Source organism: Ylistrum balloti, unplaced genomic scaffold (assembly GCF_031769215.1).
Source record: "Ylistrum balloti isolate Yb309-2 unplaced genomic scaffold, AGI_CSIRO_Ybal_v1 Utg370056, whole genome shotgun sequence".
Lineage (NCBI taxonomy): Eukaryota > Metazoa > Mollusca > Bivalvia > Pectinida > Pectinidae > Ylistrum > Ylistrum balloti.
Window position 1 is genome coordinate 86,834 of NW_026782106.1, and position 61,219 is coordinate 148,052.

At 34.4% G+C, this 61,219-nt stretch overlaps 4 protein-coding genes across 5 annotated transcripts; 3 read left to right on the forward strand and 1 right to left on the reverse strand.

Annotated features, from left to right (window-relative positions):
* The first annotated feature begins 8,558 nt into the window (after positions 1-8,558).
* LOC132549414 (2-phosphoxylose phosphatase 1-like) lies at positions 8,559-29,553 on the forward strand. 2 transcript variants are annotated; one of them, XM_060213347.1, is made up of 3 exons: positions 8,559-8,682; positions 26,321-26,605; positions 28,322-29,553. In XM_060213347.1, exons 1-3 carry the CDS (start codon positions 8,559-8,561, stop codon positions 29,533-29,535), a joined length of 1,623 nt encoding a protein of 540 aa, XP_060069330.1. In that variant the 3' UTR covers positions 29,536-29,553. The 2 variants fall into 2 exon arrangements, with proteins under 2 accessions (XP_060069330.1, XP_060069331.1); XM_060213348.1 differs by lacking the exon at positions 8,559-8,682 and adding an exon at positions 21,942-22,108.
* Positions 29,554-33,656: 4,103 nt separating this feature from the next.
* LOC132549349 (acetylcholinesterase-like) lies at positions 33,657-36,803 on the reverse strand. The gene is made up of 3 exons (XM_060213278.1): positions 36,790-36,803; positions 34,857-36,392; positions 33,657-33,840 (listed from the first exon to the last, which is right to left on the reverse strand). The coding sequence occupies exons 1-3, from the start codon at positions 36,801-36,803 to the stop codon at positions 33,657-33,659; spliced, it is 1,734 nt and encodes a 577-aa protein (XP_060069261.1).
* Positions 36,804-41,616: 4,813 nt separating this feature from the next.
* On the forward strand, positions 41,617-45,970 carry LOC132549417 (beta-crystallin B2-like). Its single transcript, XM_060213351.1, has 5 exons — positions 41,617-41,679; positions 42,210-42,328; positions 43,633-43,747; positions 44,189-44,331; positions 45,652-45,970. The coding sequence occupies exons 1-5, from the start codon at positions 41,650-41,652 to the stop codon at positions 45,791-45,793; spliced, it is 549 nt and encodes a 182-aa protein (XP_060069334.1). The 5' UTR covers positions 41,617-41,649; the 3' UTR covers positions 45,794-45,970.
* A 7,325-nt stretch (positions 45,971-53,295) lies between these two features.
* Positions 53,296-57,930, forward strand: LOC132549421 (beta-crystallin B2-like). Its single transcript, XM_060213356.1, has 5 exons — positions 53,296-53,358; positions 53,889-54,007; positions 55,592-55,706; positions 56,148-56,290; positions 57,612-57,930. Exons 1-5 carry the CDS (start codon positions 53,329-53,331, stop codon positions 57,751-57,753), a joined length of 549 nt encoding a protein of 182 aa, XP_060069339.1. The 5' UTR covers positions 53,296-53,328; the 3' UTR covers positions 57,754-57,930.
* The last annotated feature ends 3,289 nt before the right edge of the window (positions 57,931-61,219 follow it).

Below are 61,219 nucleotides of genomic sequence, written 5' to 3' on the forward strand. Positions count from 1 at the left end.
TGTAGACATCAGTGTCTTCTACTTTTTCATTGTCATTCGTCATATAAATTTTAATCACTCCCAGTGCATAATTCATATCAGGTTAAGTATCTTAACCATCTTGCATACCAACGAACATCAATCACATCTAACTTTATATCGCAAGCGGAAATAAATTATTTCACATTGAAATCAGAATCGAAATGACGATAACTTGAAAAGGAGATAACAGAGACGTAGGAGAATTAATTTAAAAAAAACAAATAAAAAAAAAGAAGTAAGTGAGTCAATTACGTGAATCGAGGAGATAACAGAACAGAGGTGAGTCAATAACAGGAAGCGAGGAGACAGCGAAACAGAGGAGAGTTAATAACAGGAATCGAAGAGACAAGAAAACTTACAGGTCAGTAAATAACAGGAAAACAGTAGGACGACTAGACTGACAGGTTTCAAAATATTAATAGAGACAACAAAACCAAAAAGAATGTAAAGAAAACAAAACGAGGGCAAGCAGACATAGTGGAAGATGAAATATAAAAACGATATATTGGTCAACATCAAAACAGGGTCAAGCAAGGTAAGCGAGAAGACAAAGAAACAAAAAGGACGACAATTACCTAGGGTAAACACAAACAAAAAGAACGACAACGATATTTACCTAGGGTAAACACAAACAAAAAGAACGACAACAATATTTACCTACGGTAAACACAAACAAAAAGAACGACAACGATATTTACCTAGGGTAAACACAAACAAAAAGAACGACAACGATATTTACCTTGGGTAAACACAAACAAAAAGAACGACAACGACATTTACCGAGGGTAAACACAAACAAAAAGAACGACAACGATATTTACCAAGGGTAACACACAAACAAATAGAACGACAACGACATTTAACGAAGGGTAAACACAAACAAAAAGAACGACAACGACATTTAACGAAGGGTAAACACAAACAAAAAGAACGACAATGATATTTACCAAGGGTAACACACAAACAAAAAGAACGACAACGACATTTACCTAGGGTAAACACAAACAAAAAGAACGACAACGACATTTTCCTAGGGTAAACACAAAGAAAAAGAACGACAACGACATTTACCGAGGGTAAACACAAACAAAAAGAACGACAACGATATTTACCAAGGGTAACACACAAACAAAAAGAACGACAACGACATTTACCAAGGGTAAACACAAACAAAAAGAACGACAACGACATTTACCTAGGGTAAACACAAACAAAAAGAACGACAATGATATTTACCAAGGGTAAACACAAACAAAAAGAACGACAACGACATTTACCGAGGGTAAGCGCAAACAAAACGAACGACAATGATATTTACCTATGGTAAACACAAACAAAAAAAACAAAAACGTCTTCAGGACTCCAGGAGACGAGGATGAATCATGGAAACATTACTTCTGACATTAGGTATCATGAGATACTAAGTTAATACTAATTCCAAACAATTAAATACAAACATCATTAAAATGCCGACAAGTTATTAAAATTGTAATCTAAAACTAAAGTCGATAAAACAAGAACAGAAGACAGTTACAGGGTGTCCATTGTAAACGTACAGAGAGTGTAAAACCAGGTATTCCGGAAAGGTAAGCGTCCTCTGATTAGTCCATGACATCGGGAATGTAAATCTTCGTCAATTAAGTCTCATATGAGAACAATGTTGAATTTTGACATTATTTTTTATCAATATTGATTTTCCTCCGTCGCGTTCTAGGTTTCACTGATGAGACCAAGGAGGAAGAAATATCTGTATGATATGTATTAAATTAATTATTTGGTTCTGCTATATCTAGTTCTAAATATACATTGAAGGTGCCATTCACTTCCGTGTCTTTTATATAATCCACTTAAACATCCTAGCATGCCGGAAGGCATGGAACTTACTCCATATCGCATAAGGGAACGAAATATTTCCAAACGAGATCATTGTGACAAGTAAAACATTCTCTACCGTATTGGTGTAACATTGTAATGTCTATCTGCGCACTGCGATAGAAAGACTCCCATCATCTGTAGGTACACTAATTAGCAAAATTAGAGAGCTCTCAATGTCGACCTTCTACAAATTATGTATGTATAGGTCTGGTGTGTAGATCAGGCTGATACACGCATCGTTAACGAAGACTGGAAACCGATATTCCCAGCTGCAGTTGTTTGAGCTGCCTGATCTTAATTACAAAGAATGTCAATTTGTTCTATGCATAGCAGCACTATAAAGATCAATACCCTTTCACAACGTGTATAAATAATATAGACAGATACTTGTGGAGAGGAACGTCGTCTTGCCTTCGCCAAAACCTCGTACTTGATTAAAACGAATACGAAATAATTCAAACTGTAACAGAAATATCCCGGTGTCGATTCCGAATGGTTTATGTAGATATTGTGTTTCATTAAACATCAAGCAAAAAGGAGTCGGTTATTATTTTCATGTCGTCTCGAAGAGCTTTAGTCACATGGCTTCATGTATATTACGTATTTCATGTTTGTTTTTTTAAAATATCCATTTCAGTCATACTGTTAGCTCTCTTGGCTGATCAAATTTAGACATACCTACAGTTATAAGTAGATACCGTCTGATAGAAACCAGGCTAAATTCTCTCTTAAAGACATCGCTTTATGGTGTCTGAAGACTTCAACTTATCTTCGATATACCATAGAATTTCCTCAGATTTTAACAGCATATGACACAGAATATCTACAACACGTTTTCGGCTTCTTAATATTTTCCCATAAAAATGGAAAAATAAGTTGCGGTCAAAGGTTTGTGAATTTGTGGAAATATTTGCAAGTAGAGATCAGCAATGATTCCTTTTCAAATCAAGAAAAGAAATTTTTAAAACTCATCTTGAGTAATGGTATGAAAAAAGTCGCTTAAAAGATAAGTATATAAACAAAAGAAATACATCATAAGGCATTGTATTGTGTGGAAGATATTTCCTATCCAGGTTTCCAGTAAAACGCGACGGGTTGTCCGATGTTGTAATTTATCGAGCTTAGTGGTTTCAACCATTTAAATGACCTGAGCAAGAGGAACGTATTTTCATATTAAAGAAAGCAAAGTAAGGAACAATGAAGGAGGCAGCAACACTTCCATATGTGGTCTTGGTTTTAAGGGTGCGTCCGCAATATCTAGTTTTATCATCGTTCTTCCAATACTTGTCGAAAATGTGAAAAGGTGCTATGAAGCCATCATTGATACAACATTATCATCTGTTTGCAATATGTCTGGGAAGATCGAACGGAAGTAACGTTTTGGATACGTTGATGTACCAAGAGGAGACATACAAATGCTTACCTGCTTTCACAGGGACATATGTTAACATGGACCAGAATCTGGCAATGGATAGGATGCATGCATTTAGTCAACAAATCGTTTTAGTATACTATTCTATCGATTTCAACAAACCAATCTAAATTTCCTAATTGCTGATTAGAAGCTAAAGCTATAAACGACCCGAGTCGCAGTTATTAATTATATATGCTTGTCATTTTGTTCTATGCCATAAAGAAATAATTGCTTTTAGCGTTACCATAGCGATAATAGTGAAGAACTTCATGACAAGTACATGAAGTAACGAACGTCGCAGTCATTTCATAAATACTTTATCGATATCAACGAGTTATGAAACAAACTCAGGATCAATTAATCATATAACAAAAGAGGTAACAGTACATCCGTGTATTACCATGAAGTAAACATACAAGACTCTGGTCCTTGTACTTTTTTCAGGAGTCTCTTTGTAAATCCTTCAGATGTTCATATTTTGCCATAGTTCCATCGCATTGATGTTCAAATATTGTACCAAAGACATACAAGTAAATAACACCTTTTAATACAAATTAAGAGTTCCATACAGTAAAATTAAACAAATAATATAACTGCATCCTGCAGCTGTTTCGTCCTACTAGGGTTCGTCAGTGATGCAAAGGGTGTAAAGTTTGAAGCCTAGGGGGGCGATTGAGGAAAACCAACGTGATCCAAATTTTAATTACAATAAGGATTCTTGAACATGTCGGTATTTCATTGTTGTCTAAGATATTGTTTCATCAAGTGTTGATAAAAAAGAAATAGCATTTGGAACAATGACAATATATATTATTCTAATTGAAGTGAAGACATCAGGCCACTGAAAACAAATTTCAATATCCGATTTCCGCGCTGCTCGAAGAAAATTTACAGACATCGACTGAGTTTGTCCTGAAGACCACTGGCCAATAAATCACGCCATGTTTGTGTAATGTTAAACGACGTGTTCGGTGCGGGAGGTTTGCCGTCAGCCCAATCGTTAACTGTAAAACGATACTAAATCGTTAATAACTGACAGAAGGACCTTGAGATTATTCTACCCATATTAGTGTCGATGGTGCGAAAGAGAATCTGGTTGGGGAACAAACAAGCTCGGACTTGAATGGCTTTGGCGTCAACGCAGCTGGAAACTTCTGTCAGTCATAATGGATACAAAACTGTAACGATAATGATATTGCCAACTTTGGCGAAGTTTTGGGGCCTCAAAATTGAATTATGCCATTCGGAGACGCCGGAAAGGTATATGAATGTAGACCAATATTTCGCATCTCCGATAAGCAGTGGTATACACTTACTGCCAACATCTCCGATTTCCTATATGATATATATGACAGTTATATGAAAATACATTCAGCATTATTTCTCCTCAAATCTTCTACTATGACAAATGTATCACATTACAAATTCTTATTTACATATAAAAATCATCGTTTCAAAAGAAATCACACTTTCAGCGTTTCAGCGTACCGTACAGTCAAACGTATAAAAGATATTACACTTGAATTTAGCTAACCAGGCTTTTAAGAAAGTCGGGCTATTTCTGACTAGTCAGATACTTTTGACAGCAAAATGGGATATGGAGATTTGAGTATAGAACGAGTCCGAAACACAAGAGCTAATGGCCTTTGGCACATTGGGATATGATGTTTATTTTGACGAACAGTACTAATATTGAGCTAGAAATGGGGCCTCTCATAATGGATGGTGTTCCTGAATTTTTAATAAAGTGACAAAATATAGGAAATTCAGCTGAAAAATTGCCATTACCTATCCGAAGACGTATGCGCTGATGTTTACGCAGGGAATAAATGTATATACTAAAAAAAGCGATCTTATTGTTCCTCTACAGCCAACTGATGACAAGAAGACGTTTGGTATCGTATGGGTTACTGAAAGCGTACATGTCTCGGTTTGCTCCAGATTTGAACCATTAATAAATACTTGCGGTTAAATGAAGTCAGTTATATGCCTCTAAATTATATGTAAATAAAAGTAACATCCAGTTAGAGCAATCATAATGAAGCTCAACGTCTGAACCACCACTTAGATACATGATAATAGTATGCAGGGTATACAATGGGCTTTATAGAGTTACGTCATCATTTCTATAGGGAAGTATTAAATATACTACATGTTGTAATGCTCTTAGTTTTCATCGTGAATGCAAAAACGTCCAACAAGCTGTAGAATTGGTTTTATATTGTAATACTCTAATCTTTAGAACACTGTAGAATAATAAATTGTCGCGGGAGGTGGAGGGGAGGGGCAATTTCTTTGAATTCATGAGTTTTCAAAATCTACGAATATATCTGTCCACGAAATATTGAAATTGCATTTAGACTTTTGTTGTACTGATGTTAGCATTAGTATCGGCATGTAATAGGAAGCTATGGAGACCAACATATCATACACATAGGAATTATACTACATAGATGGCTAATGCATTCTCAACATATCTCAACGCTTTTTCCATTTAAGAGCATCATTACACACTACGGGTTTAGAAGTTCACTCGAAGCAACAAACTGATAAAACAAATGTCATGTATTGTTTTGTTTATATGTAGTCCCCAACTTAATCAATAAATTATGAGATAGTACGGGATGTTTCTGTGAAACATTTTTATAAATATCTCAAATAAATGCTTTAACATTTGCTACAGATATCGTTTATTCTAATTAACAACCTAGGATAAAACATGTTTACAGATTTCTATTGCAGTTATTTCACTATGAACTGCACTTTTATCAAGAGACTAACGACCATTTTGGATACACCGAATGAGGCATTTAAGTGACGTTAAGACTTAATATCAATATTCTATAGTTTTATGCCAACATTAAATAACGCATGCATCAAAAACGGGATTGAACATATCGTTAGCAATCAAGAAATGCATTATTCAAGTAATACCGTGTAAACGATTATTTGTCATAACATCTTATCCCTTACCAAGTTATTACCGACAGAAAAATCCATCGGAAATGGCATTCCAGGAACACATCTTATCCCAGACACGGGCCTTGTGCACAAGTATGGGTATAAGATTAGTTAAAGACAAGCTTTGCCGGACTAGATTCAATCTATACCATTCTCAAAGCAACAGACTTGTATCTACACTCTTGGGGATCAGTACTCTGTTCAGCTCCTATTTCCCATCGTCTAATTGCACTAAGCAAGAATTCGTGGCATAGATACATGGTATTATGACGACAACGGTTGGAGATAGCATGGAGTTAATTGGAACAGAAATAGCAAAATAGAACGTTTACGAGATAAATGAACACACAATCTCTTTGTAAACACGCGTAATTGGTTTTCAATGATTATTTAACTATCATGTGCGTTTGGGTTACGGCAGGACCTACACAAAGGCAGCATCGTTTACCGATATTGCACGGTTAGGCTGATGGAGAGTTAGTCTCGAAGCGGTGGTGGATGGTTGTACATAGATGGTTAGGTCGCTATATATATGAGGGTTACTTACAACTTACCTATGGAAGATAGTATGTAACTAAGTATATTGTGACATTGCGCAGTACATTCATCTATGGATTGTATTTAAATGGAACGTTATTTTTTACAGGTAAGTTGTGGCTTTTTTGGTAGTTTTATATATCTATTCCACTATGAGGAGGGGGCCTACTAATAACGGGTAAGTTACAAATCTTAGGCAGCTGTGAATAACTATTTCACTATGGGACCTTACTTATAACGGGTCAGCTATGAATCTTAGGCAGCTGTAAATGACTGTTTCACTACGAGTCCTTACCCTTACTGGGTAAGCGATGAATCTTAGACAACTGTAACTAACTATTACACTATAGATGCCTTACTTAAAACGGGTACGTTATGAATCTTAAGCAGCTGTAAATAACTATTTCACTATGAGGACCTTACTTATAACGGGTAAGTTATGAATCTTAGGCAGCTGTAAATAACTATATCACTATGTGGACCTTACTAATAACGAGTAAACTATGAACCTAAAGCAGTTGTAAATAACTATTAAACTGTTGGGCCTTACTTATAACAGGTAAGTTATGAATCTAAGGCAGTTGTAAATAACTATATCACTATGGGAGCCTTACTTATAACGGGTAAGGTATGATTCTAAGGCAGTTGTAAATAACTATATCACTATGGGAGCCTTACTTATAACGGGTAAGTTATGAATCTAAGGCAGTTGTAAATAACTATATCACTATGGGGCCTTACTTATAACAGGTAAGTTATGATTCTAAGGCAGTTGTAAATAACTATATCACTATGGGGCCTTACTTATAACAGGTAAGTTATGATTCTAAGGCAGTTGTAAATAACTATTACACTGTGGGGCCTTACTTATAACGGGTAAGTTATGATTCTAAGGCAGTTGTAAATAACTATTACACTGTGGGGCCTTACTTATAACGGGTAAGTTATGAATCTAAGGCAGTTGTAAATAACTATTACACTGTGGGGCCTTACTTATAACGGGTAAGTTATGAATCTAAGGCAGCTGTAAATAACTATTACAGTCTGGGTCCTTACCTTAAACAGGTAAGCTATGAATATTAGGCTTCTGTAAATAACTATTACACTGTGGGGCCTTACCTTAAACAGGTAAGCTATGAATATTAGGCGGCTTTAAATACCGATCCTCCTATGGGATAGTAAGCTTTACTTGGTAAGGTTTAGGTCTATAAAGTTTGTAATAGGTATTATATGGATCTGTGTATACATAATTACGATGTATGGGAGCATTATTTGTAAGAGATAACCTATTAACACTGTAATGATATAAGCTTACAAGCGATAATGACCTTTGGAACGTGTAAATGTAGCATGTTAATAGTATAAAGCATTGAAGCCTTGCTCGTTACAGATTACCTAAAGACCAAACTATCATAACGTTTACATGTAACAATAGATTGCATGCTTGTCATGTTCCGACACTGCTATCATGCTGGGTATCTGAGATAGCACTGTTCTGACACATTATTCCAGGGACATACATTGCACAATGTACCTCAACTTCTCTTTAGTTTCTGCATGCAGTGTGCAAGTAATGCTCTGTTGTTGATAAAAACAAACTGATGCATTTAATGATTTTAATTACACTCACAGTGAAAATTATTTTAATGAAATTCCAGGGAGAGAGCATGGGACAAAGTGAAGTCATCTTTTTGTCTGTTTTTTGACGGAGAGGATATTAACAACTGCTGGTGATTTCCTCAACTCATCTATGGCTATGTGGAGAATGTGTAAAGTTCGCTCAAGAATAAAGACAATCATTCTGGCCTTGGGATGTTTAGGAAGACATATTCTGCCCTGTCTTGGTATCTGGTTCCTGCTTCTGGTTGGGATATGTAAGTGTATTTATGTTACCAACTTGATTATATATAAATGTGAAGGGGAGGCAGTAAAGAAGGAGGGTGAGTTTCTTAAAGTCGACGAAAAATTGTCAGTACTGTAGACGTTTTATTCTTGCAATGATTCCATTTTTTCCAGTGTACCAAAGGCATGAAGTCAATAGAACCTATTTGTATGGAAGTCATGAAACGGGTTAAACCTACGAGTGTTACTTTCATTTTCAAGGTAGCTTATTTACACGGTTTTACCCCATCCTTGAACACAGCGAAAAAAGAAATTTCCAATCATTGCAATTTTCATATAAAAATATATATTCTACAACAATTGTGAAACAGGCTTCAGGCTTATATAAATTACTCTTGTTGGTTCGGATTCAAGCATACAAGTGTGTTACTGAGGGATTAAACTAGAAGATCCCGGGAAAACCCACATTTGTTGATCAGGTGGGTTGACTGGCCTCCACACCTTTTCACGTCAGCTCGGGGAAACGAACCCCTGACGTCGAGGTCAAAGGCAAGCGCGCTACCGATCCCTTACAGAATTGAAAAGGTATTCTAGTATGACAATAGCATGAAAAGATATACCGATAAACATAGACAAAACAATGAGGTGTTTTATCTACAAATATTTGTTTATAAAAAATAATTTCATAAATAAATATGATATGTTTGAAATATGTATAACATTAAAAACAAACATAGTTTTAGACGAACATCCACATGTTAACAGATTTTCTCTCTAGTCTACAGTGTGTGCAGTTTTATTTTGTATTTGTTCCGAATCAGATTCATGACCTTTTGGTATCACTCTAAGCTTGTCCTAAACCATCATTATGTGTGTGTTTATACATAGGTACAATGGTAACGATCAGATATCTGACAGATTTGAAACCTTACCTAAAGTAGCAAGTATTGAACAAATGAAGCACAACCAAACAGACGCATGTCTTATACACGGTGGACCAGACGTTCCATCATTACACCTACCGAAAATTCAAACCTTATTTAGTCACTGTATTACTGACAAATCCTTTTATTTCTTCGTCCCAGAAGATAGCTTTAAAATGTTAATTCCCTGTCGACATTTTAGTTAGATACCATTTATTAAATTAAAGTACATTGCACAGTTCTTTCGGCCTATTGTGCTGTCCTTTTGTGCATCCTTTGTACAGTTTTCTAGAACTTGTCAGTGTTCCCACGGTTTTTAATTTTGGAACTTAGGAGGCGACGAAAAGAAACCGAATTTGATCGAAATAGATGTCAAACTCTGGATGGGGAAATTCACATGCCCTATAATTCAATAAACATTCATAATTTTTATATATATGCATCTGATTATTTCAAAGGAACGCCAATTAGCTTTCAAAATAGCAAGAAAATATCAACGTAATCATAATCCAAATTCAATAAAATTTCCACGGAGTCTACTAAAAATGTACAAGGAGAATAAGACCAGGTATCCGGGAGAGTCAGTGTGTTAAATCGATTGCAACCAAATCGGGCTTGAATCTTGACTCAAGGGGATACTTTTTCGCCCATCAGTATAGTATTTGTATCTGTATCCCCGCTTCATTTATGATAGCTATCAGAATATATAGTATCTAGGGGACACAATTATCTGAAATATTGGGGGGAGGGGAATACATTCATAATAGCTGCTATCAGAATATATAGTATTTAGGGGACAATTATCTGAAATATTAGAGGGGGGAGGGGAATACATTTATGATGGCTATCAGAATATACAGTATCTAGGGGACACAATCATCTGAAATATTGGGGGGGGGAATACATTTATAATGCTATCAAAATATATAGTATTTAGGGGAAAATTATCTGAAATATTAGAGGTGGGAGGGGAATGCATTTATGATGGCTATCAGAATAAATAGTATCTAGGGGACAATTATCTGAAATATTGGGGGGAGGGGAATACATTCATAATAGCTGCTATCAGAATATATAGTATTTAGGGGACAATTATCTAAAATATTGGGGGAATACATTTATGATAGCTGCTATCAAAATTTATGATGGCTATCAGAATATATAGTATCTAGGGGCCAATTATCTGAAATATTGGCGGGGGGGAGGGGAATACATTCATAATAGCTGCTATCAAAATATATAGTATTTAGGGGACAATTATCTAAAATATTGGGGGGATACATTTATGATAGCTGTTATTAGAATATATAGTATGTAGGGGACACAATTATCTGAAATATTAGAGGGGAGGGGAATACATTCATGATGGCTATCAGAATATATAGTATTTAGGGGACACAATTATCTGAAATATTAGAGGGGGGAGGGGAATACATTTATGATGCTATCAGAATATACAGTATCTAGGGGACACAATCATCTGAAATATTGGGGGGGGAATACATCTATAATGCTATCAAAATATATAGTATTTAGGGGAAAATTATCTGAAATATTAGAGGGGGGAGGGGAATACATTTATGATGCTATCAGAATATACAGTATCTAGGGGACACAATCATCTGAAATATTGGGGGGGGAATACATTTATAATGCTATCAGAATATATAGTATTTAGGGGACAATTATCTGAAATATTGGGGGGGGGGAGGGGAATACATTTATGATAGCTGTTATCAGAATATATAGTATTTAGGGGACAATTATCTTAAATATTGGTTGGGGGGGAGGGGAATACATTTATGATGGCTATCAGAATATACAGTATCTAGGGGACAATTGTCTGAAATATTGGGGGGAGATATATTTATGATAGCCATATACATCAGAATGGTATTTAAAGCGTAATTTTTTTAATATTAAGGGGGCATATAACAATCCTATGCTGTGTTTTTTACTTGAAAATGTCCTGCATCTTTATTGGAAGTTAAACTCAGTAATACCTATACTTAGTGCCACACATGTACCTCCCTTTACACTTACTGTATAAGGCCAAAGACCAGATAGTTCCCCTCTGATAGACAACTACTCAGAAATGAAATTGGTCAGGATCCATCATCCTTATGGAAGCCTTGTATCCTTTCACTCTTATAAAGTGAAACTACAGACAGTGTACTGATAACAATCATAAAAGGCTCAACATTAATTTATAGGAATCAGTCTTTGGCTCTTTATGATGCAAAACAGATAGAAAAAAATAGTCACTCTGTATCATAATTTTCATTTTTTGTTTCAAATGTAGCAGAAAGCATCAGGCTTTAGAGAATGTGTACAAAAAACAAGAGGCCTATAAGGCCTGTATCTCTCACTTGGATCTTAAAGCCCAGCAATGTTATACATGCCTATAGATTGGGTATTTAAAATATTTAAAATTAAAGTGCAATCATTTAGGTTCAAAACCAATAGGTAAATTCTAATATCATCACTGTCTTTCTCTTTTGATTTCTAGAAAGATCTGATATGGTATCTCAACTATATCTAAAATATTACCCAGAAATAATATCCCTTGAAGTGTGCCACGCCCAAGGGTCAATTCTAATGTAACAAATGTGTTTATCTCATGATGCCAAACAATTCTATATATAGATGGTTTAGGGGTGGGGATTTCAACTGTTTCAAAGGTATCATCCAGAAATTATGTCCAGAGGGGTGGGGCCACGACCGAGGGCCAGTTCTTACATTGTGAATGTGTTCATCTCTTGATCCTCAACGTTGCTATATATTGTTATGGGGTGGGAATCTCAACAGCTTCAAAGATATAACAAGGAAACTAAGTCCCTGGGGATGGTGCCAGACCCAAGTGTCATTCTAACATTATGATTGTGATTATCTCTTGATGCCCGTCATTGCTATATATCGTTAAATATAAACCTCCCCCTGGATAATTTTCTGATGACCACCATATATGTATCTCCCTATATATAAAATAAGACTCCCCCTAGATACTTTTCTGATGACCACCATATATGTATCCCCCTATATATATATGATAAATCTCCCCCTTAGATACTTTTCTGATGACCACCATATATGTATCCCCCTATATATATATGATAAATCTCCCCCTTAGATACTTTTCTGATGACCACCATATATGTATCTCCCTATATATATATGATAAATCTCCCCCTTAGATACTTTTCTGATGACCACCATATATGTATCCCCCTATATATATATGATAAATCTCCCCCTTAGATACTTTTCTGATGACCACCATATATGTATCCCCCTATATATATGATAAGACTCCCCCTAGATACTTTTCTGATGACCACCATATATGTATCCCCCTATATATATATGATAAATCTCCCCCTTAGATACTTTTCTGATGACCATCATATATGTATCCCCCTATATATATATGATAAATCTCCCCCTAGATACTTTTCTGATGGCCAACATATATGTATCTCCCTATATATATATGATAAATCTCCACCTAGATACTTTTCTGATGGCCTCCATATATGTATCCCCCTATATATATATGATAGATCCCCCTAGATACTTTTCTGATGGCCATCATATACATGTATGTATCCCTCATTTATTCAATAGGCATATGATGTTTTTAACATTAATAACAAGTATTTATATATCAATATATACTTAACTTATTTCTATATGGATCCAACTTGAACAGATACCTTTCCAGTAATGCATGAAATGAAGGATTACTTTAAGTATAATGTTATCATGATTATATTACATGCCTTTATCAAAAATAAGATTTCATTTTAAATATCTGTGTGGAATAGATCTTAAAACTGCCAGTCATCAGTAATATGTCTCATATATTTGATATATAAATTTTGTACACATCCATACATCATACAATTTTAGATAATGAAGCTGATGTAATTACAAAATGGGAGGAGAAAACATCTTTATAGAGAAGTTTGGGAAGTTTGGACAGAAGGTCTCCTCACTGGCAGGTGTGATCCCTGTTCTCCTGTTATATATAATACAGGTAAATTTACCTGTACACAGCAGGTCTCCTCACTGGCAGGTGTGATCCCTGTTCTCCTGTTATATATAATACAGGTAAATTTACCTGTACACAGCAGGTCTCCTCACTGGCAGGTGTGATCCCTGTTCTCCTGTTATATATAATACAGGTAAATTTACCTGTACACAGCAGGTCTCCTCACTGGCAGGTGTGATCCCTGTTCTCCTGTTATATATAATACAGGTAAATTTACCTGTACACAGCAGGTCTCCTCACTGGCAGGTGTGTTCCCTGTTCTCCTGTTATATATAATACAGGTAAATTTATCGGTACACAGCAGGTCTCCTCACTGGCAGGTGTGATCCCTGTTCTCCTGTTATATATAATACAGGTAAATTTACCTGTACACAGCAGGTCTCCTCACTGGCAGGTGTGATCCCTGTTCTCCTGTTATATATAATACAGGTAAGTTTACCTGTACACAGCAGGTCTCCTTACTGGAAGGTGTGATCCCTGTTCTCCTGTTATATATAATACAGGTAAATTTACCTGTACACAGCAGGTCTCCTCACTGGCAGGTGTGATCCCTGTTCTCCTGTTATATATAATACAGGTAAATTTACCTGTACACAGCAGGTCTCCTCATCACTGGCAGGTGTGATCCCTGTTCTCCTGTTATATATAATACAGGTAAATTTACCTGTACACAGCAGGTCTCCTCACTGGCAGGTGTGATCCCTGTTCTCCTGTTATATATAATACAGGTAAATTTACCTGTACACAGCAGGTCTCCTCACTGGCAGGTGTGTTCCCTGTTCTCCTGTTATATATAATACAGGTAAATTTATCGGTACACAGCAGGTCTCCTCACTGGCAGGTGTGATCCCTGTTCTCCTGTTATATATAATACAGGTAAATTTACCTGTACACAGCAGGTCTCCTCATCACTGGCAGGTGTGATCCCTGTTCTCCTGTTATATATAATACAGGTAAATTTACCTGTACACAGTAGGTCTCCTCACTGGCAGGTGTGATCCCTGTTCTGTTATATAATACACGTACTGCTTGACATGACCACGTGTCATTAACTAATTACATACTTAAGTCACATGACACCTGCACAGGTACCTGGTTCAAATGTTATTGACAAAAACCAAAGGCCGCACGGCCTGTAGGTACACATACATAATCATATACAATATACAAGTGGCAGAATGGAGGGTTGATACAATAGCATACACAATTAAATTGACAATTTAGTGTTAACATCTATTGGAAACATTTTGATCATCTAATACATCTACCATTTATGTATTTGTTACATTTCTTAAATCCATGGCTGACTTCAGAAATCTACATGTATTGAGTTGTTTAAGGCTATTTTTGTGATTGTCTTTAACTTTGCAAGATGTTAATGACAAAAGATGTTGAGGGGGATACAAATACTATAGGGGGATACCTTTATGATAGCCAGAAAAAGTATCCGGACACTTTAATGATGGGGAATACAAATATGATATGACATCAGGATTTGACGTGACATCGCTTTAGTAGTGATAACTAATTCATCCTAACGAATTTTCATGTCGAACCCTAAAGTCTTTCATATTAATCTTATTATTTAATAACTTTCATACTTTGATGATTTTTTTTAAATACGTAGTTCTACCACACCAAAAAAACAATTTATGAGGTCAAATGATATCCCACAGGTTTGGATTAAGGACACACGTGCTGCGATAAAATTAGAACAAGCACCCGTTCAAATCGTATCAATAACGTTAAGACTTAGAAGCTTGCTTTGTATACAAAGCGTTTGATCACAGACCTTGGAGGACACCGGTAGATAAAACGCATATATAGGTAATATGTATAAGTATTGATGTTATTGAAATTTTAAACACATTCATCATGTAGCAATATGTCATCAAAGGAAATTGGAAAAGGTCTCAACAGAGAGCTATTACGGAAACGTAATTGATTTCAAAAAAATCAAAATATAGGCGTACAGGAAACCACATCTCTACGTTATGCTTCAAAATATCTTTACATATGGACGAACAAAAATAATCAATATCATATGAAACAAAACATAAAGAAATCCAATTAATAGAAGACTTTTACTGAAGTCGGACCATAGAAGTAAAACAAATGCTAAGAAATACCAAACATAAAGGTTGACAGATTTCGGTTTCTCCCGAGCCCGCTTTGCAACAGATACATAGGAAACTTAGCGGTACCTTATATTTGTCATCATAGCTGGAAAGAAGACATGATGCCCTGTACATAAGCTGTGCTATTCAATCAAAACTGTATTTAAAATGATACGTGTTTTTATACATTCTGATTGTGAAAATGTCACACGCCGTCTGTATTTCCTTAATAGATAACCGGAATGATGTGGCCATTATCTCAACTCTTACTTCCATTTAATTGTTTGATTACAACTCACGTGATTATTACTTTTGAGGAGAGGTATCATACAGAGAAAACATATAAATTAGTATGTATAAGTACGGAAGTATCATCAAAGTAATGTACACCAATCTGTGGTAAAATATGTAACATTCACCAATGTGTGGTAAAATATGTAACATTCACCAATCTGTGGTAAAATATGTAACAATCACCAATCTGTGGTAAAATATGTAACATTCACCAATGTGTGGTAAAATGTGTAACATTCACCAATCTGTGGTAAAATATGTAACAGTCACCAATGTGTGGTAAAATGTGTAACATTCACCAATCTGTGATAAAATATGTAACATTCATCAATCTGTGATAAAATATGTAACATTCACCAATCTGTGGTAAAATATGTAACATTCACCAATCTGTGGTAAAATATGTAACAATCACCAATGTGTGGTAAAATATGTAACATTCACCAATGTGTGGTAAAATGTGTAACATTCACCAATCTGTGGTAAAATATGTAACATTCACCAATGTGTGGTAAAATGTGTAACATTCACCAATCTGTGGTAAAATATGTAACATTCACCAATGTGTGGTAAAATGTGTAACATTCACCAATGTGTGGTAAAATATGTAACAATCACCAATGTGTGGTAAAATGTGTAACATTCACCCATGTGTGATGAAATATGTAGTGTAAAATCTATTATGTGGTAACATATGTCGTGTCAAACCCAGCACATAGTCGCCTTATATTTACAGTCGTTCCCCGACTAGACTGATTAGGTTTGTATGAAGAAATGACTAGCGGACTCCTTTTTCGCAGATTCTTATTGAAATTAAGACGATAATCAAGAAATGAACCCTCAGGGGTCTTCATTTATCAGGTCTGATTATAATGTGTCCCATTGGGATGGCGTGTGATTGTCACGTTTGAAGAAGTAAGTTTGGATGCGATGAGCCACGTATGATGAAATTATAATTCACGTCCCGAGACTTAACGTGCGGTGAAGATAAGGAGTTAAAACAGAGATCAATGGAAATAGGATTTTTGGTATACATATATACTGTTTCAATCTTTGGTTTTCAAGCTAAAGAGTACACATAATGCGTTGGTCAGTTAAATACCATGTATATATATTGTATGATGTTAGTAACTCTGAAAATAGAAGATTCAAAAACAAAGTTATCCCAAATTATTGTTTTAATTTTCTGTATTTGATGAAGCAGAAGACCATACTCTTCCGGAACACCTGGTCTTATTTTCCTTGTACTTTTTCAGGAGTCTATGTGTATATCTTTTTTTGCATATTTTGCCCTATTTGTATTGAATTTTGAGTTTGGATCATGTTGACATGTTGGTAATTTTTGTTTTATTTTGTTTTTTTTTTATTATTATTATTTTCGTGCTGTTGCAGAAATTGAATTGCAGTGAACGGAGGGACTATCATGTTTGTACAGTATAAAACATCCTACGTTTCCAGTTTAGACAATTTATTGCCCAAGTGCATGACGAACTAACGTTAAAGCGTGTGTTCTGTCCAGTTGTGGTTTTATCATTCGGTTATCGAGAATACATTTCACTTGATATTGATTAGTGAGTTAGCTGTTACTGGGATGCATACTTCCAGACTTCTCTGCCACGATATAACTAAGGCACATTCACGTACATTTTATAATGCAGAATGATATTGGAGTCGTGCAAATCCTGATAGAGAATGAAACATTTATTTTTCGAAATGCAAGAACCCATGCGAAAGGAATATAAAACCCATCCTAAACACGTAAAACTTAGTTAGCTTCGAGAAGATCACTAGTTAGCGGGAATGCGGGGGTTTTAGGAAGATTCCTAGTTGATTCGGCACGGTATATTGACACTCAAACACACCGGTCTACAGATGTCATGGGGGTGATTTTCAATTTAGGTGCAATCCCACAAAAATCGTTAAAAATTCGTGAAAAATTGGGTAGAAACTCTGTTGACGTAATTTGTGAGAAATAACAAATAAAATACACAACAGTGAAGCACGTTTTTACTCCGTGGTTTGTTGATATAATATATTGATGAAAATATCTATAAAAAATGTTTAATCTTATTCTTTAAAATTTTATTTATTCTTTTATCATTTTTAATATTTAAAAAAATATATTGTTATTTTATGTAATATGATGTGACAAAAGGATTGGTCAGTAATTTTACCAGCTTATGGTCGACCTCTCCCTAAAGAACAGGTATACCAATTATGCAATAACAAGTCACGTGATTACATATAAAATTATTTTATCTCGTTCCTTAATCACAGCATTCTGTCTTAGCGACTGAAGTAAATGTCAGTGTGACATTACAAGTGAAATAATATGAATCTTTGCGATGCTTGTTAAATCAACTTCTATTGCGTGGCTTGGAAGGAAATATCTGGGAAGATTAATTGTAGATGATATCCAAATACACCTGGGAAACACACATGGGCGGACACGTGACCCCGTATTTTTACATGCAAGTCCAGTCGGGGAATCGCACTGCGTAACAACTTTGTCAGCTGACCAACCATTGACAACTTTAAGTTGGAATACACATGTATCTTGTCATTCTTTCCGCTTGTGCAAGAAATTAGTCCCAATTTAATTTGTATCTGAAGTATAAGAATAAGGATGCAGCCATTTAAAGTGAGCAACATGAAAACTGGAAAAAATATCAGCCAATCAGGTCTCAGCGGCCTCGTTAGATTTGCAAACGATTTGCCGGTAATCAAACTTGAACACGGATTAAGTTTCATAAAAATCCTACCAGTCCTTCAAAAGATATCATGAGGAAAGCAGCATCCGGACGGTGAGCGGACGGATCGACGGCTGGACGATCGGACGGAACCTATTTGAATACCCTCTGGCAGCTTTGTTGGGCAGGGATTATAAGGCGTCCCGAATAACAATAGATATTGATTATTAGTGAGAAAAGAAAATTGTTTCAAAGAATGTATGCATTGGAAAAGAGATTATTCAACTCCAATTTATTACAATTGATGGTCTTGGTTGATGAATGCAGAGGTTTTAATATCAGAGAAAAGCCCCGTGGTTGTACGTGTGTTACCCTTTTTAAAGTCTGATCGACGAAACAAACCCTGCCTACTTGATGAAAGTGGGCAGGATTATAACGATATTCAACTCAACCGCACATAATTTAATAACACTGTGTTGAAATTGTGTTCGATTTGGTAAATATCGTATGATTGAATATAACAGGTCCCAAAGGAATCCCTCATACCTTTTATCCATTCTCATAACATTTGTCAAAAGCAAATGTATATTTATTGCAAGATATTACAGACTGGTAACCGACGGGTCGTTTCCACTTTGATTGGTACACTCTAGATATTCAGCAAATTGAAAGCTAACGCAGTCTACTAGAAGGCTGAGGTTTCAATTATTGCCAATGACAAGATTGACATTTTCTGTTTCTCTCTCTCTGCTTTTTTTTTTTTTTTTTAATCTCAACTGTACTGTAAATGTATTTCCCTCGGGTTGATAAGAGTGCACCAATTCCTGTCAGAAAGTACTTCCGTATCTGTGACTTTATTCACACATTCTGTATTAATCCATTTTTTGAAAGTGGTTGCAGATAGCTTCCTGTGTTTACACGGTATAGAATATAGTGAATGGTCCAGCTGGTTGTTAATGTATCACATTAACAATGATGTCGTTGATTAAATTGCAGCACACATTACAGATAATATTCTGTCAGAGGCCTACTTAGATAATGTACGCATGGATAGTCTCTATTTTATAGTAGGCTTGCGATGCGTTTAATTTCATGTTTTTTGTTTTATATTATTTTTTCTCCGGCTAATGGTGTCTTTTTATCGACTTATAGATCTATTTTAATAACTTAAATGAAAAAAATAAATTTACTTTATAAACTGTTGCCAAAGACCATATCTTACTGCTTTATTTTAAACGTATTCTATAGTTGAAGGGTTTAAGAGTTTCAAAAGATCGAGATTTTATTTCGCGTTAATACATGTTTTGACACAACATCGGCTGTTCGTCAGCTTTTCTTTCTTGTAAATTATGTAAAACATTGTTTGAATGCCGACCTTGACATGCCGGGTCGCTAAACATAGTGAGGAATTATGACTAGCGACCGCGACCAAGCCCGAAAGATAAAGATACTCAGAATCTTATTAAACTATACGATTCTTCTTCGAAAAGTGCTTCGACTAATTCACATAATTTCATATCAGTCCAAAATTTACTTGGTAATGTTTACTTGATTTTTTAAAAAAAAATTGACATTTTCCACCATATACTTACCATCAAGGTCATGACGAGGCCGTGGGTTACCGAACCACTGACGTACGTCTGAGAGACGATGCCACGAAAAATGTAACCAACCAACAAAACATAAGAAAAGAAAACAAAGCCTAGTAGAGACTTCTCTAGGTTAGCTTTTATGATTGCTCACGGAGTCGTGAAGTAATGAAAGTGTTTTCCCTCAGTTATTTGTCGCAGTGTCCCATACGCTGTTGGTGTGGACTTTGGTTCTAACTGGACAGATCAAAGCCATTTTGTCGGCAGATGAGAAATACCGTACTGTCTACGATTAGAAATGACTAACAGAACATTTAAGGCTGACAGTGGAATTCAATCTAGGATTAAAGTTCACTAGCTTAATGCATAGCTTAAACTGCGTTTTGGTCTTAGAATGACAAGTGAACAGTAATCACTTGTAACAAAGTCAATTAAGAAAATTCAGTTTAAAAATCATCAAGCTTTTTCATCGTCACTCGTTGGTCTTCCACAGCCATTTCCCTTCGTTTCAGCGATATGGGGATCGAGAATGCGTCACACTTCGCTGCTAAACTTAAATTATTTAAGTTCAAATCAGTGTCCTATTCATTCGTAATATCTTAAGTCCTTGATTTAGGTTTGTATTATTTTTAATGTTATGTTTATTATTCATGTGGAGAAATAGGCTCGTTCAACTCATTAACATTCTTGAAATAATGCCGTCAAAATATTTGTGACGTCATCAAATCTTGAAAGGCGGCAAGCATGTAAAACAGTGGGTAGTGGGTGGGGTACAAGTACAATTTTCTTTACTTTTGACTCAGTATCCAGTATCAGATTTAGATATAAAACAAAACGTTATCTCTATTTATTTGTAAAATAATGTCTATGCTGTTTAATGCACGAACATGTAAATTGATGCTATCTATTCGACAACTGCACTTCTTGTTCAGTAGTATTCAAAATGAATACATCAGTCACATTTACATTTGAACTGTGTTAGATTTTCTAAAATATACTACAATGCCTTACTGTGACAATCTGATTATTATCTGGAAACGGCTGAACGGAGACACCGGATTCAGAACTTGCACATATTCTCTTTCCCCTGATATACGTTTAAAGTGTCTTCAAAAACCAAGATGGCGGGTATGCAAGTTAAATGAGCGAGCTTAATTTGTCGTATGTGTTTTATTTTTTTTTTTCCATTTCAAGACCAACCATCTTGCGCTTCAATTATAAATCTTGAAAACCACATGCCAGTCTAGATCTACATGTATATGGATGTTAAAAATGGACCGTTGAAATACCGCCTTACCGCAAGCACTGACATCTCTATCTAGAAGAACATGTACGTATCTATGTGCCGCAAGCATTATCAGTTGGTATGCGCGAACCAAGTTCGCCTACAATAAAAACAGCCATCGGACAATGAAGTACTAATATAAAAATAGCTTTGAGATAGGATTAGATCTTATATTCAATAGGTTTGTTTTTAAATATAAAAATGTGTTTTCACGTGAGTGATATTGTTTTAGTATGTACCGTTCATAATATATTTCATTGCTATAAGCGACCTTGAATACCTTAATGACTTAAGGGGCAATATGATACGCTGCAATGATTTAAAAACGAAGCTGCACATAAAAACTATTGCAAATGTATGTATACGTACTCATAAAGTAATATGCGTATGACTGTGTAGGATTGATAGATACCTGATAAATAGAATTGTGGACATGAGAACTATGCGGAGGAAAACACTGACCGTCGGCTTCGGAGGGACAGGATGTATAATTCTGTATTGGTATCTCAGTAAGTATTCACAGGTGGAGCCTGGAGGTATTTTGCACCAGAGAAAATGATTATTAGAAGGGTCACTGTATGATATACTAAAATCAAGAAATTCGAGCTTGAGCGATCGGCGGTAGTCTGAGGGGTTCTGACTATCTATCCGCGATTTTATCTTTAGCTAAAAAGAAATAAAATATCCTTGGCGCATTAGTTTCGGACCCCTTAAGAGAGAATAATTTTTCTCCAGCTACGCTATGTTGGTAAACTGTCACCAAACATATACATAAATGACTAGAAATGTGTTCATACTATAAGATTTATTTTAAAACTGATCGGTAAAATACCAGTATTTTTGTTAAAAATATATATGTGTGTATGTGTGTGTGTGTGTGTGTGTGTGTGTATCGCTCAGCAGAAATGATCGACATGTGTATTGGACATGTGACTGTCCTTCCGTTTTTTATGACATCACAAAATCACAGAGACGCTTGAGTTATATTAGCTTAGTATGATCCAGAAGTACGCATGTGCATAAAATCATCATTTGAACAAGAATGAAATTTTGATGACAATAAAAATGAAAATACATCTATGGTGTTGAAGTGGTTGATATCTGTGTTTATGTGTGCACCTTTTCTAAAGAGTTATATTCAAGTTTTTATTGTTTGATACTTTTTTCTCAAAGGAGCCATATTTCTTGGTAAACCTCTTTTTAATAACACAAACTGTTTGAATAAAGTCGACTTTTCAATCTCTTGGCCTACAACACCCTATTTAAATAAAATCGAAAATGAGTCGTAATTTGTAAATCATTATTTTTTTACAATAAGACTTGAAAGTGTGGACTTTCATAGCCAAAAAATTGCAAGAAGGCTTGGCCTATTATTCATGGTCGATTTTTATCCTCTTGACAGATGACAACAAAACATTGACATCTGAGGATGAATTGAAAGGCTATTGCTTGGAGGATGTTTAACATGTAAAACTGTGTTTTCAGAAAAAGTACACAAATTTGCCAAATGAAATATGTACTCATGATATTTTAGAGACTAACCTAATGATAAATCGGCAGATTAGAAATGTATTTTGTTTCCTTTCTTAGGAGACGAATGCCTATTTCTGAACAGATGGGCACTCATGTTCAAGTCAGTCTAGTTGACGTTACACTATGACAAATGAATTGATTTAGATATGTGGCTATGGCCTATGAATGATGATGATAAATTGAAATCAAACTCTGAAAGTTTAAAATGTCGACTGTAAAATAAACCAATCACTAAAGTACAGTTGCCTTTTTAATACATGCGTATGTTTAACTGTTGTTTGTAGGTGGTTCATATTTAAGCTTTTAATATTGTAGTGTTATAATATGGTTAGGGGTAAATCATACATCCTGTTCATCTCATTCAAGTGACAATTCACATCCCTTTCTGTGACACAAATGACAGTGGAAATAAGATTCTTCACCATAGAACATTGAGAAGGCAGTTTCAAATTTGGAATTTAAACCCATGCAATGAGGAATTTCGTTGAAACATTAATGACATGAGCTATATAAGGTAAAGAAAAAAAAAGGGGGCCTTTTCACAGAGATGTGTTCCTTTCTGGTCTTTATGGTTTATCCTTGCTGGTGTGACATGTCAATAGCTGCCGGTTGCATTAGGTTCCAAACCAGAGTTTTCTATAAACATAGTCACATGATTTTATTAGCGTAAGGCATCTTCAGTCTATGAAATACATAGTTTGAAGTGAGGGAGTTTCAAGTGTCAATATATTACTGTACTATGAAGAGATGATGTAGTGATGGAAATAAAGAAAAAAGATGTTATCACATATCAGACATAGATTTCTTTTATTTCAAACTTCACAAAGACATTTTTGTAGTGTTACTATACAGTCCATCACCTTGGTGGCTCATCTAGGCAAGATTCAATTTAAAACTTTGTGACACATGCTTTCAATATAAACAAATTATTTTAAGATGATTAAACAAAGTTGAAACAATCTGTGAGATTTAGAGCATTATAATTGTAATTGTGAAATAAGACAGTTTTATTTATTACAGATGCATGTACTATAGACAGGATGTAGCCAGGGCTATTCAAATTTCTTAAAGAAGAAATTACCGGTAGCAATAATTGGCAATATAATCTCAAACTGACTGGAAATATTGTAAACTGGAGAGTCTATATACGGCTTTATTGTTTGGCTATTTCCTATATGAACCGCAGGGCCAGAAGGATGCTTTTTTTGTATGCTATAATTTGTTAACAGTAACATCAAAATACAAGGGAGAAATTCATCATTCTTCAATAAGAATGCCAAATTCTGTCCCAAATTGGTCTGAATCATTTTTTGATGAATGGGAATCCATTTTGTATTAATGGCTGATTTTGGCCTCCTAAGGTATTCTGCCCCAATTTTGTCTGAAGCATCCTAGGGTGAAGGGGAATCATTTGTTTTTGTGAACAGTTAAGGCAGGGTCAAAAATGGTTAAAAGAGAATTTTTTTTAAATCCTTCTAGAGGAAAGTGTATGATGGATTCTGTCCCAAATTGATATTTTAGAAGTGACCATAATTTGTCATCTACCTTTAAAAGAATGAAATTTTGTTATTTCCCGACTGAAAGATAAATCAATGTTCCATTTTCAAATTATAAAGATTAATGGTTGATAATTTAATATCCAGTTTATCTTTTTTATTTCTATTTCTCATGGCGGCACTCACTGACGCGATCCATTTTACCGTAAGGCGTTATTTGATTATTGACATGGAATTATGTCTCAGCTAGTAACACTGAAATTCCATTGGGGTTCCTTAGCCTTGATCATATTAGATTGCAGATATTTTCTTATGCATTTGTTGGGAATTTCTTTATCTATTTCATTATACGCTATATCTTATATGTCTATTGCACAGCAATAGAGGTATAGTTTTTGAGGAGCTTGGAATAAAAAAAAATATGCAGTACATCTTTTTTTTTTTTATTGTGTGGTTAAATTTAACATTACATATAGAGGCCCAATAAAGGGTAACTTTGGCCAGTTTTTTTTTTTTTTTTTTTCGTTGTCTTTATTTGTTTAGACAAATAGTTAAAAAAATGAAGTTGCCATCTTTGTTCATTGTAAAGTATTTATATTTGTAAATATCTCAGATATATATTTATATATTCGGAAGATTTGTAAGAGTAAGTGAAATAAAAAGTCAGGAAAAAAAATCCATTGCAGGTAGCTTAATTATATGCCACTTTGAATACCTTAGTGTAATAATTCACACAACCTTTTGTTGACTCTGGTTATTTCACTAAAGGGAAACAAGAAAAAATCTTATGGACTAAATTAGGTCTGATGAATAAGGTGGGCATTAAATCTGAACTACTTTCTCTTGCTTCAACAATTAAGTCCTATATGTTTTTTGTGTCTGATTAAAGGATGGCTTTAAAACTTGACTTTGATCATTTTGACATATCTAAATCACTGGCCTTCTAGAATTGAAAAAAAATCATGATTCAAAACTTTCTTAACACATACAAATAGTACACCATTGTTTCATCCCCTTTAAGTAATTCAGAAATTTTTCTTAATTCTTAATATTATATATACAATACAATAAAGAATAAGAAAATCCAAAATGTTTGTTTTATCAATCTCTAAATTGTCTGCCTGTCTCACCTTTTAAATATGTACACCCTCCACAAGTAGATTATTTTACAAACTTGGAGTTATGGCCTGAGTAAATTTGAAGTCATTGCTATAATGAAAATGATAAAGAGAATATGAAGATATGCCATTCCATTTACTGGTCTCCATTGGGTATCTGAAGATTTTCTGACAAGTGAACAGGTATAGATAGGAATCACTGCATAACATATACATGCAGTATATATGTGATTTAAGAAATCTGTGGATTAAATACTTCATGTTGAAATAATTAAATTTGTAACCTGTTTATCCTGACACATTCAAATCTGACACATTCAGTAAATGTAATTTGATTTCACATAATAACTTTTATTGAATAGAGATTACAGGAATTCAGAAATGAAAATTTTTACCTTTTGGCTAATTTCATTTCTTTTCAATATTATACAAATGTATAACATCTAGAAATGCAAATAAGATTTTTTGAATGCAATTATTTAAAAACGCAAAATTGAAAATTTTAGACTATTGGTCCTTAGATCATTTTCATCCATGATAATTGTAAATTGATGATTAAAATTCATTGTTTCAGATGTGTATTTGAATGACCTACCACAGACTCAAAAGACACGCCTGACCCCTCACCTGCATCACAGGGAGGAAGACTTATCACCCTCATCACTGGAGAATGACTTCATCAAAAAGGTACCACAACGTTTACCAGGATCAAGAGGTAGGGGAACATGGCCAGTGGTAACATATACAGACAGAACTGTACAGCTTTCGCTAATCTCAAGAAATGAACATGTTGCCTTGGATGGCAGATTAAAGGAATATTGTAACCCTCCTTCTGTTGACATGAAGGGAAACGAGGAAGGTAAGATATAGAGACTGAGCTGAAGACTCTGTATGTTTGTACTCTCTTTTGGATTATTGTACAATCAATGCTCATAAAGGGTTTGGACTTATTGATTGAAAATAAACACCATCATTTATAAAGTTTCAGCGAAACTCTTTGTGATGGTATATTGACAAGCTGTAATGTCAATCTATATACTAGTGACAGGAATTGATTTCTATTTAATAATAAATGATCAAAAACAGATGATTGATTATGGTTTGTAATCAATTTCTCATATTAACTGCAAAATAGTTATTTGTGCATGTCTTTGTTTGAAAAAAAAATATAAAAATCTGAGGTCAACCTATTTATATGAATTAGTATATCTAGAAGCTTATACTAGCCTTTTTAGACATCTTCAAGTAAATTACTTCAAATAAATAAGCGCTTTCCGCATTCGGTTGTTATTATTAGCAAATATGAAGTGAAAGAAGAAACTTAGTGAGACATCTTGCTTTTCTCATTGTTGACATAAATGAATTCATAAAACAATGAGAAATGATCTTGCACTTGAACTGAACATTTCTACTGAAAAAGTAAGCTTGTAACTTAAAATTGCCTGGTTTATGCCAAAATCAGTATTTGTAGCTAAAGATGTTTTGGGCATACCAGGATACACTTATTTATGTGTTATACACTCTCCTTTTCAGCATTGCTTACATAACATGTTACGTAATTACAGACTTGTATTTAGTACAGTTTCGAAGAAATTGTCAGATTTTATATATGTGAGCAGAACATCTCAACATCAAAAAACAATTTGTGATTGTACATGTGTAAATCAGAAAAAGTACATGTGTAAATCAGAAAAAAGTACATATGTAAATCAGAAAAAGTACATGTGTAAATCAGAAAAAGTACATATGTAAATCAGAAAAAAGTACATGTGTAAATCAGAAAAAGTACATGTGTAAATCAGAAAAAAGTACATGTGTAAATCAGAAAAAGTACATGTGTAAATCAGAAAAAAGAACATGTGTAAATCAGAAAAAAGAACATGTGTAAATCAGAAAAAAGTACATGTGTACATCAGAAAAAAGTACACGTGTAAATCAGAAAAAAGTACATGTGTACATCAGAAAAAAGTACACGTGTAAATCAGAAAAAGTACATGTGTACATCAGAAAAAGAACATGTGTAAATCAGAAAAAAGTACATGTGTAAATCAGAAAAAAGTACATGTGTACATCAGAAAAAAACGTGTAAATCAGAAAAAGTACATGTGTAAATCAGCAAAAAGTACATGTGTACATCAGAAAAAAGTACACGTGTAAATCAGAAAAAGCACATGTGTAAATCAGAAAAAAGAACATGTGTAAATCAGAAAAAAGTACATGTGTAAATCAGAAAAAATACATGTGTAAATCAGAAAAAAGTACATGTGTAAATCAGAAAAAGTACATGTGTAAATCAGAAAAAGTACATGTGTAAATCAGAAAAAGCACATGTGTAAATCAGAAAAAAAATGTCATGTAGTTCCTTACATATACATTCTAAATATACAGATTATACAGAAAGCTGAAATCAACAGTCCTCTTTAGTTTCAATGCAGAAAAAGGCTTCACATATTCTTGGTATAAGAAGAATTCTAATAGAGCAAAGGGAGATAACAAGTACAGTACATTTTATTGTTAAATATTCTTTGATGCAATTTGTTATTTATCAAATGACAAACTTTTTTTTCTTTTTCAGGAAATGTAGGAGAAGAATTTCAATTGAGGTCTGTACATGTTATCATTCGTCATGGCGACCGGTCCCCAATACACAGTATTATTAATCATCCTAACACAAAGCTGAAATGCAAATTTGACTCGGGATTCTTGATGAAGGATGAAATACTCAGTAGCTATCTATATAAACTACAGAAAACTGAAACCAACTTCCATCCCAAAAGTGATTTCAGAAACTGGGAATTGTACCCAAACAAAGAATTTTGTGATGGTGCTCAACTGACGCCTTTAGGTGCTTTACAGCATTTGAAAATTGGACAATTTCTCCAAGAAAAGTATTTTTCAAAGGTATTTAAGGGGAATTTTTCATACACAGATATACACATTAAGAGTACAGAATATTCTAGAACTTTCCAAAGTGCTGTTGCACTACTATATGGCTTCTTACCTGATTTTGATCTGCAGAAAATCCAAATGCACTTGTCTCCAGACTTATTGTTTTGTTCTTCGGACATAACTGGACTTACATGTCGATGTCCTTTAGCTCAGATATTTAAAGTACAAGCCAATGTTATTGCAGGAAGTCACAATCGTAATGATTCTGAACACAAGCTATTAGTAAAGCAAATAGCAACTGTTTATGATATAAAACCACATCAAGTGCCATGGCTGGCGGCTGTCATGGATATCCTAATGACACAGGTTTGCCACCATGTATCTCTGCATTGCAACAAAAGAAAGGAATGTATTGATAAAAAATTGCTCAATAGAATGTGGAAAACTGTAGATTCAGATGGTGTGAAGTTTAAATCACAAAATGAACAATACTTAAAATTTGCACATTTAGCATTACATCCGTTGTTATCTGAAATTCTGATACGCATGAAAGATACTATTCTTTTGAAAAATTCTCATAAATTTATACTTTATTCAGGACATGACATATCATTAACACCATTACTGGCTATGTTGGGTCTTCATTTGAATGGAAAATGGCCACCTTATGCTTCAAGAGTTGTGTTTGAACTTTATACAAAGAGTGCACATAGAAATCCAAATCAGGGATTCATTCGTGTTTTGTACAATGGAAAAGATAGGACAGAAGATTTACCATTTTGTAGGAAACTGCATCATGGATTATGTCGATTGTATCATTTTAAAGACTTCTTAGATAATCATTTAAAAATTTTTAATATTACCGACTTTAATACTCAGTGTGCTAACACAAAAAAATAATAAATTTGATAAAAAATATTTGAGGATTTTGTTTTATTTAAGAAATGTCAGAAATAAATTGATTAAGTTGAATGATTTGACCCAAGACTGGATCCTTGAAGTTTTCATAATATAAACTCGGGGTTATATATTTTTTTCATACATTTCAAAGTCTCAAATATTTCTTAGAGCTTTGTTTATTTCAATGCACCAATTGATTGCGAGAATCAGTGGTTTACAAATGCAAGTTGCTTACTTTAAAGACCAGGTTACCGGTACTGTAAATATGTATTTGTTAACCTTTCAGGTGTCTCAGGGATAATAGTATTTTCATTGAATTATTCTTTTTATTATTGGTTCTGCTGCATGCTAGGAATTAATCGCTGAATTTTATTCAAATAATTGACCTTTAATTACTTTCAAGGTCCTGGGGGTCAAAACATCTTTAAATTTTGAAACAGTTTTCAGTTACATGTTTGGCCTGGAGCATGTTGAGATGAGATTTATTGAGATACCTGGAGTAAATGACATTGATCCGCTCTCAGCATCAGGAAGCAAACATGTTGAGAAATCTTCAAACCGCTTTTAAAGAGTCCAAAGGCTAAGTTGCTGATAATTGTTCTGTAATGCTGAGGTGAAATGCTACCGACAATTTGTTGACCTTAATCAATTTTCATGATCACGGGTACACTATGTAAAAATATTTAGCGACTTCTCGATAGCTGCATGGCTCAGGATGCTGATATTGATCATGTTGTATTATGGTCTCAAGGGCAAAACAAAAAAGTTGTTCAAATAAAGGACATTGACTCGCTTTCGAGGTCATGTGTGTTAAATGGGTTTAAATATTTAAATGTCATCAGATATTTAATCCGAAATGTCTATGTTGCTGATACTTAATGCAGAGAGATACGGCTCCCAAGTTTATTCGAGTTATTGACATTGATCCGCTTTCAACGTTAAGGACTCAAACGTGTTTTATTCTTTCCAACAAGCAATCAGTCCTTGGTCATGATATTTTTATAGCAGAATGTTTGAAGTATATACTTTTAAGTTTTATTAGACCACCATCATCAGATGGTGGGGTATTCAAATCGCCCTGCGTCCGTGGTCCATGGTCCGTCCTTCCGTAAACGATTCTTGTTACCGCTATTTCTGGGAAAGTACTGGATGGATCTGTCTCAAATTTCATATGCAGTTTCCCCTTGGTCCCTAGTTGTGCATTGTTCCTTTTTTGGACTGATTCGAATTCAAGATGGCTGACAGACGGCCATCTTGGATTTTGGAAGTAAAAGTTTGTTATCGCTATTTCTTGGAAAGTACTAGATGGATCTTTTTCAAATTTCATTTGCAGGTTCCCCTTGGTCCCTTATTGTGCATTGTACCTTTTTGGACTGATCTAAAATCAAGATGGCTGACAGGCAGCCATCTTAGATTTTAAGAATAAATTATAAAAAAATCATTGGTACTGGTTTCCCTTGGTCCCTAGTTGTGCACTGTACTTTTTTGGACTGATTTGAAATCATGGTGGCCCGCAGGCAGCCATCTTGGATGTCGACAGTAATACAGCACAAGCATATTTTCTTCGATATTCTATCATATTGATTCAAGACCATGTCCATTATCCACCTGTAACTGACTGCTATCTAATAATACTTTGGGATCTTTTTCAAATGATATTTGCTAATAGGTGCTTAGTAAAAATATCTTGTGCCATCATTGAGTACATTCAATGAAGATCAGTTCATGAACATTTACAAAACCTGTAACACACAAAAAAAAATAAACAAATCTTCAAGAACTGAAAACAGATCCTCAAATGGTGGGCGCCAAGATCCCTCTGGGATCTCTTGTTCACTGTAGGAACCTACTTAGTCTTCTGTGAAAGTCTGGTATGCCTATTGTCATTAATGGGTTATCCTCTAGTCTGGTTGTCTTGGTGAAATGTCGGAAAAGTAGAAAACCTCGGACACAAAGAAATGAAAGTATGTTCTTATATCCATTTGCGCTTGTATGAATGGTAACATATCTGATCAAAATAAGACAACTCTGTAAGAATAATAAAATCCTTTCATATCGTTGTCTTACTATATTATATATAAAATATTATGTAAAATATTAACATCATTCTATGATCCACCACTTATGTACACTTTGTTATACTGTAAAATTATCAACATTTATCTGTATTTCATTTCGTGGACATATTCATTTGTCGATTTAGAGTAGCCACGAACGCAAAGAAAATAACTCCACTCGAAAATAAATGAGTATACAGTATTAAGATAAATATACAAAGCTTGGTTAAAACCATCTTTTCTGATTATGAGTTAAAAAAGAACTTGTCTTATTACAGCTGAAAATATGCATGATGATGTGTCATTTCATCTAACCGAATGAATCTGCTATACAACTTGACGACCAAATAACAGATTCTTTTTCTGTGACGTCAGCTTGGTTTAATTGTCCACTAAGTTGATGATGTGAATCTTGCACCAAATACTCACAAGGGACTAACATTTTTAAATACAAATATAGAATAATATACAACAGATAAAAGCAATACGTTAGACTGCATCAAATAGTTGTTTTGTCCTTCAAGAACTCGTCAGGGATATTAAAGTCCCTGAGAAAACCCTGGATTTCATATATAACATCATTGCAGTTTTATTTCTAAGTGACTTTTTGAAACTTTCGTTATTTTTACCTAGACGATAATTCAGCATTTAATACCACGATACATAAGGACATGTATTGCTGTCACTTTTTAACGAAAATACTGTTTCTGTTTTCATAGGAATAAGTATCGTTTGCTCTTGGAAATGTTTCTACATCTGTGCTGGATAATGTATTATAATGGTCTCAAACATATGATATAATATCTGATGCTCAATTTGGAATTAGACCTGGTCTTAGAACAGTCGATGCTTTTATTAAGTCTTTATTCCTTAATATCTAAGTCTTTAAAAACAATAGATTATACTGTTGCTTTGTCGATGTTCGCAATTTTTTTGATAAAGTTAATAGAGTAAATCTCTGGTATAAACTCTCAAAGCTTGGATTAAGAGAAATCTCACGGTTAGCCTATATAAATGTTTTCTGTAAAGTTGGAAGATTACATGGTAATGAGAAATGCTTTTACAAGGGCCGTTCGGTTTCTTGTGATGATCAGTTTTCATATTTAGGAATTTTACTGAAATATAATAACAAATTATGTTGTATCCAGAAGTAATTGGCTGTACCAGGACTTTGTTTGCTTTACTTTCCAAGTGCTTTTGTCTAACCTTGATATAAAAACCACGTTTAATTTATTTGATACTTATGTGGGTAGTATTCTTTATTATGCAAGAGAAATGTGGGGTTCGTGTAAAGGGCCTGATGTAGAACATGTGCTTTCAGATTTAAAAAAAACTGATAAAAGCAAAGAAGTCATCGTGTAATAGTTTGGTTTATTCTGAATTGGGACAGTTTCTTTCGGAATTTTTAGAAAATATAGAAAGCGGAATTACTGTTTTAAAATATGATTTTCTGATAGCTGTATTTGTATCCAAATCATATAATTTTTTGTTAAACCTGTGTAACAGAAATGTTTTCATATGAGTCACTTCTGTTAAGGAAGAATTATATAATTAATATTTTACTGATATTTGGATAAATCCTGATAGTGTTATTCGACCAAACTTAATTTTATTGGAGATTTAGCAAAAATATAGAAAGATAATTTATACGTTTAAAATGAGACTTTCTGATAGCTGTACTATATCAAAATCATAAAATTTTCTGTTATACCTGTGTAACAGAAATGTTTTCAATTGGGTCTTTTCTGTATAACAACAGTCTTCATTCTCTACATTGAGTAAAAATGTTAGCTTTGGAAATCCCAGTCCTTGAGTTGTAATATGTGTTTTCAAGTCTACTTTCCGAATCATGAGCGATCCTGTTTCAATCAAGATTCTGTCGACATGTATTTTATTTGCTTTTTTACGTAAAATATTTTGATGTTATAGCACGCTTAGAAAACAACAAGAGGTAGTAAAGAACTATTTTATTTTAGAACAATAATACAACATATAAATCATGCCATCCTTTCATAGGGCCAATTCTACGTAAGCTGATTGAAAAATTGATGTTGTAATTAGCTGTTATTTTCCAATAACAATGTCAGGTAGGTGGTGTTGAATTAAATCGGGAAGCTTTTTCAGCCAAATGTCGACTCTAGATTGGTACAGATGTTGGTCTTGTGTAATGCTGGTATCCAGATTGACATAAGTTTGTCTGACTTCGTCATAGGCATCCCATCTGGGTAAGTCATCAGAGTTTGGATTGCTAAAGGAAATAAAACAATACTACTTTGTATTTACTTAGTTAATGAAGTATTATTTTGAATGAAAAATCACTTACTTATTCTATGTAGGGTCGTCAAATTGATTTCAAACCAAACTTATTATTTCAAGTTTGTTTCCATATACGGAAACAGGACATTCTATATTAGTTTGCGATTAAAAAAAAAAAAAAAAAAAAATTCTTTCGTTTTTTGTTTTTTGTGTGTGTTTTTATGGGTTTCCTTTCAAATTCTGCACTTTTATAGTGTTGTCGAGATTCAAATATTGTCGAATGAAAAAGATGAAAAACTTTCATTGTATCGTTTTAACAAACTATGGATATATCGTAATTTGGTTATATCTCCTAATTATCAATAGAACTGATCTTTCCTCCAAGTACATCATTCACTTCAATCGTGCTCAAACCTAACACGTGCTTGTCACTGACTAATTTAATTAAACCATATGTAGTTTCAATCAATTTTTCTTGTCTCCGATGGTTAAATTTTCTGATCATTTTTCTCAGAATTGAATTTTTGAAAAAGTTTCAAGCATTTTGTTTATAAAAATAATTACGATTTATTCCATTCGCGTAAATTGCGAAGAAAACAAATACAATATCCTTTTTGTATTTAAGAGGTCTTAGGTTTTCAGAAATAAATGACAAGATTAATATTTGTATGTTTCTTCACTAGATTTCAGACATATGTAAAACTCCTTTTCTACAAAAGTCAGGCATATAACTTTTAATGAAAACACACCGAACCATCGTGTAAGATCTACGATGATCTGAAATCCCTGATGATGAATTCATTTATTAGCGAAATATATTAGGTACCCTATGGATATAAATGTCAAAGAATCTAATAGATAATTGGATAGGACAAATATTGTCACAACCTGATGTCTAAATTTACTTGTACAATATTAATTAATTGAAATGAAAATATCTCAATTATATGGATGTAATTGGGTAAAATGGAAAAAAGAATCGTTTTCTGTTTTGTGAGGTAACGTTACCCGGTTTTTGCAAAGTTTGTCCAATATCTCATCATGGTGTTTGATAAACTGATGTCAGTAGACCTGACCGTTATGTTATATCGGTCTTGGTAGTCTTCCAATCCGAACAGGTAGGCGTTGTCCGATCCATGGGTTGATCCATTTGTCCATAAATCATATTTGTGTCTGATAGCCGGATCGATACATGGACGGCGAAAAAGAAACTGAAATGAATTTGTCAAATAATTATCCTTTGAATGCACTATGAGACTCTTCACGGCTGGTGCTATGAAATTCGCATCTGCATAAGAGTTCATGGCGTTATTCATCTGGTTTGTTTGACCGGAGGATCCATAAAGAGAGCATAAAAAATCGGATGATATAGAATCATTCACTTTTCCAAAATAATATGTGGTTAATCCTGGCAAATAATATTCACAGAACGTTGTTAACGATATCCCATTAGACAAAACACCATAGAGTTTTGCGTATAAACCAATGATATCTACAGAAATTGAACCCTCGGTATCTACATTTCCCGTCATATAGTCAAGGGAACGGAAGAATCGATAGTTTGGAGAAGTCTTGTTCATCAGTAATCGAGTTGGATCCATATAAAGAAAATCATGATCCACCACAGGTCCAGAGGGGATCTCGAAGAAATCCTTTAAGAAAAGTGGTGATGAAAGTACACGAGTATAATTAACTATTTCTGAAGCCGATCTACTCCGTATACATTTTATAGTATTATTCTGACAATCTAACAATCTTATCATTGCTTCTGAAGTGTAAGCTGCACTGTGCCATATTGCAAGTGGACCTTCAGAGCTACCACTTTGAGCGATAACTCGATGAAACAGACCTTTATTATCAGGTATAATGGCATGCAGCGATACTGAGAAGCCCCCAGCTGATTGTCCAAATATTGTTACAGAATTTGGATTCCCACCGAAAGACGCAATGTTGGACTGTACCCATTCTAAAGCTAGACGTTGGTCCCAAAGGCCATAGTTTCCTGAAATTCCATTTGTTGGAGAAACGGTAAAGCCAAAAGGCCCCAACCTATAGTTGAGTGTAACAACAACTACGTCTCCAGTCAGCGCCAGGTACGAACCGTCATATAGTGATCCCTGTCCTATTAAATAGCTTCCTCCATGTATCCAAACCATGACAGATCGATTGGCATTCGCAGAAATGTTCCTTGCAACATAAACGTTTAATGACAAACAGTCTTCAGACATGTCTAGATTAGGCTTGTATTTATCATATACATAATTTCTATATGATGGCTGCATGCATGAAGGCCCGAATTTAGTCGCATTAAGAACACCCGACCAGGAACCGAACGGTATCGGCTTGGAGAGTCTTAAGTGTCCTGTTGGTGGCTGAGCGTACGGAATATTTCTAAACTGGTAAACTTTTTCATGTCTGATGATTTCCTCTACACCTTCCATTTCACCAAGAGGAGTGACCACACGTGAATTCATTTGACAGGTTATAGTCGATAAAATGGCGACGAAAAGAAAGAAGACCGTGTGGATTTCACGCTTAGCGAAACTGGAACGAAATGAAGTCTGTGTACTTCATCAACTAAATAAACAGAAAGAGTCACATAGACAGACGTGCATTTGGCTTTGAATTAAGTTCTATTTATAACTTTAAATAAACTCGTTCGGTTTTAAGGTATCCGCGACAAAGACAATGTGCACTATTCTATCATATTTAATTGTTATCGATTACGCTAGTTTGCCCATAGTTAGCTTATCGACAGAAAATTGAATCAAAACGTATTGATTATCTGAATTAAACATATTTTATTGTAAATTATTTACAAAAGGATCTGGCACAAGTTATTTCAACTTATAGTTGCCATTTCCTCAATACGTTACAAAACAAAAACATAATATCAAGTCATCAATAATTTACATAAATATTGGCTGATATAAAAGCTTACCTGAGTCGAAACATTTCGTGAAACAATTAAACTAGGAAAGGGAAGACTTCGAACGACTATTCCAATTCTGAAACACAACTCATTTGTCTTATTGTATGCGATAACGTTTTCAGGCTCTCCATGTGGTGCTCCGAATGGCATACTAAGTGAACCTGGCATGATAAGAATTGTGATCTATATAGTTAACTATTATGATTACTTTGTGATTATTTTTATACGTAGACATTGACGTCAGATGAAGTAGCAAACTGATAACAATGTCATAGTTTTATTGTTGTTTTGGTCAGCATTGTCGAGATATTATTTTTTCGTTAACATTTACTAACGAAGTTCAGTAAATGTGTATTACGGTAAAATCATATATTCTTCCTGGATAAATCTTACTCCCAAAATCCAATAGTACAAGAATCCATGTCGAATTTCATCTGCTCATTTTATGACTGCTTTTTAAGACTGAGGCCGTTATATGTGTTAATTTCACGTATAATTTTGTGGATATAGAGTACCTATGAGTTCAACGAAAATAAATCCCCCACAGAAATATGATTATACTTGAATGTGTAAATAGTTTTGACGACTTGACATGATCCGAAACAAAAGCTGAAACTTTTGCGATCCCTAAACTCGAAATTTGCATATTTCTCTTCTTACTGTTCACTGCAATTTTGCAAACAATGAAAGTATTTCTGGATCTTTGAATAAATAAAATTAACGGATAAAGTCAAATGACAAAAATAAGACTTTCCTGGAAACTATATCGTCAAAATAATTCTATACAAATTCAAAATAAGCGGGAAAAGGCCATCATGCTCTAGACTGGATCTGATTATTCACTAGTTAAGAGATAAGAGGAGATAATTCTACTTGATTATGGACCTTTTTAAATTTATTCCACTAAAAGTAACATGTCAGTATAATGCCAACATGATAATTATGAAATGACGATTGATCATTCTCAAATACATCACATGATTAAACCGTTCCTCAAAAGGGAGTAAGATGCTATCAAAAGTAGATAACATTATATATTACTGTTAAAAAACAAGAAAATACCACTATGTCAACGTTTTCATAATCATAAATAACTCAAGCGATCTGTTTCACGTTATATGTAATTTTGCCAACATCCAATTTAATCTTTATTGTGTGTTATTTGTAGTGCCCCAGTAAAGAATGTATTTTTATAATAAAAAATAACCTTTGATCTGTACTATAACCAATTTTATTATCCTTGTCATGAGTGTGAGCCAGGTTGCACAATTTTCCCCAGAACCTTTTCATAAACCTATAATTTTTCATTCAGTTGGGTAAAATCCTCTTCATAAAAGTTTGCTGGATGTTTTATAAAGCTAAGTGTTACAAATATAAAAGTATAACTTGGACAAAAATCATAACTTTTCATGGTAAAGTTCAAGAAATGGAAAACTGTTTGAAGGTATCCGAAGATGAGACAAAGGCTTCTTTGAGTTCTTTAGAATCCACATACTTTTAATACACTCAGTCAATATCACAATAAGACAGTAACCCAAATTAGATGTTACTGAAAATGGTAATAAGTAGTTTTGAAAAACATTTGGTTGACTAGTTAGACCAACCAACAATACAAAATTGTTAAGATAGGTTCTTGTGAAGTGTCAGAATTGAATATATAACCTGATGTCCGTATCCGTATCATTAACAGGCAATCTAAATTCACGGTTAGTTAGTATTTCATATTTGGTTAGGTTGCATAATTTATAGGTGATGTTTTCTTCATTATCAAGCAAGCCAGATTCGTTTTGTATACAGGGAATGTAATGCCTGCAGACAGGGATCAAGTTATAGGAGACCTAATATGCAGGCACAATGACATACTGTCAATCTTCTATGAATTGAACTTCTATTATTATTATATCAAAGTTTTTGTCCGGTCCGAATTTTATTTCTATATACTACTACTGACTTACACTTGGTGAATCGAAGTTTTATAAATAGAACTTTTCGGTGTGAAGAAGGTTTTTTCACGGACCGAAAGCTATAAAACAACACAGTCATTGACACTCCATGATTCGACTTAGTGAGAAATATGCTTTTTCTTTGTACGTCATGAAGCATGGGGTTGGTGACATTAACCAGAGGTGCGGACCGCGCATTGGTCATGTATATGTCATTTAATGATGTACAATCTGGTATAGCGACACCGAACCAAACTTTATACTGCTTTCTTATATGATAAACAAACATCTTGAAATATTTAACTGCACGTTATCCGCCCGATACCCGACGAACAGCTGGAAATAATTATTACAGTTTACAAATGTGCAGTTGTTATACATTTAGAATTACACATCATTTTTTTTTTTTTTTTTTAATAATGTGGTATACAACACGGAACCAGAATTTATACTGCTTTGCCTCCTAATACCACAAACAAACATCTGTTAATCATTTAAGTCCACGTTATCCGCCCGATACACGATGAACAGCTGGAAATAATGATTACGGCATACATGTGTGCACACATCGCTTTATGTTTACATTTAACGGTACAATGACGGACGATTTTATTTTGCATTTTCATTTTTGGTAAATAGTACAAAATTGTCCTCTGTCCATTAATATCGGCTTACTATTGACAAGTATTAAGATTAGGTTAACATGTTATGGCTAATTGTTGTCCCTTACAATAAAATTCGCTCTACATTCCAATGTAGAGAGAAAGATGAAACCCAAAGGACAAAATTCTCTCCGCTACCACGACCTTAACTATGAAGATTGTTACCATCACAATAAAGTCAATTTCTAAATAACTGACGCTTAAGGCATGTCTTCACACTACCCTGTTAAACTATCGTCTCGAATTCCACAAACCACACATGTGCCCCGCCAATTTGTTACACTTGCTTGGGACGAGACTTACAAGTACATTCGGTACAAAACACGAACGGAAGATCCGGAACCAAAGACTTGAACATTTCCTGTCGAATATGAATTTAAAACTTGCTTTGATTTACGTACATTATTGTATGGAGATATCCGGATTTGGTAATTTAACTATAATTCTTTTTAAGATTGTTGTCTTCCAAAACGATATATACGACTAAATAACATAGTCCTGAATGCATGTTAATAACCTGTATTTTCATTATTCTTAGAATTCAATGGCAAAAGATTAAAAAAAAAAAAAAAAAAACACACACACACACACACACACACACACACACACACACACACACGTGTACGAAAGCTTGATACAAACTCAAAAAAGATTACTAGAGCAAAATATGACCGATAGTAAAATTGACACGAAGACACGAAAAAATACAACGAGAATAACCATTTGAGACCATTTGTTCTGAAAGAGTAAGCACCTTCTGCTTCTTCAACGACACACAACTCAATTTTAGTCTATCCAATTAAAATATCTTCACTAAAAGCTTCGATCTCATCGTTCAAGGAAATGGAATATTCCCAAATGAGACCAGGATAGTGACCAGAAAGCGTAAATCTTTATCAACCCCTACCTTTTCTCTCAGCTGTCGACAGCTTTCTAAAAACCCGTGATATTTGGAACAAAGGCTTGAACATCAACTCAAACATGTAAATACTGTAGGTTGTATCAATTGTCAATTCTGAAAATAGACATTTTACTTTAGGGCACTCGAGCATTCATACCATTCTCTGTTGGTTGCAATTTAGGAAAAGGGCCAGGCAGGCAAGTGGCTGATGAAGAAGATTCTGTCTTGCCCTTGTTTTCAAACTCTAGTGGGTTTTTTCACAATAAATGGGCAATATTATTATATATAATTCTTCGCCACACGTACGATATTGACTAAACAAGTGTTAAATTACATATACATACAACAACATCGAACTAATTACAATTGCTTGCCAATGTCAGAATTTTCGTTAAGATATTGAATTTAGTAGATAAACTTACCAAAGATTCCTAAGATCTAACTTAGTGGAGACTATCAAAGATGTAAACAGTCGTCACTATGGTTTCAATGGAAAAGCATTCCATTTCTCTGTGTGATATGAATAATTTCCAATAGTATGTCAGTTACTGTTGAGAACGTCACATTACGCCATTGCTTTGACCAAGATAAAGATGCATGTGCCGTACTTTTTTACCATTCCGAAACTCTTAATGCTATTTTTTTATAATATACGTGTCAATCTAACTTTTGTCTATATATTGCTATAGATCAGCTATTTTGAATTTGATGTACTATACTTACTGTACTGTATTTATCTATATGTTTTTTTTAATCACGCCTATGTGAGAACAAGATGTCTGTTAATGAGCTGCGTTTATTTTAATGTTTAAAATAGTTAATCTAAGATCTTTATTCGAAAACCATTCTAAATCTACCAGCTTTTTCTTTTCTTTTGTATTATAAGCCACTGAGGCCGATATCCCTCATTAATTTTTCTTTACATCCCTGTTTTAATCACCTTTTTGAATACAAGCTCACCCACTCGAAGACCAGGACACAAGTCACATCTAATTGCAGATTTTTATTGATAATGTATAATAAAGTATTGTCTTGGTAAATAATGTACGTCATCAAGAGGACAATGGGTTTTGTTATTGTCTATGAACGTGAATTGTTAGAAATGGCAACATCACATTGTTTTATTATGTAGGCTTCATTGTTATAAAAACAAAACTTTCCTATAAAGCAGAGACGTTCTCCTTTTCTGTTTATTTGGATATTATCCAATCATTATGCTACCCACATACTTTGTTTAGAGATGCTGACCACATCCCGGACGTCGCCTGGTCCCATACTATAAAATGCACAGCAGCAAGGCCAACTAGCATACCAGTTTAAGAAGGGCAAAGTTGTTACTGACAGTCTAAATCCTATTGCAAAGATGAGTGCAGAAGACGCTATAGGACCACATGTAAGTAGACAATACATTTTTTTCTGAATAATTCTTATAAAAGAAACGACTTTTTTAATAACTTTTGGGGCATTTTCGAAATACATTTATGATACTACCATTAACAATGTAAATAGACGATAATTAATAAGTAAACAATTCTTCCTTTTCATGGTCTCCAGTATAGAGAGCAAGAAAATAACTTTTATAAAGCATGGTATCGAAGAACTTATTCATGATTTAGAACAACTATTTAGTATTTAGTTTTACTTTAACTTTCAGTTCGATGTTTTACTCTGTTGATTATATACTTTTTTTTACAATTCATTGATTCATTCTACCAAAAACCGCATTGATCAGAGGGCATAACAGGTATGCGTCATACAATGTACATAAACTCTTTGGTAATAATAATTTTACGCATTACGAAACAAAATATTGAGTAGAAACATATAATCTAGAATGTTTTATTTATAGTGCATGCTAATCCGTTACTCCTGATTTATCGCTACATTGTTTCATAAGCATTTGTATTTGTTGTTTGTTTGAAGATCACTCTTTTCAATAAGCCTGAGTTTAATGGAGCTCTAATGGAATGTCGAGGGCCCATATATACTTTAGCAAACACTGGAATGGACAAAATCGGCTCCGTGGATGTCAAACGTGGAGTGTGAGTACAAAATACAAATGTCACGAATCTGTTATACAAGTAATTATCAGTTGTATAGTATAATGTTCTGTTTTAATTCTGCCGTTATGTTTCAAATTTAATTCTAAATGTTCCTTTAGCCATTCTGAAACTTTGTTCCCTTTGACGATAAAAGACCGTAAGATACACAGATAAAATAAAAAATAAAGAACAAAATATCTTATTACCATGATTTTCAAAATGGACTTTTATAAACGTCCGATGATCAGAAATTGACAATATTTTTTGTTTATTTGTAATCATATGATATTTCGTTGTTATTTTACAGTTTTGCTTTACAGTATCTATTATTGCGCCATGTTTAGTTTAACATAAGTCTATCTAGTGCATAAACCTAAAGTATTTCTTCTTAAGAGTTTAGAGTATCTATAGTGCGAATGGATCACATTGCCATCTGTATTTTAGTATTTGCTTCCACCAATTTTGATTCATTTCTTAACTCGCCCTATTCATTGACAAGTCCAGAATGGATGAAATACATGTTGTACTGGTTAAGATAACGACGTGATCTATATCGTGGCGAGGTTAATACAATTAATCGGGATTGTACCATGGCGAGGTTAATACATTGAATGAGGTTTATATCGGGGCGAGGTCAATACAATTAATCGGGATTGTACCATGGCGAGGTTAATACATTGAATGAGGTTTATATCGGGGCGAGGTCGATACAATTAATCGGGATTGTACCATGGCGAGGTTAATACATTGAATGAGGTTTATATCGGGGCGAGGTCGATACAATTAATCGGGATTGTACCATGGCGAGGTTAATACATTGAATGAGGTTTATATCGGGGCGAGGTCAATACAATTAATCGGGATTGTACCATGGCGAGGTTAATACATTGAATGAGGTTTATATCGGGGCGAGGTCAATACAATAAATAAGGTCTATATAATGATGAGGATTATACAATAAATAAGGTTTATACAATAACGAGGCTTATACAATGGATGAGTTCTATACAATGTCGAGGTTAATACTATTATAAAGGTCTATACAGTGTTGAGGTTATTACAATAATTAAAGTCTATACAATGTCGAGGTTAATAAATAAATATATTCTATAAAATGGCGAGGTTAGTACAATAAATAAGGTCTATACAATTAATAGCTTTATGTCAAACTTAATGAGTAAAGAAACATATATTCATAAGGGAAACAACTCTAAAAATACTGATATAAGATGTAGGTCGCACTGATCATCGAGAAAGGAAACTCAAACAAAAAATCCTCTGTACCAACTTGATATAATTTATAGATGGATTCTGTACGAAGAGGTGAACTTTGGTGGAGACATCTATGTGATCTGGGAAGGACAGAGTCTTAAAGATATATCAGGAAAAAAGTATTCCTCTTTGAAGGCAATTGAAGCGGTAAGCAAATATTCACTCTGTAAATTTGAGCTTCAGTGATAGCGTTTCTATTCACCAAGGGAATGTTAGTTTCATGATCAAGGGTATTGTAATGTTTGTGTTGTGTATATTTTTAACTGTGACCTCCAGAGAATGGATGATACAAAGGAAATTTCTACAGCAATTATCACTCATAAAAACCTTAAAATGAATGAGCAATGAAAATTCACCAGCAGCTAACGAAATAAAACTTTAGCTAAGCTATACCAGATAATTCAAATGTCCTTATCAAATTTATGAAAAAAGCACGTCTTGTTTCAAGCCAATTCAAAATTATCAGTTTAGTCGTGAAGTAAAGATAAAGTTAGGTACTGCTTTGTTTTGAGAAAATGATGCTGATTAAACTAATGTAGAAATTGGTTTCTACGCTTTTTCAACTATAATAACATATTTGCGTTGTAGCACTTCTCGGAAAACCCCTCCATGACCATTTACAGTGAACGAGCGTATGGTGGTAAACATATTACTTTTACCGATGAGGAGGCTAACTTCGTAAACATTGGTTATAATGATGTTGTTTCATCAGCTAAAGTCGAAAAAGGGGCGTAAGTATACATTTAACTGGAAGGTGCCGAAATTGAAGGCTATTTTAGCTCATTTTTGTGTTAGAATGAGTAAAAATTATTAATTAACGACAATTATTATCTCTAGTTAAACATCTATGAACAGATAAGCAATACGTCGCTATGGCTTTAATGTTTTCTATCGTCACATTTAATGTGGAGTTCATTGAACTCAAAGCTCTTAAGTTCTTCATATAATAATATGAAGAACTTAATATAATAAACTGTGAATATGAACACGTAAGGTACATTAATAGGATTTCGAGAGGTCAAGTTAATGAATATCTCAATTGAAATTGTTTTTTTTTAATGGAAGCTGAAAGTGACCAATACTGCTTATAATGTCTTATGACTTCATAGTTGTTAGCCCGGTCGTCATTTTGAGATCGTGGCATTCTTTAAATTTACATGACGGGTGTCGAAGATGAAACAGAATAAAATCAACATTCAAAAAAAATGTCCTTGTAACAATCCAATGAACTATATATAATAATCCTTTGGTCATATTTTCGACTTGTTCTATCGGTTCTCATTACGGTGACCAATTGGCATTGTCATGGTGATTGAGTTTAAGTTATATAAATACTAAAGAAAATACCGACATGCTAACTTAATTCAAACACAAACACGACGAAACTAGGGCAAAATATGTACAATGATATTTAAACCCAGAATGCTGAAAAAATACAAACAGAATGAAATTAGGTCTTTCCGAAGAGTATGCGTCTCCTGCTTCATCGACGACACCCGCCATATGAATCTTGCCACCTCAAATAAGCAGTGTAACGTTCCTAAAAGAGAATCGGGCAAAAAACAATAGAGACATCTGATAAACTATCGAACACACGTCCAGCCTCATATCGCATAACGCAGACTTCTGGATGAGAGTCCGTCTGAAATGCCGACATCTTGCAGGGAAATCGTGAACAAACCCTAGAGTATCGAATCAACTTCGACATGAAAACACCATAGGTTGGGCAGAAGTCTAACATAATTCACCATAATATCACCGTCCACATGAAAGTAGCAGTGAAATATCTCAAAGATATTTCAGTTCATGAGACCCATTGGAAACAGCTTGTCTTTCAATGTGTGGATTTTCATAAAAGATCCCCCCCCCCTTTTTTTTTTTAAATCCACGGATTTTACTACAAATGCATGTTTGTGTTTACATTCAGTTGGATCCGAAATTCAATATGTTTATGGTACCTTATTGTACATGTTTCACAATTATGAAGAGCTGTTACAATTTTCATTGATTGGTCGTATAACGTATCGTTTTGATTCTTTATTCTGTTGTAGCTGGGTCGGTTACGAACACATCAATTTTGAAGGAAGGCAATACTTGTTCACTAGAGGTTTTTACGATAGATCGTCAACTGAGGGCCACTTCCAGGATAGCAAGATGTCGTCTCTGAAACCAATTCGCAAGGTTTCCTGCTGAAATGAGATATGGAAAGTTCAAAATCTAGCCACAGCTTAACTATATTACTTTAATCACAATATTATAATCAACTGAAAAATAACTAGCCTATAACACCAGTTTTAACATTTATCTGTGTATTACTTTCTATTTTACTTTTTCTACATTTGCTAATGCAGATCGCAAAATAAAACTATTCGAAATCAACCGCATCTTTTGTGATATTTTGCATGTATGCCGAAAAACAATAATCTCGGAAAAATTATTTTATATTCATCAATCATATATACATTGTCCTTGAAACATTCAAATATCACCGTCGATGGAGTTATTTCAATGTAAACACATTTTTTATCGTTACCAGGTATCAAGATAGATTTATTACTGCAGTTATTCATGGCTTTATTCCGTTTTAGAATACATGAATAGATGGGCTTTACCCATGTTTTACAGAGTGCTACTAACTGTGAAAAAATATATCAAGTACAAAAAGATTTACGTGTATACAAACATCAACTTGTGAATGACAAAAAAATATATTACAGGACAAAAGTCGATAAAAACAAAACGACCAGAAAAGATAGCGTTAAAACATACTGTGGTTTGATACCATTGTCACATCTTTCCAAATATCTGCTGCTGTGAGTTGATGTTTTCCTGTCTAGCCCAAAATTATTGTTTATAAAACAAGATGCTAATGAGCCTGCACCGCTCTCTTGGTATCAAATATTCATTAAGCTTAAGCTTCTAATACTCAGCTCTAAACAGTGACAGTTATGACCTGGATTATAGGTAAATGTCTTTTATTCTTTTACTTCGACCTTGATCGGGCTTTGACATAGAAATATCTTTCCAGTAGATATCATACTTCACAGACTGACAGTGAATATGTTTCAATGTCATTTCGTTCTGTAAATGTTGTCGGGCATCATCCCACGAGACCTATTTGCCAAATATCATGCTTCTATGCCAAACGGTTGATCAGAAGAAACTGTTTAAAAGTTTTGAAAAACTTTACCCCTGTGACCTTGAATATGGTTCAATGTCATTTCCTTTAACAGACTTTGTCGGGCTGTATCCTTGGAACCTATCAGCCAAATATTATTTTCGCATCAGATTCATCATTTTAATAGTATAGTAGCAATGTGTTCTTATAGATGCAGTTTTGTCTTACAGTTCGCAATGTCATGTCACCGTATACATTTAAGCAGGACCTGTGACAATTTTCTTCATTGTCTGTATGATTCCTTTCACGCCATGCTATGAGTCATTGGAATGTTGCATTTTCGCAGACACGTTCCTGCCATGGTCACGTATAGAAGCCACACTGATCATCATTCCTTTTGATTGTTGCAGCTCCTAGTTCCTAATGGGAGATATTGCCACGGGCTAAAAGATCTAATTGTGCTGCATGTCTCCTCCATTCACGTCGAGCATCTGTTAGGATGCCGATTTCTATGTACTCTTTGCATTTTCATTACATTGATGTATAGTCTTTGTCACCTCTTCATCCAAATCATTCCTGATGCATTTTTTTTTTTTTTTTGCAAAATGGTCCATGGAGGCCGTCAAAATATGATTCTGCAAAGACACATCATATTGACTATCGAATTTCCCCTGACATCATTGCGTGTATGAAACGTATATTTTACAACAATTTACCTCCTACAATTTGGGAAGAGTTGTCACATCCAGCTGCATATTAGTATGTCACTTTTCCAGCATGTCCATGGTGGACAATTTCTGCAACATCTATTCATTTAGAACATGTTGAGGCAAGTGAAATGATACACACGTTTCCTATTCCAGACACAGGTACAGGGGCTCACCAGCATCGCCTCGCAATACACAAACGGTGAGCTGCAGTAGTTGCTGGTTTATGGGCTTGGAGATAAAAATCAAACAATTTATTCAACAAATGAATGTCTCTAATATCAGAAACCTTTCTCCAATGATAAGTTTAATTCTGTCCATCTTTTTGAACAACTCTGTTTTCATTTTCTACATACACGTGTGATATTTCTAAATATCTCTATTTTCATCTCTTCTCTTGTGTCAGATTTCCTCTTTTTTATTGTGCTCTCTTGTCTGTTGTCATCTCTTCTCCTGTGTCAGATTTCCTCTTTTTTATTGTGCTCTCTTGTCTGTTGTCATCTCTTCTCCTGTGTCAGATTTCCTCTTTTTTATTGTGCTCTCTTGTCTGTTGTCATCTCTTCTCCTGTGTCAGATTTCCTCTTTTTTATTGTGCTCTCTTGTCTGTTGTCATCTCTTCTCCTGTGTCAGATTTCCTCTTTTTTATTGTGCTCTCTTGTCTGTTGTCATCTCTTATCCGTTTCATGTTGTTTTCCATGGCGTCTTTTAGCATAAACTGATTGAACTAAGTAAATTAACGTATTTTGTATACCCTACAGATTCTACACCTGATGGAATGCCTGGCCTCGTTAGCCTTGTATTAATTACATGGTCTACACCTGATGGAATGCCTGGCCTCGTTAGCCTTGTATTGATTAAAGGGTCTACACCTCCTTGAATGCCTGACCTCGTTAGATTTGTATAAATTAAAGGGTCTACACCTCCTTGAATGCCTGACCTCCTTAGCTTTGTATAAATCAAAGGGTCTACACCTCCTTGAATGCCTGGCCTCGTTAGCTTTGTTAGCCTTTTTCTTTCATGATCCTCTAATGCTTCATCCCTTGCTGTGAAGGGACAGATATAAAAGGACAAGAAGTTGATGACATTGCACAGCATTGAATTAATTTTTGAGAATGACTAAGGAATCAAGTCTAATCAACACATAATACCTATGTTAAGTTCGGGTTAACTTTTGCAGTGGTGTTTCTGAGCCATTTTGTGTAAATGTTCAGATGTTACATCGGCATGACATCTATATGTAACATAATACAACAAGCCAACAATAATCTATGCTCGCTTTGCTCATTCTGTGACTTGCAGCAATAAAGTAGTATGGCTTCTAATTCTGTGTCACAACTTAGTATTGATGCTACCAAAATCTTATAAAGAGAAAACATGGTCAGTGTCAGCTTGTATTTTAAGACACTGACCATGTATTCTATTTCTCCTGCAACACTGATTGAAAATAAATAGTTTTGTTGTTCAGTCTGTATATAACAGAGGTTTTATCAAATTTCATAAATCTACTTGTTCATTACAACATGTAAAACCATCCGTTTAAAAACTATCTATATTATTAAACATGATGTTTCAGTAAAGTCTGGTCGAACTAATGCCCGTAATAAAATACAGTTGTTGTCCATCACTGCTGCATACAGCAAAATCATATGAGGCAGGTTGGTGATCTTTTTAGTATGTTTGATCTTTTTATTAATTAAACAAATAAACTCAATTATTAACATACAACATATTCTTTTATTTTGATGATAAATAGTCCATGGTTATACTCTTATCAACTGTACTAAACATGTTGGAAACAGATAAGAGTGCATGATCAACATGTACAAATGTTCTAAAGCATACAAGAATTAAAACAAGAGGGAGCTGGTATTTGTACATTTTGGGTTACTCTGGTACAGACAACAAATCCAGTTACCGGTATATGGCACATCGGCATTTCACTTCACCATCAGCTGGATTTTTATGTCATAAATTATGTTCTCCAGTACACCACCTCCTTATACGTTTATACATTTATACATTTAACATACTGAAATGACATATTCATATATCAAAATAATGAACAGTCTATCTATATCCATTGCACAACCTTCAGATATTAAATCATCAATCCAAAGTATGAAAATGACAACAGAGCTATAAGTTTGTTCCTAATAAGTGAATAACTGCACCCTGTATGTTCCCACTGTAATACCTAACAGATTTGTAAACCTAGCAAACTGTGATTTGCGAAGGCACAAATCCTACAAGAGTTGTGATTGGCTGAAGGCATAAATCCTACAAGAGTTGTGATTGGCTGAAGACATAAATCCTACAAGAGTTGTGATTGGCTGAAGACATAAATCCTACAAGAGTTGTAATTGGCTGAAAGCATGAATCCTACAAGAGTTGTGATTGGCTGAAGACATAAATCCTACAAGAGTTGTGACTGGCTGAAGACATAAATCCTACAAGAGTTGTGATTGGCTGAAGGCATAAATCCTACAAGAGTTGTAATTGGCTGAAGGCATAAATCCTACAAGAGTTGTGATTGGCTGAAGGCATAAATCCTACAAGAGTTGTGATTGGCTGAAGACATAAATCCTACAAGAGTTGTAATTGGCTGAAAGCATGAATCCTACAAGAGTTGTGATTGGCTGAAGACATAAATCCTACAAGAGTTGTGACTGGCTGAAGACATAAATCCTACAAGAGTTGTGATTGGCTGAAGGCATAAATCCTACAAGAGTTGTAATTGGCTGAAGGCATAAATCCTACAAGAGTTGTGATTGGCTGAAGGCATAAATCCTACAAGAGTTGTGATTGGCTGAAGGCATAAATCCTACAAGAGTTGTGATCGGCTGAAGGCATAAATCCTACAAGAGTTGTGATCGGCTGAAGGCATAAATCCTACAAGAGTTGTAATTGGCTGAAGGCATAAATCCTACAAGAGTTGTGATTGGCTGAAGGCATAAATCCTACAGGAGTTGTGATTGGCTGAAGGCATAAATCCTACAGGAGTTGTGAATTCTGATTGAACGTAATATAGGATAACAAGCTACATGTATAATGCTACACATAACATCTACAAGTAGCAGCTGTTTGTATGTTTCTATGATAAAATTGCTATGATTGGTCCTAGGCTAGTTCTCTAACATTAAGCACTGATACAAATGGGACTTATGATTCTACTACAACACCTGACCGTTCTGTGATTGGCAGATGTTTTTATTCTTTTCAGTTGTGATAAATTCCAGACATTATTACACATGGATATGTGAGAATGACTGAAAGCATAAAAGCATCATAAACATAATATATTCAGATTTCAAATCAACATAACAAGCAACACGTGATGAGCAAAGCCCTGTATTTGTTTTGATTTCGACACTTTTTACCAAAATCTAGACAGCAGTTTCCTTTTATATCCTTTGATAAATGTTTTATAAATGAGAAACTCTAGTGAGATATTCTGTGAGTGTAAATTCCCACATCTAAGCTTGTCTATATGCCTAATTTCGAGTAAATCAAACTTCCTATTACAAAAACTGTTAGCCAGGCTGGATGTTTGTCAAAGGTTTTAATATGTGAAAGATCAAATTACCAAGAGAAAATCCTTCTGATAAATAAATGAGCATAAACAAAGCCTAGTTACCTGGGTGAAAATGGAAGTGTGGGTACATCCAAACTTATATGGGTCTAATTAAGTCTGGACATTTTGATTTTACAACTTGATCTAAATCTGGAAAATAAATTGGAGGGAAGAATTGATTCTAGCTTTCTGTCCAAATATAAAGCTGTATTAATTCAGATAATATTTCTTCAACCTTAAATCCACAGAAATATGTGATTATACATGTGCTTTCCATATTCATAAAAACATTTAATCGCATTTTACATTTTTGCATAAAAGAGATCTTTACAAAAATTAAAAATAGAAATTTTTGAAGTCTGCATCTTATAGGGCTTTTTGAACATTGTGCTAAATCATTATCAGCATGGTAAAACTTTCAAATCCTTAAATTTGTAAATAATTTAAAGTACATTGTATAATGTAAAATCAAATTTTCGTAAGGGATTTATTTTCAATCATTTCATGGGTTCACTATATCCAAAAATTTATATTTTCAACAACTGTTATAATTTGTATAAGTATATTCATTAAGCCTTAATTATCCCAAAATAAAGTGCCCCCAAAATGCTTTTTTTTTTTGGGGAAAAATTTTGAGCTCCACAAAAAATATATGATTCCAAAGTACCAGATAGTGTTTTCATGATATATACCAATGATTTCCTTTACAAGTAAGAAGAGTAAAAGAGTGGAGTTTTAACGTATAACATCATGATGATTTCAAAGGCAGTTTGATAAATTACACACGAATATACATATATATATATATATATATATATATATATAAGGTAATACAATGTTTGTCACCTCAGCGCACATGTGGGAATTATCCAATGGAATGCATTTAAATGAACACATGATGGGCAAATCAATATAAACTTAACACATGAGGAAATCAGAGCAGAAAGAAGAGGAGAGCATATCTAATCCATTTCAATACCGTTTTGCAAGGAATAACTTAAAATAGCGTAAACCGTTCTTGAACACAAACTTAAAAACATTTTTTCTGCTATTAGCTGGGTTTCTTTTTCTGAAATAGCACAGTAACAAAACTTAACAAAACTCAAAAAAAAAAAAAAAACTGCTATGATTATTTGAACACTATTGAAAAAGTTCATCAACAGACTACAGTTCCATAAAAATAGTCAACAAATATTATCATTTCTGCATTTCAACTCAAACTTCAAACTGACATTCCTCCAAAATTCTGCAAACAGCTCAACAGAATATGGGTGACTTCTGTAATCGATGTATACAATCACATCTTACAAAAATATTATCACAGTGATATATAAATATTTGCAATTACGAAACAGAAATATGTGAATACCTGCCATTTTTGTATCAATAAAAAAAATTGGTTCTCCCTCCTCCATTATTGAGACTTATTTTAACTTGTATGTAATTTTTGTGCGACTTGTTACATACTGCCTAATCTAACTCCTATATCTAACCATGAAATTGCTACTCTACATCTGATAGTATTCTGACAGAAAATCTGAAAACATGTCAGTACGACATTAAGTTGTCCTGACATGGTGTCAGATTGGACATGTTAATTCATCTGTTTTGTCCTGACATGGTGTCAGATTGGAGATGTTAATTTATTTTGCTATAGATCAGCTATTTTGAATTTGATGTACTATACTTACTGTACTGTATTTATCTATATGTTTTTTTTTAATCACGCCTATGTGAGAACAAGATGTCTGTTAATGAGCTGCGTTTATTTTAATGTTTAAAATAGTTAATCTAAGATCTTTATTCGAAAACCATTCTAAATCTACCAGCTTTTTCTTTTCTTTTGTATTATAAGCCACTGAGGCCGATATCCCTCATTAATTTTTCTTTACATCCCTGTTTTAATCACCTTTTTGAATACAAGCTCACCCACTCGAAGACCAGGAAACAAGTCACATCTAATTGCAGATTTTTATTGATAATGTATAATAAAGTATTGTCTTGGTAAATAATGTACGTCATCAAGAGGACAATGGGTTTTGTTATTGTCTATGAACGTGAATTGTTAGAAATGGCAACATCACATTGTTTTATTATGTAGGCTTCATTGTTATAAAAACAAAACTTTCCTATAAAGCAGAGACGTTCTCCTTTTCTGTTTATTTGGATATTATCCAATCATTATGCTACCCACATACTTTGTTTAGAGATGCTGACCACATCCCGGACGTCGCCTGGTCCCATACTATAAAATGCACAGCAGCAAGGCCAACTAGCATACCAGTTTAAGAAGGGCAAAGTTGTTACTGACAGTCTAAATCCTATTGCAAAGATGAGTGCAGAAGACGCTATAGGACCACATGTAAGTAGACAATACATTTTTTTCTGAATAATTCTTATAAAAGAAACGACTTTTTGAATAACTTTTGGGGCATTTTCGAAATACATTTATGATACTACCATTAACAATGTAAATAGACGATAATTAATAAGTAAACAATTCTTCCTTTTCATGGTCTCCAGTATAGAGAGCAAGAAAATAACTTTTATAAAGCATGGTATCGAAGAACTTATTCATGATTTAGAACAACTATTTAGTATTTAGTTTTACTTTAACTTTCAGTTCGATGTTTTACTCTGTTGATTATATACTTTTTTTTACAATTCATTGATTCATTCTACCAAAAACCGCATTGATCAGAGGGCATAACAGGTATGCGTCATACAATGTACATAAACTCTTTGGTAATAATAATTTTACGCATTACGAAACAAAATATTGAGTAGAAACATATAATCTAGAATGTTTTATTTATAGTGCAAGCTAATCCGTTACTCCTGATTTATCGCTACATTGTTTCATAAGCATTTGTATTTGTTGTTTGTTTGAAGATCACTCTTTTCAATAAGCCTGAATTTAATGGAGCTCTAATGGAATGTCGAGGGCCCATATATACTTTAGCAAACACTGGAATGGACAAAATCGGCTCCGTGGATGTCAAACGTGGAGTGTGAGTACAAAATACAAATGTCACGAATCTGTTATACAAGTAATTATCAGTTGTATAGTATAATGTTCTGTTTTAATTCTGCCGTTATGTTTCAAATTTAATTCTAAATGTTCCTTTAGCCATTCTGAAACTTTGTTCCCTTTGACGATAAAAGACCATAAGATACACAGATAAAATAAAAGATAAAGAACAAAATATCTTATTACCATGATTTTCAAAATGGACTTTTATAAACGTCCGATGATCAGAAATTGACAATATTTTTTGTTTATTTGTAATCATATGATATTTCGTTGTTATTTTACAGTTTTGCTTTACAGTATCTATTATTGCGCCATGTTTAGTTTAACATAAGTCTATCTAGTGCATAAACCTAAAGTATTTCTTCTTAAGAGTTTAGAGTATCTATAGTGCGAATGGATCACATTGCCATCTGTATTTTAGTATTTGCTTCCACCAATTTTGATTCATTTCTTAACTCGCCCTATTCATTGACAAGTCCAGAATGGATGAAATACATGTTGTACTGGTTAAGATAACGACGTGATCTATATCGTGGCGAGGTTAATACAATTAATCGGGATTGTACCATGGCGAGGTTAATACATTGAATGAGGTTTATATCGGGGCGAGGTTAATACAATTAATCGGGATTGTACCATGGCGAGGTTAATACATTGAATGAGGTTTATATCGGGGCGAGGTCAATACAATTAATCGGGATTGTACCATGGCGAGGTTAATACATTGAATGAGGTTTATATCGGGGCGAGGTCGATACAATAAATCGGGATTGTACCATGGCGAGGTTAATACATTGAATGAGGTTTATATCGGGGCGAGGTCAATACAATTAATCGGGATTGTACCATGGCGAGGTTAATACATTGAATGAGGTTTATATCGGGGCGAGGTCGATACAATAAATCGGGATTGTACCATGGCGAGGTTAATACATTGAATGAGGTTTATATCGGGGCGAGGTCGATACAATTAATCGGGATTGTACCATGGCGAGGTTAATACATTGAATGAGGTTTATATCGGGGCGAGGTCGATACAATTAATCGGGATTGTACCATGGCGAGGTTAATACATTGAATGAGGTTTATATCGGGGCGAGGTCGATACAATTAATCGGGATTGTACCATGGCGAGGTTAATACATTGAATGAGGTTTATATCGGGGCGAGGTCAATACAATAAATAAGGTCTATATAATGATGAGGATTATACAATAAATAAGGTTTATACAATAACGAGGCTTATACAATGGATGAGTTCTATACAATGTCGAGGTTAATACTATTATAAAGGTCTATACAGTGTTGAGGTTATTACAATAATTAAAGTCTATACAATGTCGTGGTTAATAAATAAATATATTCTATAAAATGGCGAGGTTAGTACAATAAATAAGGTCTATACAATTAATAGCTTTATGTCAAACTTAATGAGTAAAGAAACATATATTCATAAGGGAAACAACTCTAAAAATACTGATATAAGATGTAGGTCGCACTGATCATCGAGAAAGGAAACTCAAACAAAAAATCCTCTGTACCAACTTGATATAATTTATAGATGGATTCTGTACGAAGAGGTGAACTTTGGTGGAGACATCTGTGTGATCTGGGAAGGACAGAGTCTTAAAGATATATCAGGAAAAAAGTATTCCTCTTTGAAGGCAATTGAAGCGGTAAGCAAATATTCACTCTGTAAATTTGAGCTTCAGTGATAGCGTTTCTATTCACCAAGGGAATGTTAGTTTCATGATCAAGGGTATTGTAATGTTTGTGTTGTGTATATTTTTAACTGTGACCTCCAGAGAATGGATGATACAAAGGAAATTTCTACAGCAATTATCACTCATAAAAACCTTAAAATGAATGAGCAATGAAAATTCACCAGCAGCTAACGAAATAAAACTTTAGCTAAGCTATACCAGATAATTCAAATGTCCTTATCAAATTTATGAAAAAAGCACGTCTTGTTTCAAGCCAATTCAAAATTATCAGTTTAGTCGTGAAGTAAAGATAAAGTTAGGTACTGCTTTGTTTTGAGAAAATGATGCTGATTAAACTAATGTAGAAATTGGTTTCTACGCTTTTTCAACTATAATAATATATTTGCGTTGTAGCACTTCTCGGAAAACCCCTCCATGACCATTTACAGTGAACGAGCGTATGGTGGTAAACATATTACTTTTACCGATGAGGAGGCTAACTTCGTAAACATTGGTTATAATGATGTTGTTTCATCAGCTAAAGTCGAAAAAGGGGCGTAAGTATACATTTAACTGGAAGGTGCCGAAATTGAAGGCTATTTTAGCTCATTTTTGTGTTAGAATGAATAAAAATGATTAATTAACGACAATTATTATCTCTAGTTAAACATCTATGAACAGATAAGCAATACGTCGCTATGGCTTTAATGTTTTCTATCGTCACATTTAATGTGGAGTTCATTGAACTCAAAGCTCTTAAGTTCTTCATATAATAATATGAAGAACTTAATATAATAAACTGTGAATATGAACACGTAAGGTACATTAATAGGATTTCGAGAGGTCAAGTTAATGAATATCTCAATTGAAATTGTTTTTTTTAAATGGAAGCTGAAAGTGACCAATACTGCTTATAATGTCTTATGACTTCATAGTTGTTAGCCCGGTCGTCATTTTGAGATCGTGGCATTCTTTAAATTTACATGACGGGTGTCGAAGATGAAACAGAATAAAATCAACATTCAAGAAAAATGTCCTTGTAACAATCCAATGAACTATATATAATAATCCTTTGGTCATATTTTCGACTTGTTCTATCGGTTCTCATTACGGTGACCAATTGGCATTGTCATGGTGATTGAGTTTAAGTTATATAAATACTAAAGAAAATACCGACATGCTAACTTAATTCAAACACAAACACGACGAAACTAGGGCAAAATATGTACAATGATATTTAAACCCAGAATGCTGAAAAAATACAAACAGAATGAAATTAGGTCTTTCCGAAGAGTATGCGTCTCCTGCTTCATCGACGACACCCGCCATATGAATCTTGCCAGCTCAAATAAGCAGTGTAACGTTCCTAAAAGAGAATCGGGCAAAAAACAATAGAGACATCTGATAAACTATCGAACACACGTCCAGCCTCATATCGCATAACGCAGACTTCTGGATGAGAGTCCGTCTGAAATGCCGACATCTTGCAGGGAAATCGTGAACAAACCCTAGAGTATCGAATCAACTTCGACATGAAAACACCATAGGTTGGGCAGAAGTCTAACATAATTCACCATAATATCACCGTCCACATGAAAGTAGCAGTGAAATATCTCAAAGATATTTCAGTTCATGAGACCCATTGGAAACAGCTTGTCTTTCAATGTGTGGATTTTCATAAAAGATCCCCCCCCCCCTTTTTTTTTTTAAATCCACGGATTTTACTACAAATGCATGTTTGTGTTTATATTCAGTTGGATCCGAAATTCAATATGTTTATGGTACCTTATTGTACATGTTTCACAATTATGAAGAGCTGTTACAATTTTCATTGATTGGTCGTATAACGTATCGTTTTGATTCTTTATTCTGTTGTAGCTGGGTCGGTTACGAACACATCAATTTTGAAGGAAGGCAATACTTGTTCACTAGAGGTTTTTACGATAGATCGTCAACTGAGGGCCACTTCCAGGATAGCAAGATGTCGTCTCTGAAACCAATTCGCAAGGTTTCCTGCTGAAATGAGATATGGAAAGTTCAAAATCTAGCCACAGCTTAACTATATTACTTTAATCACAATATTATAATCAACTGAAAAATAACTAGCCTATAACACCAGTTTTAACATTTATCTGTGTATTACTTTCTATTTTACTTTTTCTACATTTGCTAATGCAGATCGCAAAATAAAACTATTCGAAATCAACCGCATCTTTTGTGATATTTTGCATGTATGCCGAAAAACAATAATCTCGGAAAAATTATTTTATATTCATCAATCATATATACATTGTCCTTGAAACATTCAAATATCACCGTCGATGGAGTTATTTCAATGTAAACACATTTTTTATCGTTACCAGGTATCAAGATAGATTTATTACTGCAGTTATTCATGGCTTTATTCCGTTTTAGAATACATGAATAGATGGGCTTTTCCCATGTTTTACAGAGTGCTACTAACTCTGAAAAAATATATCAAGTACAAAAAGATTCACGTGTATACAAACATCAACTTGTGAATGACAAAAAAATATATTACAGGACAAAAGTCGATAAAAACAAAACGACCAGAAAAGATAGCGTTAAAACATACTGTGGTTTGATACCATTGTCACATCTTTCCAAATATCTGCTGCTGTGAGTTGATGTTTTCCTGTCTAGCCCAAAATTATTGTTTATAAAACAAGATGCTAATGAGCCTGCACCGCTCTCTTGGTATCAAATATTCATTAAGCTTAAGCTTCTAATACTCAGCTCTAAACAGTGACAGTTATGACCTGGATTATAGGTAAATGTCTTTTATTCTTTTTACCTCGACCTTGATCGGGCTTTGACATAGAAATATCTTTCCAGTAGATATCATACTTCACAGACTGACAGTGAATATGTTTCAATGTCATTTCGTTCTGTAAATGTTGTCGGGCATCATCCCACGAGACCTATTTGCCAAATATCATGCTTCTATGCCAAACGGTTGATCAGAAGAAACTGTTTAAAAGTTTTGAAAAACTTTACCCCTGTGACCTTGAATATGGTTCAATGTCATTTCCTTTAACAGACTTTGTCGGGCTGTATCCTTGGAACCTATCAGCCAAATATTATTTTCGCATCAGATTCATCATTTTAATAGTATAGTAGCAATGTGTTCTTATAGATGCAGTTTTGTCTTACAGTTCGCAATGTCATGTCACCGTATACATTTAAGCAGGACCTGTGACAATTTTCTTCATTGTCTGTATGATTCCTTTCACGCCATGCTATGAGTCATTGGAATGTTGCATTTTCGCAGACACGTTCCTGCCATGGTCACGTATAGAAGCCACACTGATCATCATTCCTTTTGATTGTTGCAGCTCCTAGTTCCTAATGGGAGATATTGCCACGGGCTAAAAGATCTAATTGTGCTGCATGTCTCCTCCATTCACGTCGAGCATCTGTTAGGATGCCGATTTCTATGTACTCTTTGCATTTTCATTACATTGATGTGTAGTCTTTGTCACCTCTTCATCCAAATCATTTTGCAAAATGGTCCATGGAGACCGTCAAAATATGATTCTGCAAAGACACATCATATTGACTATCGAATTTCCCCTGACATCATTGCGTGTATGAAACGTATATTTTACAACAATTTACCTCCTACAATTTGGGGAGAGTTGTCACATCCAGCTGCATATTAGTATGTCACTTTTCCAGCATGTCCATGGTGGACAATTTCTGCAACATCTATTAATTTAGAACATGTTGAGGCAAGTGAAATGATACACACGTTTCCTATTCCAGACACAGGTACAGGGGTTCACCAGCATCGTCTCGCAATACACAAACGGTGAGCTGCAGTAGTTGCTGGTTTATGGGCTTGGAGATAAAAATCAAACAATTTATTCAACAAATGAATGTCTCTAATGTTTCTCCAATGATAAGTTTAATTCTGTCCATCTTTTTGAACAACTCTGTTTTCATTTTCTACATACACGTGTGATATTTCTAAATATCTCTATTTTCATCTCTTCTCCTGTGTCAGATTTCCTCTTTTTTATTGTGCTCTCTTGTCTGTTGTCATCTCTTCTCCTGTGTCAGATTTCCTCTTTTTTATTGTGCTCTCTTGTCTGTTGTCATCTCTTCTCCTGTGTCAGATTTCCTCTTTTTTATTGTGCTCTCTTGTCTGTTGTCATCTCTTCTCCTGTGTCAGATTTCCTCTTTTTTATTGTGCTCTCTTGTCTGTTGTCATCTCTTCTCCTGTGTCAGATTTCCTCTTTTTTATTGCGCTCTCTTGTCTGTTGTCATCTCTTCTCCTGTGTCAGATTTCCTCTTTTTTTATTGTGCTCTCTTGTCTGTTGTCATCTCTTATCCGTTTCATGTTGTTTTCCATGGCGTCTTTTAGCATAAACTGATTGAACTAAGTAAATTAACGTATTTTGTATACCCTACAGATTCTACACCGCTTGGAACGCCTGGCCTCGTTAGCTTCGTATAAAATTAAGGGCCCACACCTGCAATACCTGGCCTCGTTAACTTTGTGTTTATTACCGGGTCCACACCTGCAATACCTGGCCTCGTTAACTTTGTATTCATTACAGGGTCCCAACTCCTGGAATACCTTGCCTTGTTAACTTTTTATTCATTACAGGGTCTATACTTCCTGGAATGTCTGACCTCGTTAGCCTTGTATTAATTAAAGGGTCTACACCTGATGGAATGCCTGGCCTCGTTAGCCTTGTATTAATTATATGGTCTACACCTGATGGAATGCCTGGCCTCGTTAGCCTTGTATTAATTATATGGTCTACACCTGATGGAATGCCTGGCCTCGTTAGCCTTGTATTGATTAAAGGGTCTACACCTCCTTGAATGCCTGACCTCGTTAGCTTTGTATAAATTAAAGGGTCTACACCTCCTTGAATGCCTGACCTCCTTAGCTTTGTATAAATCAAAGGGTCTACACCTCCTTGAATGCCTGGCCTCGTTAGCCTTTTTCTTTCATGATCCTCTAATGCTTCATCCCTTGCTGTGAAGGGACAGATATAAAAGGACAAGAAGTTGATGACATTGCACAGCATTGAATTAATTTTTGAGAATGACTAAGGAATCAAGTCTAATCAACACATAATACCTATGTTAAGTTCGGGTTAACTTTTGCAGTGGTGTTTCTGAGCCATTTTGTGTAAATGTTCAGATGTTACATCGGCATGACATCTATATGTAACATAATACAACAAGCCAACAATAATCTATGCTCGCTTTGCTCATTCTGTGACTTGCAGCAATAAAGTAGTATGGCTTCTAATTCTGTGTCACAACTTAGTATTGATGCTACCAAAACCATATAAAGAGAAAACATGCTCAGTGTCAGCTTGTATTTTAAGACACTGACCATGTATTCTATTTCTCCTGCAACACTAATTGAAAATAAATAGTTTTGTTGTTCAGTCTGTATTCATCTAATTTTGTCTGATGACGTACACTAAAATAATTGCTTAGCG

Coding starts and splice junctions, on each gene's coding strand:
- LOC132549349 (XM_060213278.1), bottom strand. Junction 33,841..34,856: donor ACAAACTTTGCAAAAACCGG/GTAACGTTACCT, acceptor TATTTCCTTTAG/CAATCCAAACTCTGATGACT.
- LOC132549417 (XM_060213351.1), top strand. CDS start 41,650: ATGAGTGCAGAAGACGCTATAGGACCACAT. Junction 41,680..42,209: donor AAGACGCTATAGGACCACAT/GTAAGTAGACAA, acceptor GTTTGTTTGAAG/ATCACTCTTTTCAATAAGCC. Junction 44,332..45,651: donor GCTAAAGTCGAAAAAGGGGC/GTAAGTATACAT, acceptor ATTCTGTTGTAG/CTGGGTCGGTTACGAACACA.
- LOC132549414 (XM_060213347.1), top strand. CDS start 8,559: ATGGCTATGTGGAGAATGTGTAAAGTTCGCTCAAGAATAAAGACAATC. Junction 8,683..26,320: donor CCTGCTTCTGGTTGGGATAT/GTAAGTGTATTT, acceptor TCATTGTTTCAG/ATGTGTATTTGAATGACCTA. Junction 26,606..28,321: donor CATGAAGGGAAACGAGGAAG/GTAAGATATAGA, acceptor TTTCTTTTTCAG/GAAATGTAGGAGAAGAATTT.
- LOC132549421 (XM_060213356.1), top strand. CDS start 53,329: ATGAGTGCAGAAGACGCTATAGGACCACAT. Junction 53,359..53,888: donor AAGACGCTATAGGACCACAT/GTAAGTAGACAA, acceptor GTTTGTTTGAAG/ATCACTCTTTTCAATAAGCC. Junction 55,707..56,147: donor CTTTGAAGGCAATTGAAGCG/GTAAGCAAATAT, acceptor TTTGCGTTGTAG/CACTTCTCGGAAAACCCCTC.